The sequence below is a fragment of the Arachis hypogaea genome, chromosome 20 (genome assembly GCF_003086295.3).
Source record: "Arachis hypogaea cultivar Tifrunner chromosome 20, arahy.Tifrunner.gnm2.J5K5, whole genome shotgun sequence".
Lineage (NCBI taxonomy): Eukaryota > Viridiplantae > Streptophyta > Magnoliopsida > Fabales > Fabaceae > Arachis > Arachis hypogaea.
Genome location: NC_092055.1, coordinates 126,696,663 through 126,759,956, shown reverse-complemented (window position 1 = coordinate 126,759,956; position 63,294 = coordinate 126,696,663). Strand labels below are relative to the sequence as shown.

At 35.8% G+C, this 63,294-nt stretch overlaps 8 protein-coding genes across 9 annotated transcripts; 4 read left to right on the top strand and 4 right to left on the bottom strand.

The window, feature by feature from the left end:
* Window positions 1–3,037: 3,037 nt before the first annotated feature.
* Window positions 3,038–3,655, top strand: LOC112786320 (uncharacterized). Its single transcript, XM_025829711.1, has one exon. It carries the CDS (start codon window positions 3,038–3,040, stop codon window positions 3,653–3,655), a length of 618 nt encoding a protein of 205 aa, XP_025685496.1.
* A 3,869-nt stretch (window positions 3,656–7,524) lies between these two features.
* LOC112783551 (proteasome subunit beta type-6) lies at window positions 7,525–11,372 on the top strand. Of its 2 annotated transcripts, XM_072230563.1 has the most exons (9): window positions 7,531–7,830; window positions 8,005–8,081; window positions 8,621–8,676; window positions 8,798–8,870; window positions 9,774–9,885; window positions 10,507–10,580; window positions 10,825–10,899; window positions 11,026–11,175; window positions 11,280–11,372. In XM_072230563.1, the coding sequence occupies exons 1-8, from the start codon at window positions 7,722–7,724 to the stop codon at window positions 11,149–11,151; spliced, it is 702 nt and encodes a 233-aa protein (XP_072086664.1). In that variant the 5' UTR covers window positions 7,531–7,721; the 3' UTR covers window positions 11,152–11,175; window positions 11,280–11,372. The 2 variants fall into 2 exon arrangements, with proteins under 2 accessions (XP_025682324.1, XP_072086664.1); XM_025826539.3 differs by having other exon boundaries at window positions 7,525–7,830; window positions 11,026–11,372.
* A 5,131-nt stretch (window positions 11,373–16,503) lies between these two features.
* Window positions 16,504–17,475, bottom strand: LOC140183218 (uncharacterized). Its single transcript, XM_072231243.1, has one exon. It carries the CDS (start codon window positions 17,473–17,475, stop codon window positions 16,504–16,506), a length of 972 nt encoding a protein of 323 aa, XP_072087344.1.
* A 4,817-nt stretch (window positions 17,476–22,292) lies between these two features.
* On the top strand, window positions 22,293–24,219 carry LOC112784901 (AIG2-like protein D). Its single transcript, XM_025828254.2, has 5 exons — window positions 22,293–22,715; window positions 22,790–22,862; window positions 23,166–23,258; window positions 23,491–23,574; window positions 23,913–24,219. The coding sequence occupies exons 1-5, from the start codon at window positions 22,591–22,593 to the stop codon at window positions 24,063–24,065; spliced, it is 528 nt and encodes a 175-aa protein (XP_025684039.1). The 5' UTR covers window positions 22,293–22,590; the 3' UTR covers window positions 24,066–24,219.
* Window positions 24,220–40,124: 15,905 nt separating this feature from the next.
* LOC112784439 (uncharacterized) lies at window positions 40,125–43,663 on the top strand. The gene is made up of 4 exons (XM_025827640.3): window positions 40,125–40,648; window positions 41,881–41,982; window positions 42,110–42,377; window positions 43,204–43,663. The coding sequence occupies exons 2-4, from the start codon at window positions 41,899–41,901 to the stop codon at window positions 43,350–43,352; spliced, it is 501 nt and encodes a 166-aa protein (XP_025683425.1). The 5' UTR covers window positions 40,125–40,648; window positions 41,881–41,898; the 3' UTR covers window positions 43,353–43,663.
* Window positions 43,664–44,354: 691 nt separating this feature from the next.
* Window positions 44,355–49,160, bottom strand: LOC112786318 (L-arabinokinase-like). Its single transcript, XM_029296643.2, has 17 exons — window positions 49,141–49,160; window positions 48,710–48,878; window positions 48,480–48,587; window positions 47,886–47,954; window positions 47,697–47,780; window positions 47,517–47,593; window positions 47,087–47,153; window positions 46,755–46,812; window positions 46,588–46,655; window positions 46,431–46,493; window positions 46,027–46,080; window positions 45,828–45,930; window positions 45,695–45,753; window positions 45,440–45,559; window positions 44,737–44,793; window positions 44,556–44,647; window positions 44,355–44,403 (listed from the first exon to the last, which is right to left on the bottom strand). Exons 1-17 carry the CDS (start codon window positions 49,158–49,160, stop codon window positions 44,355–44,357), a joined length of 1,317 nt encoding a protein of 438 aa, XP_029152476.2.
* Window positions 49,161–50,137: 977 nt separating this feature from the next.
* Window positions 50,138–55,408, bottom strand: LOC112786879 (uncharacterized). Its single transcript, XM_025830251.3, has 7 exons — window positions 55,280–55,408; window positions 53,480–53,644; window positions 52,812–52,872; window positions 50,914–52,461; window positions 50,615–50,819; window positions 50,373–50,512; window positions 50,138–50,289 (listed from the first exon to the last, which is right to left on the bottom strand). The coding sequence occupies exons 1-7, from the start codon at window positions 55,406–55,408 to the stop codon at window positions 50,138–50,140; spliced, it is 2,400 nt and encodes a 799-aa protein (XP_025686036.2).
* A 27-nt stretch (window positions 55,409–55,435) lies between these two features.
* Window positions 55,436–56,707, bottom strand: LOC112786317 (uncharacterized). The gene is made up of 2 exons (XM_025829707.1): window positions 56,257–56,707; window positions 55,436–56,148 (listed from the first exon to the last, which is right to left on the bottom strand). The coding sequence occupies exons 1-2, from the start codon at window positions 56,705–56,707 to the stop codon at window positions 55,436–55,438; spliced, it is 1,164 nt and encodes a 387-aa protein (XP_025685492.1).
* Window positions 56,708–63,294: the final 6,587 nt, after the last annotated feature.

Sequence of the window (63,294 nt, the reverse complement as noted above, 5' to 3'; positions counted from 1 at the left end):
ATAATAGAAAAATGGATAACAAATTGAACATGTTATAAGTATAATTGTAAATATAATAATAAAATAATAATATTATAGCACATTGTGCGATTTGGATTGGATTGGATCGGTTATGAAAAGTAGATCCGAAATCCGATCCAATCCAGCGGTTTACAAAAAATAGAATCCAATTAAATTCGAATTAGAGCGGTTTTAATCGGTTTTCGGTTTGGTTCGGATTGGATAAGCGGTTTAATTTGGATCGGTTTGGATTTGAACACCCCTAATTAAAACCCATATGAGGCATATTTATAAATTATTTTTTGTGCATGTTAGAAAAGTTTTTTTTTTTTACCAAAGATAGGAGACTCGAATCCGCAACCTCTTAATTGAGTATGGGGAGACTATGCCATTTGAGCTATTACTCATTGGCGCACGTTAGAAAAGTTTAAAGAGTTGAGCTTATTATAAACAGATTCAAAATTAATTATTAAAATTAATAATTATATATTTGTGTGTAAATATATATATTATTTAATTAATTTTTAATATGTATCTTATATTTTAATATATATTTTTTACTAGTAGTAGTTTTTGGTGTACACCTAATATATTTATATTAAAAAATAAAATTAATGGTCAAATTAGTCTTTAAAAGATATATTGTTCTCTAAATTTATCTTTAAAAGATTTTTTCAATCAGATTGTTCCTTCAAAAATTTTAAATTAATCACATTTGTCTTTCCATCACTCTATTAACCATTTTCATCAACTATTGATAATGTAAATATTAACTAACAAACATACATGAGAGTTAACATATCCAATTAGATGCTAATCAGATATGTTTATGAAAATTTATTAATTGTTAATGGAATAACGAAAGGACAAATGTGATTTATTTAGATTGATTTAAGAAGAATATCAAAATTCTTAGCCATCAATACTTAAAAGTATGAAGTATGTTATTGAATTTTTAGACTAAAAAAATTGAGTTAACGACTAAGTAATGGTCATCCTGATGGTCCCTAATATTTTTTCTAATATTTTTTTGATTTAATTAATAAAATTTTTTAAAGACTAATTTAGATAATGTCATATAATGATTTACTAATTTGATTATTAAGTATTAATCCCCCCAAAAAGGGGTTAATAATCAAATTTGTTCCTGAAAGATCATCCATTCTTTAAATTAGTTCTCAAATAATTTTTTTAGTCATATTAATCATCGAAAGATAAAAACTACAAGAATATTATTATATTAAATTTATGTTAAAAAACCCTAGCAGAGAAAGAGTACGTACTCCGTACTCAGAGAGAATGAGAGAAGGAGAGAGCGGGAGAGAGCGTTTGAGGGTGAAACACGGTGAAAAAGATAGCCATGTCATCGAAAGAGATAAGGGGGAGAGTGTGGGAGGGTTTGCATCAGGTGTGAAGGAGGGATCAAGTAAGGGCGACCTTAGTTCCAGGGTGATTTCCAAGATTTCGTTCCGTGACAAGGTTATTGGTTCTACGGTAGCCACAAGGATAAATCGGGCTGAAGCTCTAGATGAGGATTCCATGGCAGTGGTCACTGGAAAACAAGGAGATCCTATGCTTCCAAGAGTTTGCTTCTCCGAAGAGGTTAGGAACATCCTTTCTGAACCATACAAGGAAGCAATTGTGATTAAGGTTCTTGGAAAAAACCTTAGTTACACGGCCATGTTTCACAAATTGAAAGGGGTATGGAGGATCACCGGTGGATATGAAATCTTGGATGTGGGTTTTGGGTACTTCCTCGTTAAATTTGATCGTATGGACGATCGAGAGAAGGTTTTACTAGGGGGGCCATGGATGATCTTCGGTCACTATATTGCGGTCAAGTCATGGACACCGGATTTTAAACCTTGTGAGGACACTTTCGGGGAGACTATGGTTTGGATTCGAATCTCTGGTTTGAGCATATGGTACTATCAGGATAAAGCCATGATGAGAATCGCTTCTGCTGTGGGAAGACCAGTCAAGGTGGATCTGGCTACTAAGTTGGCGAAAAGGGGAAAATTTGCTCGGGCTTGCGTGCAAATTAATCTTGGTTTGCCGGTGGTCCAGAGTGTGATTGTCGATGAGTTTGAATATAAGGTGGAGTATGAATGCTTACACCTTATTTGTGACAAGTGCAATTGTTTCGGGCATCCAGCAACTGACTGCAGAATGACCCCAATAGATTCGGAAAGGGTGGATCGAAAGGAAACATCAGTGACCGAGACGGCGGCCCGGGTGGTGCAGCCACAGGAAGCTTCAAAAGAGAAAATTTTTGAATTTGGATGCAATCCCAAAGAGTCAGTGATAGTTGCAGAAATTGGGGAGGAATTAGATGATACGTTGCATGGGAAGGAAGTGGGGTCCCAACATTTGGAAAATGAGGCTGGCTGGACCAAAGTTAGCGGTAAAAGGAGAGAAAAATTGAGTCAATCAAACAAAGCCCAACAAACATCTAAAGATAAAATGCCGGTGCGCTCAAATCAGAAATTGGACCAGAACCGTGACTTTGGGCTACGTATGAGAGGAGCCGAATCAGGGGTGAAGACCGGGTTGGTTAGCGGATCTAAGGCACGCATGGCATCTTCCAAACAGCAAGGGGTGAAGGGCAAATCTGTCTCCGTTGCGGTGCCGACTTTCACTGCCATTATCAAAAACGGACACAAGAGGTTGCGCCCTTCTTCTTTGCAGAATTCGCCGTCGACTCCGGACTGCCTTGGCGACACCAGCAAGCAGCAAATCGGCAAATTGGAAGGGTTGTCAGTGGAGGGACACAGACAAACCGGGCAACAACCGGACAAGGACAAGCAAGGCTCAGGGGATATGATGGTGGATCTTCATCATCTCGTTAGGGACTTCAGCTGAGGTTGGTCCTTTTTACAATACAAATTGTTTTATGGATTATTTAGATTTAAGCTTTCTATTTTGGAATATTAGAGGTGCCTCTAATAAATTGGCCCGGGTTCATAGTAAGGGGTTAGCGAATAAATTTCATCCTACTTTTTTCATTCTGTTTGAAACCCATATTGCTTTCGAGAGGATGAAATCTTTTTGGAATAATCTAGGTTACCAGGGTGTTGGTATTGTTGAGGCTAATGGTCATAGTGGGGGTATCTGGGTTCTATGTTCTAATTCAAATATTTCTGTGAGAGTATTGGATGTAGTTGATCAATGTATCAGTTTTGAAATCACTATGGGCAATACATCTAGTTACTGCAGTGCGGTGTATGCTAATCCGCATATACATCGGCGTAAAGAACTGTGGGGTGACTTGACAAGGATCGCTAATATGATCCATGGACCTTGGATTGTGTTAGGGGACTTTAATGATGTTTTGTTGCAGAGTGAAGTTAGAGGGGGGCAATTTAGACTTGCCAGAGCAGAACAATTTGCGGAAACATTGGAGGATTGTGGGCTGTTTGATATGGGGGCTATTGGGAGAAGATTCACTTGGTACAGGAAGGTGAAAGGTGGGGTGCAGGTGGCCAAGAAGCTTGATAGAGCAGTCATCAATCAGGACTGGCGACTAATGTTTCCGGAGGCTTATACTGAGGTGCTGGCGCGCCTTCACTCTGATCATTGCCCATTATTCACTAGGTGCAAGATGGCAAAGAGGGCTACCAAAGGCCATCGTCCGTTCAGATTCCAGGCTGCGTGAATGACTCATCCTCTTTTTAGGAATGTTGTTGATACAGCTTGGAATAGAGGAGCTCCGGATGTAGTCAAATGTTTGTTGGAGGTTCAAAAAGATGCAACTAGCTTCAATAAAAAGGTTTTTGGCAATATTTTTGTTAAGAAAAGGGAGTTGGAGAGGCTTTTGAATGACGTTCAGATTACTCTGGAAAGTCGGGAGGATCAACAGCTTAGGATCAAAGAGCAATTTTTGCATCAGGAACTGAATGCTGTCCTTCTTCAAGAAGAGTTGTTGTGGTATAAAAAATCTAGAGAACAATGGGTGAGATGTGGAGACAGAAATACAAAATTTTTTCATCTACAGACAGTTATCAGGAGAAAGAGGAACAAAATTCATGGGTTATTTTTGGAGGATGGGTCTTGGGCCACGGAGACTACGACTCTAGAAATGGCGGCAAATTCTTTCTTTCAAAAGCTCTTTTCTACAAGGGAGGATATTGACCTGGACGCCATGGGGCTTTTTCCTTGCCCGTCTCTTAGTACTGAGGCTTGTCAAAAGTTAGTGGAACCGGTGACGTCTGAAGAGGTTAAAAGAGCTGTGATGACCATGAGTTCATTTAAAGCCCCAGGGCCAGATGGATTTCAAGCAATTTTCTACAAAGAGTTCTGGGACTCTCTTAGCAACGATGTGTGTAGACTGGTCAAGCGAGCCTTTGAGGGTGAGCCACTGAATGCGGCTATTTTCGATACTCTCATTGTTCTAATTCCTAAAGTGGAAGTTCCCTCTTCCTTACGGGAGTTTCGGCCTATTAGCTTATGTAATGTAATTTATAAAATTGTCACAAAGGTTCTAGTTAACAGGTTCAGACCTTTCCTGTCGGAGATCATTAGTCCTTTGCAAGGAGGGTTCATTCCAGGAAGAGGAACCACAGAGAATATTATCATTGCTCAAGAGATTATGCACTTCATGAGGAACACCAAGTCTCGAAAAAGGACCATGGCATTCAAGATTGATTTGGAAAAAGCTTATGACAAGGTAGACTGGCGTTTTCTGGAAGCTACTTTGGTCCGGTTTGGGTTTCCAAAGGCTACCATTAATCTTATATTGAATTGTGTGACTTCCTCTTCGTTGGCAGTTTTGTGGAATGGGAACAGGCTCCAAAATTTCAATCCGAAGAGAGGGTTGAGGCAAGGAGATCCTATGTCTCCTTATCTATTTGTACTCTGTATGAAAATGCTTGCCTGCTTTATCTCTCATAGAGTTTCCCAAGGTTTGTGGAACCCAGTTGCGGTTTCTAGGAATGGACCACGACTCTCTCATTTGATGTTTGCAGATGATCTTTTGCTTTTCTGTAAGGCATCAAAAGCTCAAGTAATAGAGGTCATGCATTGTTTGGACTTGTTTTCTAGAGCGTCAGGTTTAAAGGTAAATCTTCATAAGTCAAAGGCCCAGTGTTCCAAGAGGGTGTCGGAGAGGAGAAAAAAGGTTCTCTCAGGGGTCTCTAACATCCGGTTCTGCAATGATTTGGGTAAATACCTGGGAATTAACATTGGTCATGCCAGAGCTTCCAGGAAGACAGCTCAGGAGATTATTGAAAAAATTTCGAGAAAGCTCTCCAGTTGGAAAGGACGTCTACTGAATAAGGCAGGGAGGCTTTGTCTTGTTAAATCGGTTATGGCCTCTATCCCAGTTTATGAAATACAAATTTCTCTTCTCCCGAAGTATGCATGTAATAAAATTGATTCCTTGATGAGACAATTCTTGTGGAAAGGCCAAGCGACTGGAAAAGGGCTGCCTCTGATCAGGTGGGAGGTCGCCATAACTCCTAAAAAGGCAGGAGGATTGGGTATTAGGGATACTTCCTGTGCTAACATGGCGCTTCTGGGAAAGTTGGTATGGGATTGTCTAAATAATAGTGAGAAGTTATGGGTGCAGGTTCTGAAGCATAAATATCTCAGGAATCAATCTGGTATGAACGGAAACAGTAGAAATTCTTCATCGGCTACTTGGAAGAACATTGTTAGTGCCTATGAGCATCTCAAGGAAGGGCTTCATTGGAATATTGGAGATGTCCACAAATCAGTTTGGTATGATGAGTGGACTCCTTTTGGTAAGCTTTGCAACCTTGTTCCTTATGTACATATTTCTGAATTAGATTTCATGGTGGCTGACTTGTGAAAAGGGGTGTCTTGGGAGGTTGATAGTCTTACCACGCCTATTCCGCATGAGATTAAGCAGTTTATTTGTGGTCTGAGATATCCTAGTTTGACTGAGTCGAAGCTACAGTGGGAGTGGTGGCCTGCAGCAACAAAAAAGTATAGTGCAAGGGAGGGTTACATATGGTTATTAAAGAAAACATTAAATTGGAATGCCAACAGTAATTGGAACTGGTTGTGGAACACAAACATTTCAGAGAAGTTCAAATTTACTATGTGGCTTAGCTTACATGATGCTCTACCAACTGAGACCTTTCGATTCAAACGGCATTTAGCTTCTTCAGATATGTGTAAGAGATGTAACAAGGCACAGGAGATTATGAAGCATTGCCTTAGAGACTGTGAACGATCAAAGGCAATCTGGTATATGTTGGATCCTAGTATCCTGGACTCGACGGCTGGTACTGCTCTTGAAGAGTGGTTTCGGAAGGCCTTGGCTAACAATGAGGCGTCCTTTGGTGCAGGGCTTTGGTGGGTATGGAGACATAGGTGCAATGACATATTCAACACTGACAACCCTTGGACAGACCATAAGGTTGTTGCCTTGGCCAGAATTACCGCCAAGGACTTACAGGTTTACAGGAATCGAAGCAATGCCTTTAGGTCTCTCCGAAATTGCCTGTGTTGGGAACCACCGGTAGGCAATAGTTTTAAAGTTAATTGTGATGCAAGCTTGTATATGGATTCAAATTTAGCGGGATTTGGGTGTATTATTAGAGATTCTAAGGGAGATTGGATCTCGGGCTGCTCTGGAAGCATTCCCCCTTGGTCTATAATCAGATGTGAATTATTTGCTGCTTGGAGGGGGCTGGTTTTAGCTTGGGATTGCGGTTTGAGGGATATTATATGTGAAACAGATTGCCTTGACATTCTGCCCATCATGCATGAGCTTACAAGTGGGTATCCATCTGAAGTAACAGATTTTGTTCACAAGATTCAGGAGCTTTTATCTCGTCCTTGGCTTGTTCACGTTGAATGGGTGTCCCGAGAAGCAAATAGAGCTGCGGATTGGATGGCTAAATATGGTGCCAAGAGTAACTCTAATCATGTTATTTGGTCTGAGCCTGGTGTTGATCTCCAACGAATCATCCGCTCGGATTTAGAATAGTTTTTGCTTTGTTTCTTTCCTTGTTTAGTCACCAAAAAATCATCGAAAGATAAAACGTAAGTCAAATTGGTTTTTCTGTTTGTTAGATAATGACGTGTCACGTTAAGTGTTACGTGTCAGGTCAGTGACACCTAGCACACCATTTGTCACTTGACATATAAAAAAGTTATTTATAATTAAATTAGTCCTAAAAATTTAGCCGTAAGTTATTTTCATCCTTAAAATTTAAAAAATAATCAAATTAATCCTTATATAATAGCAATATCATTTTTCTTACTATTTATTTTAAGAGAAAAGGACAAATAGGTCCCTAACCTTTTGTCCTGCGGACATTTTTGTCCCTGACCATTGAAAAATACTTTTAAGTCCCTGACCTTCACAAAACTTGGACGGATCAGTCCCTGACGGAGGCATTTGGACGGAGGGACTGATCCGTCCAAGTTTTGTGAAGGTCAGGGACTTAAAAGTATTTTTCAATGGTCAGGGACAAAAATGTCCGCAGAACAAAAGGTTAGGGACCTATTTGTCCTTTTCTCTTATTTTAATTACTATTAAAGAAAATAAAAGGAAAAGAAAGGAAAACTTGAGCAGCAAGTCGATGAGGAGATTGAAGTAAGAAAAATAAAAAAAAGGGAAAGAAAAAAGGGAGGTCGTGTTTGTAATTGTTGTGCTGTGTCCCCAAATTCGTTTGCACTGCTTCAAAACTTGAGAGAGAGCTTAGGGCATCGAACTCTTAAAACCCCTTTCACTCACTCACTGATCAACAATGGATCAGAAGATGGATTTCAATGCCCCTCATTCCATGGGAACCACCATCATTGGCGTCACGTACAACGGCGGCGTCGTCCTCGGCGCCGATTCTCGCACCAGCACCGGTAATACTACTCTATCTAAAGAAAAACCCTACCTTTTTCAAATTAGGGTTTTATCTTTAATTTTTATTTTTTCGGGAACTGCTGCTTTGGAAAATTATTTGTTCGGAATTTGGATTGGTTCGTATTTGGGACTAAAATTTGATCTCATATCTAAATGTTAATTTTTATGCTCAGGAGTGTATGTTGCTAACCGCGCTTCGGATAAAATCACACAACTTACTGATAATGTCTACGTCTGTCGCTCTGGATCGGTATTGCTCTCTTTATCATGGAGCTATTGTGTTAATGTTTTTTGGTTGGTTAATGACTGGTTATGGTGTTTTATCATTATTAGTATAATTAGTTTTAGCTTGGATTTGAGTCTTGTGTTGTTATTGACATGCTGTACTTGATGTATTTATGCAGTTTTGATCTTCATATTGTTGATTTGATAATATATATATTTTTTTTGTTTCGAGTTCATAAGGATGGTATTTTGAGCTGTGGTGGTTGTTTTTGACTGAGTGTATTGGTGGAGAGTGAGCTTTCGGATATTTAGGTGCACCTTATCAGTTTCTTGCATCATGTTTTGCTAGTATTTAGTGTTCTTTTTTTTCCTCGCTGATACTAAATTATCTTGGTACAGATTCGAAGTCATGTCACAACACTTTATTTTCTATCTAGCTTGTTTTGGCATGCCACTGAGCATGCTCATGAGTTGTAACATAATGATGCAGTAATGGTTCCAGAAATCCGCATGAAATGATGCTGGTTCATGTCCTAAAAACGATCACTTGCATTCTTTTTGCAGGCTGCAGATTCTCAGGTTGTCTCTGACTATGTTCGCTACTTCCTTCATCAACACACGTAAGTCACTTTATTGTTTATTCCCTCATTGAATACTATCCTGTTGTAAAATAATTTTGAGAGTAAAATCGTGTGTATCTAAATTGTTTTTTACCTCACTGTTAGTTTTCTGTTTGTATAGTATACAGCTTGGACAACCTGCAACAGTCAAAGTTGCTGCCAACCTTGTTCGGCTTCTTTCATATAACAACAAGGTTTGACTTCCAAGTTTTTCTCTGTTAATTACATGGTCAGGTTTCAGTATGTAATTCTGTGGTAGGAACCTGCTCATTCAAGAGCTAACAGAAGTAGAAACTATGTTATTTTAGTGGGACCTGACCTTATATTAGTATGATATCCTTTATGAAGTATGAGAATGGTATGAAAATATGAACAAGAAACACGGAGTATTAAGAGACCTAGCACTCTCCGAAAGACAATGGCAGCCTTCCTGTCCAATTTCCTCCCACATCTCTCCCACAATCCTCTTCCCCTCTAAGAAGACTGCCCACGAAGTAGTTTGTTAAACATAATTGCCCATCATTCTCTCCCATCTCACATACTTGGCAATTATCATTAAGGCCAATTCATGATTGGTCTGCTACCCAATATTCTAGTAGCCGATGCCAGACATCTACCTGTTAATGATTGTTAAATCTTACAAGATCACAAAAGCCAAGTTGCATCTTATTGTGAGAAGAATTATCTTGTCTGCGGTTTTCACTTAGTCGACCATAATGGCAAAATATTTGCAAATTGTATTCTTCCAAACCTACCTTACTGTTATAATAGCATATATTTTGCAACATTATTATTGAATGGCAGCTTTTATTTTGTTACTGTTGCATTTGATTTCACTAAATATGAATTCCAAAGGAATTCACATAGCTGATTGTTTGAAGTTTGAAAGTTTTTCGATTTCTGTTACTTAGTTGTTATTTTAATTTATTGTGAGTATATGGGGCAGCTGGGGAAGTTTAAAATTAAATTAATAGGCTTTAGCATTGTGTTCACCTGATGGATGCTCTGTTTTGACTTTTGCGTGCTGTCTTCATATTCTCCATAAATTCTTCCATTAGATAGATTTGGCCTTATTGTAAGCCTACTCTCATTGACAGAATTTCTTAGAGACTGGCTTGATTGTTGGTGGTTGGGACAAATATGAAGGTGGCCAAATTTATGGAGTTCCTCTTGGTGGAACTATAGTGCAACAACCTTTTGCTATTGGAGGTATTAAAGTGTTAAAATGTTTATGGATGCCATGCCTTTCATGATTTTGTTATGTGTGTTATTTATTTTATATGTTTGTACCTATCTATATAACTTGGTTGTATTTGTTGAACCTACAGTGCCTTGAAATCCTGGTTTACACTATTTGATCTATTTTCCGCTAACGATCATTGTTTCTGTGTGATATCTCGCAAAAAATAGTTTTGTTGTAGAAATGGAAGACGAAATATTGAAGAACCACTGCAGCATAGAGCACTGCTTTCCTGGTCTTTTGTGGAGGCAAAGAAAGAAAATTAAATTGAAAAAGAAGTTGAATTTTCTCTATGAATAAGTTTTATTATGGAAATATGATAAATTTCATTCTTTATCAACAAATATCTTTTATCATGCTGCTTTGCTTTGTAGAATGGAGGAGTCTTCCTTATTTTTCTCTAAGTGATTCAAGTCTTCGATGATTACTTGCCATCATTTTGCTAGTTTAATATGCAATTGCCATGGTGGAAGCATTGTTGTTGCGCACGTTTTTTTTTTTTTTTTTTTTTTTTTTCAGGTTTTCTCTTACTATACATGTACATGCATTTTGGTCTTGAAGCTTTGGTTCATGATTTGTATTTTTTGCAGGATCTGGCTCCAGTTACTTGTATGGTTTTTTCGACCAAGCCTGGAAGGAAGGAATGACCAAGGATGAAGCTGAGGTATGCATCTTGATTTTTGCCTGTGTTTCCAACTTAAATGCCAAAACAGATTGTTGTGGATGTTATTCTATTTGGGGACTTCTCCTGGTTTTCATGTTCTGCCTACGTTATATTTCGGATATAGACCAATAACTTGGCAGCTACTACGTCTAATATGAAAACTCTGTTTTTCCTGGTAGAATTGGTGTTCAAATTATGTCTCAATCCTTGTTGCTGACGGATCTATCTGTATGTTCTGTGGCAGGATTTAGTGAAAAAGGCAGTTTCACTTGCCATTGCTAGGGACGGAGCAAGTGGTGGTGTCGTCCGAACAGTCATTGTGAGACTCTTAATTTTTGTCCTGTTTCTTTAAAATTTTTGTTTCTAGTTTAAATATTTACAATAATTGTCACCAAAAAAAATATTTGCAATAATCTGAAACTCACTTGATTCTGATTCCTTGTAGATAAACTCGGAGGGAGTGACGAGAAACTTCTACCCCGGTGATCAACTTCCGCTATGGCACGAGGAATTGGAGCCGCAGAACTCATTGCTAGACATCCTTGGTGCCCCTGAGCCAATGAACATCTGAATATATTGGCGGTGCTAAAATCAAGTTACATGCTGTTTTCATATCTTTTCTGAACTAGTCTAAAGATTTGTAACCGATTAAATTGTGTTTGTGTGGATAATGTTTTTCTTCTGTTGTTATATTCCCAGTGCTATGTACCATGAGGATTCAGGATATTTATTTCTTCAGTCTTCACATATGGCCACCAAATACAAAAGACTACAAGAGGTTTCGAGTTTCAACCACTAAGAAAAAACTTAATGGCGATAATTAATACGGGAGAACCCAGCATTTTGAGATTGATTTGATTATGCTGCGGAAGATTGAACTAATTATTAGTCTGTTATTAGCGTGGATAATGGATTATAACCTGCTCAAATATTTAAGATGATATGTTTTAATGGGCTCTTATTAAATAAATAAAAAAACAATGTTAGAAGACCAGTTCAATTTATTCTTTTTGGTTTGTACTTAGTCAACCGGCATATTTTTATAAGCTGATGTATGAGGAAAAAGGTTCAACAAATGTACATTAAAATATGTATGGTAGCTAAAATTGTTGGTATATAAATAAAACCGGTGGCGATGAATATTTCTGGGATACAAATTCTAATAAATGGTTTGATTAATGGCGATGTAATTTAATATGCAAACAAATTTATAGAGTCCTACTTAGATTATCCTAATCTAGTGAAAATTTGGCTATACTAACAGGCAACAACATTAGAAATTATTGTTCACCTTTCTACAGATGTGGATTTTTTTTCTTCTCGTCTCACTAATTAGTAATAGATCAAATGTCATAGTCTCTCTATACTTGCTTAAAAAGTCGCGGATTCAAATCTCTCTATCTTTGATAAAAAAAAAATGGTCATCCAACTAGGGCTGGAAGTGAGCCGAGCTGAGCCGAGCTAGACCAAGCTCAAGCTCGCCTCACAAAAATCGAGCTTGGCTCGCGGCTTGACTCATTAATAATCGAGCCTATTTCTTAAGCTCAAGCTCGACTCACCGAAAGCTCACGAGCTGGCTCAAATAATAGAAACATAAATACATAATCTATAATTCTATATCAATAAATTATAACTTATATATTTTATAAAATATTTAAAAAGATCAATTTTATATATTGTTATCTATCATTAAATTATAAATTTTTTATTTATGTTCTACATCAAAATTATATGTAAAAATTAAATATAAAATTTTAAATAATTAAGATCATTAATATATATATATATATATATATATATATATATATATATATATATATATATATATTATTAAAAGTATAGATTAAATGCATATAGGATATGTGTATTAATAATTATAGGCTTTTTTACTTAAATAAATTAAACAAGTTCTAAAATTACTCAAATCCCCTAAATCAATTTTTGATACGTAAATACCCTAATCCTAATATTATATAAATCGTGCTAGGGGAATGTGGTTTATATAATATGTTAACCATTATACCCTGGAACGATTTATGCATGAATGACTTCTGAGCAATAACACATAAATCGTCCTAAGGTTGCCAACTTTATTAATTGTATGTAAATCGTTCCAGGTTAGGAGGATTTACGTGGTTTCAGGCAAAAACACAAGACCCTGCCACAATTTATGTGTAAGTTATTGTTAGGATTTGGTTGAATTAGTCCCACATTGCTCAGGATAGCAAATGGAGTGGGTGGCCTAGGCTATAAATATGAGGCTAAGTTCTCCATTTGTTTTTGCACCAGTCAGAAACACTTTAAGCTTGTATCTGATTTTTCTTTTACTCTGTACTCTTTGATTAGAGTGTTGTGAGGTGTAGTTAGATATTTGCTTTGAAAGAGTGTGGGTGTACTGGGGTGCCGGTGTTAGAGAGAAAGAAGTCTATGTGTTGTAACAATTTTCACATAGTGATATTCTCTGGTTGTCATTTGACAACGGCCGTGGTTTTTTCTCCGGTAATTGGAGTTTCCACGTTAAATTCTTGTGTTGTGATTGTGTCTATTTTATTTCTCTGTCAAAAGTGTTTTCTCAAGGGGGAATGGTGTATTATTCCCAACAAGTGGTATCAAGAGCTTCGGTTCGGTGGAATTTATTTTTAGTATGCTCTGTGGTTGCAGCCTAGTCTGACCTTCCACATCAGAAAAGAATTTTGTCCTGTGGCTTGAGGTTGATCTTTGGTTGCTGTTGTTGTTGCTGAAAGGCAGTGTGACACTGTGAGAGTGCTGTTTGGAAAGGTTCTGGCTAAGGAAAGACTTGGTATTTAAGTGTGTCCATTGTGACCCACCTCTCTTTCCTGGGGACCCTTCCTAGTGCACGGTTGAGTTATACTATTCCAGTATACGGTTGCAACAATGTCAGGATATTCAAGTGCTGTGAAGTTTGAAATAGAGAAATTTGATGGAAGAAATAATTTTGGCTGGTGGCAAATACAAGTCAAGGATGTGTTGATACAATCAGGTTTGCACAAGGCGTTGAAGGAGAAGATCTCTGGTTGCTCTCTCTATGAGAGAATATGATGTTCTCTAGAAGACAAGAAGTATCCTCATGGTATTACCGCACTGCCATGGATAAGGATAAGTTGTGGCAATCGGGTCCACAATTGCACACGGGCATTGGTTGGCGTTGAGATGCAAGGTGTGTGGCGGAGTTAGGTCGATGGCTGAAGAACTTTCAGGAAAAGCCAATTTGGAAGTTGCACCATGAATTTTCAGCAAGGCTTCGATCTGTACCAAGGCGAAATGCTTGGAGTGGTCTAATTCCAAGTGAGTATACTTTCATGGTGGAGTATGATAGTTCTCTGAACTATGATTGTCGGTATAGACAATGGCAGCAAAGAATTGTCGGTGTTGACAATGGAAGCTGAAGATGTGCGACTATTTCAATCAAGGTGGAGATTGTTAGGATTTGGTTGAATTAGTCCCACATTGCTCAGGATAGCAAATGGAGTGGGTGGCCTAGGCTATAAATATGAGGCTAAGTTCTCCATTTGTTTTTGCACCAGTCAGAAACACTTTAAGCTTGTATCTGATTTTTCTTTTCCTCTGTACTCTTTGATTAGAGTGTTGTGAGGTGTAGTTAGATATTTGCTTTGAAAGAGTGTGGGTGTACTGGGGTGCCGGTGTTAGAGAGAAAGAAGTCTATGTGTTGTAACAATTTTCACATAGTGATATTCTCTGGTTGTCATTTGACAACGGCCGTGGTTTTTTCTCCGATAATTGGAGTTTACACGTTAAATTCTTGTGTTGTGATTGTGTCTATTTTATTTCTCTGTCAAAGGTGTTTTCTCAAGGGGGAATGGTGTATTATTCCCAACAGTTATAACCCCAGCACCCTACCACGATTTATTTGTCAGCTATAATCCCCAACATCCTGCCATGATTTATGTTCGAATATCACACCGTAAGACCCAACCATGAGTTACCCACAACTCTTAACGTTACACACAAAAGCATACAAAAACCTCCATTTTCACCCTATCTAAACATTTAGTGATAAGGTTGGAGAGAAAGAGAGCCCGCAGCGATGCGAAAGAGGCATTGAGTGACCGCATCTGGCATACAGCAGTGGGAGAATGGGCATTAAGAATATCAAATTAAATAAAAACAATAGTAAAAGAGAATACTAAAAAATTATAATTAAAATTTTGACACATAATTTTGTTTAATAATTTAAATTTTATATATTTTTTACTTAAATTTATATTACTCAAAAATACATGAATTTATATTAAGCAAAATTATATTTTTTTTCAACATTTTTTGCTCTTAATTTAAAAAAAATAAATTATATGTTAAAATTTAGTATTTTTTATTTAATTTGATCTGCAATTGAAATAAATAATTTATATTATAACAAATGACAATAGTAAGTAAAGTACATACTAATTTAAGAATACACAGTGAAAATATACAAAGTTAAAATAAAAAAATAACAAATTTTTGTTTATAGAAAATATGTATAAATAAAAATAATTAAAAAAAATTATATGAACAATGAGTATTAAAAATTTTATATTATTTTTTTTTATAAATTTTAAATCCTAAATTCTCTCTTAATATTTTAATATTAAAAATTTTTTATTTTATTTAATTTTAATATTCTCTTTTAATATTTTTTTTTATTTAATTTGATCTTTATAATGGAATAAGTAATTTATATTATAGCTAATGAGTTATAATTCAAATGGCATAATCTCCTCATATTCAATTAAGAGGTTGCGGCTTCTGAGTCTCCTATTTTTGATAAAAAAAATAATTTATATTATAAATAAATAACAATAGTAAGTAAAGTACATATTAATTCAAGAATATACCGTAAAAATATACAAAGTCAAATAAAAAATAACAAATTTTTTTTATAAAAAATTTGTATAAATAAAAATAATTAAAAAACTATATAAATAATGAATATTAAAAATTTTATATTATGCAAAATTATATTTTTTAACGACCTTTTGACTATTTTTTTTTAAAAAAAATTAATCTATATATTAAAATTTAGTACTCTTTTGATTATAATTTGTCAGTACTCTTTTTTTATTTAATTTGGTCTTTCTAATGGAATCAATAATTGAAATTATAAAAAAAATATATTTTTATTTTTTAAGTTAAAATTTAAATAGATATAATTTAAATTAAAAAATTAATTAAAATTTTTAATTTAAAATTTAAATAGATATAATTTAATTAAATTTAAAATTTAAATTATTGATCTTATTAGGAAGACCTTTTTTATTTCAATTATTTTTATTTATAAAAATTTTTTATAACAAATTTATAAAAATTTGTTATTTTTTATTTGACTTTGTATATTTTTACGTATATTCTTGAATTATTTTTATTTAATTTGATATTCTTAATGTCCATTCTCCCACTGCTGTATGCCAGATGCGATCACTCAATGCCTCTTTCGCATCGCTGCGGGCTCTCTTTCTCTTCAACCTTATCACTGAATGCTTAGATAGGGTGAAAATGGAGGTTTTTGTATATTTTTGTGTGTAACGTTAAGAGTTGTGGGTAACTCATGGTTAAGTCTTAGAGTGTGATATTCGAACATAAATCATGGCAGGATGTTGGGGATTATAGCTGACAAATAAATCGTGGTAGGGTGCTGGGTTATAACTTACACATAAATTGTGGCAGGGTCTTATGTTTTTGCCTGAAACCTTGTAAATCCTCCTAACCTGGAACGATTTACATACAATTAATAAAGCTGGCAACCTTAGGACGATTTATGTGTTATTGCTCAGAAGTCATTCATGCATAAATTGTTCCAGGGTGTAATGATTTTTTTTTTGAACAAGAAAGCTCAACACAATACAGTGGAGCAAAAGACAAGCAAACTGGGGACATGATGATAAAGGAAAAAAAGCAAAGTAAATCAACTACCCCTGTCGTCATCTCCGGCATTGCCATCAACAACAACAAGGTTCCTACTACTCCACTCTCCATAACTGGTCAAGGACTGCTGATACACCTCTTTTGAACCACCTTCTTTGGAATTAAAAATACGTCTGTTCCTCTCAAGCCATATATTCCAAATGACCGCAAAGAAGCACCTCAGCCACCGATTCCGCTCCTCATTTCTGTTTACGACGCCTGTCCAACTCTTAAAATGTTCCTTTAGTGAGCCCGGAATAGACCACGCTCTTCCGAGATCAGAAAGCCATCGACACCATACCTGCCAAGTAAACTCACACCCCAAGAACAAGTGGTAAATATGTTCCACATCTCTTTTACAAAACACACATATATTGTCCCCATGCCTAAGTATTCCAAATCGGTGTAGTCTTTCCTTAGTATTTACTCTACCTATCAGAACAAACCAAATAAATAACTCCACTTGTGGTGGCGCCAAACCTTTCCAAATGGTTCTGGTGAAGCTGAAGCTTGTGATATCCTCTGGGATAGTCTCTGATTGCACCACCTGCACAAAAGAGTTAGTTGAAAAAATTTCTTCCTTGCCATACTTCCACACAAGTCTGTCTTGCTTATCACTTGCTAGATTTATAGGCCTTAAAGCCTCATGTAACCTATTCAATAATTCCAACTCCCATTGATATAGGCCTCGCCTCCACTGGAAGTTCCATACCCACTCTAACCCATCCCAAAACCCGCACTCCCCTATGACAGATCCTTGCTGATTTGAAATAGAGAAAAGTCTCGGAAACCTCAACTTGAGGGAACCGCCTTGTAACCAAACATCTTCCCAGAAAAGAGTCCTCCTGCCATCACCCACCTCCATAGACAACCCAGTAATCATCTTGTCCCTTACATTACTATCCTTGAGCTGCAACTGGCATATGTCCTTCCATGGTCCCCCTCTAGTAGGCATTGGCTGAGTAGATAACATCATATTGGGCTTCAAGTCGTAACAGGAGCAAACAACCTTCTTCCATAAAGGACACTCCTCCTTCGAAAATCGCCACCACCACTTAAATAGTAGGACAGAATTTTTAATCACTGCATCTCCTACCCCAAGCCACCCTCCTTTTTAGGGGCCTGAACCACTTCCCACTTGACTAGTGCTATCCCGTTCCTACCTTCCTCCTTACTCCATAAGAATCTTCTCTGTAATGATATCAACTTTTCTGCCATGGCCTTCGGCATCTTGTACAGGCTCAGATAGTACACTGGCAAGCTATTCAATACAGACTTAATAAGGACTAGCTTACCTGCTTTATTCAGCACCTTAGCCTTCCACAAACTGAGCTTTTTCTCAACCTTGTCAATTATCGGCTTCCATGTCTTTACCACCCTTGGGTTTGCTCCTAGAGGAATACCAAGATATCGGACTGGGAGGTTCGCTTCTTTACACCCCAAAAAGCTACACATGTTGTCAGTCCAATGTTGTTCACAGTTGATAGGGATTAAGATGGATTTATCAAAGTTAATCGATAACCCCGACATAATCTCGAAGCACCTTAACAGTCTGGCATAGTTTCTAATGGTCTCCTCCTCCGGTGGGCAGAATAAAATAGTGTCGTCTGTGAACTGAAGATGTGATAACTCTATGTTTTCCTTTCCCACCAGCAGCGGCGAGATTCTTCTGTTTCTCACTGCCTCCCCTATCATCCTGTGTAAGACCTCCACTACCAGAACAAACAAGAACGGGGACAATGGGTCACCTTGTCTCAAGCCTCTCTCCATCTTGAAAGGTTTGGAAGGGGAACCATTTATCAGAATTGCCATGGATGCTGAACCGATACACTCCCTAATCCACCCTCTCCATCTCCGACCAAATCCCATCTTCTGCAGCACAATATCCACAAAGTTCCACTTCACTCTATCATAAGCCTTCTGGAAATCTAATTTGATAATTGCCGCCTTCTTCTTCCTCGTCTTCAGCCATTGCACAGTTTCACACGCAATCAGAGCCCCGTCATGAATTTTTCGACCTTTCACAAATGCACTTTGAGTCTCTCCTACTAAGCCTGGCATCACTGATCTCATTCTTCTAACCATCACCTTTGAAATGACTTTGTAGATGCAGCCAACCATGCTGATCGGCCTGAGGTCTTTGATCTCCTTAGCTCCAGTGAACTTCGGAGCAAGAGCCACCCAAGTAACATTGGAATCAGGCGGCAACCTTGATGACCGAAAGAAATCCAGAACAGCTGTCGAGAACTCTGTGCCGATCTCATCCCAGCACTTTTTGATGAAGTTCATATTATACCCATCACTACCTGGAGCCTTAGAGGATTCACAGTCCCAAACAGCCTCCCTAATCTCCACCAATGACGGTATGCACTCCAATGCACTGGATTCTTCTTCGTTAATCCGGTTAACCAGACCGTCCCTAAACCCTATTACCGGGGATCTCTCCTGGTGGTACAACTCTCTGTAAAAGTCCCTGATGGCAATCTTGATCCTGGCTTGATTTCTTACCAACCTTCCATTAATCACCAGCGCATCAATCCTATTGTTCCTTCTTCTTGCCGACGCCAAGCTATGAAAGTACCGTGTGTTTTTATCCATATCCTTCGCATGCCTAGAACGCGACATCTGTTTCCAGTGTACCTCTTTCCTCACATACCACTGCTTGCAACAACTTACTAGAGCCTTCCTTCTAGCCTCCATTGTACCGTCATAGACACCATTTCCAACCAGATCATCCACCTTGATCTCCTCCTCAAAACGCTGAATTTTCTTCTCCAAGTCACCAAAATTCTCTTTATGCCATTTTCCCAAAGGGACCGTAAGAGCCTTCAATTTATCTGTGAACTGTCCCTCTCCAATATTCTGCCATTCCTCCCTGACCATTCTTAGGAAACCTTCATGTGTAAACCATGAGTCTAAAGTCCGGAACGGACGTGGTCCACCTCTATACTTAGTAACTTCGACTATTATTGGGCAATGATCTGACAAGCCTCTCGGACCACCTTTTAAGCGAATCTCCGGGAACTCCTCAGTCCATTCTACACTCAATAGAACTCTGTCAATATGACTACAGGATCCACCTCTATACCATGTAAACTTACGATCATTCAGCGGTAAGTCCACTAACTGCATATCTTGGATCCAACTCTTGAATTCTTCTGCAGACGTTGATAATCTATCCTGATTTTTCCTTTCATCAACCTGTATCACCTCATTGAAGTCACCCATGTAGCATATCAGGACTTGACATAACCCTGCTATATAGCTCAGTTCCTCCCAAACAGCAAATTTTTCAACTCTCATATGAGGACCATAAACCAAACAGAAAGCATAGTGGAACTCATTTTTCAATAAAACTCCCTCAACACATAGCCATCTATCCCCTTTATAGCAGTTATTCATTCTAAAAAGCAACTCATCCCACATTAATAACAGACCCCCAGACGTGCCTATCGATCCTACAAACTCCCAGCCCACCGCATCACTTCCCCAAATACGTACAACATCAAATTTATTTACAACTTGCAATTTTGTTTCCACTAAGCCTAACATATTTAATTTTTGCTTTTTTTTTAGCTCTTTTATCATACTCAACTTTCCAACCCCCCTCAACCCCCTAACATTCCAAGAGCTAAAAATCATTTTAAAACATTGTTACACACCTGTTTGAACTTTTTCGGTCTACTTCTTCGCACCTTCTCTTTCAGTTTTGCTCGCCTCCTCTTCTCAGCTATCGCTTCATTTTGCTCTTGTAATATCCTCATTAAGTCGTCTTCTTTGTCGTACTGTACTGCTCCGGATTCAACAGCTAAATCCCACGCCTTCTTATTCTCAGCCAATTGTTCTTTAATTTTGGATATATGTTGCCCTTCGTTTGTTTCCACAATTTCAGTTGCGCTACTGCCCTCATCCACTATTGCAAGAGCCAGGCTTCTCTCTTCATCCATTGCATCAGCCCCCTCAGACATCGAGCCAGCCTTCTCAGCGTTTCTGCTAGTCCCGCCTGAGCCGAACGGAGCATCTCCCTTCAGTCCCTGCGACGGAATCCCAAGGCGTCTTGACAGGCCTCTAGGTGGACCATGGATGCCCGCATCGCAGTCTGACCCAAGCACAGCATCCCCCTCAACTCTCCCGATGGAATCGTGGTACTCGTCTAGGTGGGGTCTGTCTCGTCGTGGAACTGCCGCTCCGGACCGGCCAACGTTCAGCGCCTCCATAGCCGTCAGGTCGTCAGCCACAACGCTCTCCTTTCCTGCTGGACACCGTCGACCCGGAAGGAGCCCTACTCGGCCCGCCTGATTTGAATCATGCTCCCCAGCAGTCCGCATATGAGCATTAGATGGGCTGCATGTGCCATGTTCAGTTTGATTTGGGCCTATGGTGGGGCAGCCCACTTTTACTTCCTCCAATCTGCTATATTTATTCTTATTTTTGGCCCCACCATCATCCCATGCTTGGACTCCCTTATTTGTACAAAAACAGCCTTCCTTCAGCCCATTAACATATTCCCAGCTAACCGTTTGTTCTGAACCCGAATCATTAACCAAATCAGTATATTCCTTTAAATTAGCGATTCCATCTGAAATAATGCCTTCCGTTACTCTTTGAATTTGAAAATGAATTGATTTGCCATTATTCCATTCATTCAATATGTCTTCTTGAATTACCAAATTGTCCTTTCCATAATCTTCCTCCCTTGGAGTCGCCATCACCAATTCAGCCGCCAGATCACCGGTAACCAAACCACCGCGCGCACCGGAACACTCACATATTTCTGGAAAATAAGTTTTAATTATTTCCTCAATCTGGAACTCCCTTCCAAAGCTCTCGTGGCTGGCCTCTTTAACTAGGACGTCAAACCCACTAGTTCCAACTGTGATGTGTATCCACTCGTTGATTCTGTCCATACAACAAGTGTCAATTTGTACCCGCGCCACGCTGAAGGAGCGGCAAGATTCCGTGGCTTAGTCACATCCAACGACTTCTCCCCATTGGCTTCCTATCAAATTGAATGTATCTGGTGACCATGTATGCAAGGGAATACCGAAACACTCTAACCATATCCTTCGAGTATCGCTTCGCTCCTCCTCATCCCATCTCCATACCCTATGAAAGAACTTGAGGAGGTTGTTCAATTCGAACGTGTAAGCCTCTTCAGCACTGAGAATACTGTCAAACGTCAGGAGTGCTTTGTGTGCTCCTAGTTCTCTGATTTCCACCACCTGGGTAATGGTTAACATATTATATAAACCACATTCCCCTAGCATGATTTATATAATATTAGGATTAGGGTATTTACGTATCAAAAATTGATTTAGGGGATTTGAGTAATTTTAGAACTTGTTTAATTTATTTAAGTAAAAAAGTCTCATGATTATATATATATAATCGAGTCAGCTCACGAGCTAATAAGCTGAGCTTATCTAAGCTCAAGCTCGACTCATTTAATTTATGAGCTCAATTCCAAGCTCAAACTTGGCTCACTAACTCACGAGCTTAACTTATCGAGCTATTAACGAGTCGAACTCGAGCTAGCTCATGAATTGGTTTGACTCACTTTCAGTCCTACATCCAACTCATCTCTCATCCTTTTTACAAGAAGTCCAACTCGTACAACTTTATATGCAGCCCAATTCACTTATATTGCACAACTTAATTATTATACCTGCTTAATAATAATGCAAATAGCGAAAAAATAACCATAGAATTTGGCAGTCCTACAATGCGCCCCCTAAACTCACTAACTTGGCAGTCTTACAATACGCCATCTACCGATGTTGATTTTGTGACCTCACCATTACCATAGAATTTTCCAAAAGAAATTAGCCAATTTATTCTCCGATCAAAATTTGAGTGATAAATTTTGTAGAAAAATTAAAGCAAGGTATTAGGAACAAGCACGTGACAGAGATACGACACGTGCAATCAGACAAATGAGATTCTTATTTACCTGTTTAGTAAAAAAATCAGAGCTAAGTGGAGTGATATGATTAGTTGGTTTATATATAAATAATAAGGAAGCGATTTTGTTGGAGAGGAAGAGAGAGTGGAGTAAGAGCGAGAGCGAGAGAAGAAGAAGCAGCAGAAAATGACGAATTCTGTGGTGAGAGCGAGGCACGACGTGTTCGTGTATGGCAGCCTCTTAGCCGATGAGGTTGTTCGTGTCCTCTTGAATCGCGTCCCTTCTTCAACCCCTGCCACTCTCCATGGCTAGTCAGTCTCTCTCTCTCTCTCTCACTTTCGAATTTCTGATTTCTCCTTTTTGATTGTTTTTTCTTCCATTTCAGTCACAGGTTTAAAATCAAAGGTCGCGTTTATCCCGCTATTCTCCCTGTGGAGAATAAGAAAGTTACTGGCAGGGTACTATCTTTATTATCTTATTGTTGTTGATCCTTTGCTTTTACTTAATTTCTCATTTCTAAGCTTGTTTAGGTTCATCAGTAGTAATTTTTTTCCCATGCTGTTGTTGAATAAATCTAAATCATTTGAGCAATTTGCCCCTTAGCTCCTTGAAATTAGAAAAATCTGTTTCTTGCGTGAATTGAACCTTTGTCTTCGGTCTATATGCATGCTTAATTCATTACCTTACTCCTCTTTTCTTTTTCTTGCTCTTTGAAAAGATCACAACCTAATCCTCTTTTAATTCTATTATTGAACACTCAGGTCCTTCATGAGATCACAGGAGTGGAGTTGGATATCTTAGACGAATTCGAGGATGTTGAATATAATAGAAGTGATGCTGAGGTTGTATTGATGGTGAGTCCAACTCCAATCTCTGCTATTTCTATTTGCCTCTATGTGTATCATTCAACTTTAATTACATAATCTTGTATGGTACAGAAGATAATTTGATGTTCCAAGTTCAAATTTTCATGACCAAATGAGATGAATAGTATGATTTTTACACGGAGTCAATGTATACAGTACATAGTATGATCATGAGGAATCTAGAAAGAATCTACAAATGCTGAAATCAATTGTGCTGCAGGACACTTCTGAGAAGTTACAAGTTCACACTTATGTTTGGAGTGACCCAAACGATCCAAATTTATATGGAGAGTGGGATTTTGAGGTATGCATTTTATCTTTCTTATTTTCGCTTTTCATGCTCCAGATTAACAAATGTTATGTGCACATAAAAAAATCAACCACAATGCGTTGTTTAACTCATTTTCAATGTATATTTTATATTTCAACGTGTTTTTTTATATGAGTAGCTAGCTGAAAAGGGAAGCATGAAATTATATTCAAATATGTTCATCTTACTATTTTCGAGATCTAAGCCTTTGTTGGATATAACTGTTCAGTTCGATGTCTATTTTAAGTTATACATTAAGATTTAAATCCCCCTTTTATGCATCCCTCTGTGTTAAGCAAGTTCTTATTTTCTCTCTGATTTTTACCTGAAAGGAATGGAAACAAGTTCACATGAATGATTTTCTCAAGATGACCGATGCTTTCATGCGTGAATCAGAGCAAGACTCAGAGTTGCAAGAATCAAAGACAAGAGTTCAAACCTATGAATCTTTCTATAAGCAAGAAAATGATAAGCAATCCTCATGATTTGTTATTCACAGTTTCTAAAAATATATGTGCTGTGTGTTTCATGGTTCATATAAGAATAATACCCGTCACTGCTAAGTGCTAACAATCACTAGTTACTCTTGGAATCATTCATTTGATGATTTATGGTATCTTGGTTCCAGTTCCATCACAATAACAAGGTTTTAGTAATATGTTTAGAGTTTAATTATCTTGCAGTTAGGCAAATTTGTTTTACGGTCTCATTTAATTATATGCTTGTATTTGTAAAACTTTTACGATACTACCCGGTAGAAAGTCATGCCTATACATATAAGTAGAAAATACTGCTATATCTTGGAAGTAGAAAATACTATTATATAAGTAGACAACAAATGTCACAATTATCTTAGCCTAATCCTGACATCATAAAGTAGAGAACTTTTTTTACTGAACCAACAAGATTATATGAACATACCATCTGGATATAAATTTAGTGGACATACCACCTGGATATACATTTCGGATTTTCGGGAATCGGCATCTTTTCTCAAATACATCAAGGATGACAACTTTCTTTTTATAGTCTGTCATTTAGAAGGTGCTTGTAAAAAAAATCGAAATACATATAGACTTGTTTTTTTCAATTTTTTTAAAAAGGTTTTTGGCCATACAAAATAAAATTTTCCATGAAAAAATTTATTTTGAATTAAATTAACAAAATTGAAGAAAAAAAAATCTTAATTTTATTGAATTAATACTCAAATTGATCATAAAATTATATGTATTTTAACTTCCATTTGTATGAAATGACGTTATTTCGTCGAAGATTGAATGTGATGATGTTTGTTTTATCTACCGTGACAAGTTAATATATCAAATGTCAAATCAGCAAGCCATTAGCTAAGATCATCTCAGCCGTTAGTGCAAATTACTATTATAAATTTAAAAATTTAATTTGAGTCCATTAAAATTTTATGAATCAATTTAAGTCTAAATTCAAATTTTAAAAGATAAATTGAGTAACTCTTGTTTATCATACCCAAAAGATAAAAGATCCATTGACTTGGGTTAGGAGGGCCCAGTTTAAATTAATTCAGAAAAAATCAAAAAATCATAAAGAAAAAGGTATTTTATCAAATCTAATATTTCATTCAATCGGCTATGGCTAGATTTTAGTGACCGAATAATCTAGCTCGGCCGGATTGATTGCTTTAGCCATACTCACAGGGAGGCTAATAAATGTGTTGGTTCCATGTCAAAAAAAAAAAAATGCTGATTTGCAGGTTAGTTTTAGGCTTGGTTGGTAAAGCTTTTACTTTTCAGAAGTAGCTTATAAAAGCTAACTTTTAAAAGATAGTTTTTTAAAACTTGTAGCATTTATGTTTGGTAAATTAAATTAAAAATAGTTTTTAATAAATACAAGCAACAACAATTGCGTTTAGTAAAATAACTTTTAAAATTTAAAAATACTATAATAGACATAAATGCAAGCATTAAATTTGAAAATTAGTTAACATATAAGGTTATATTAGACTTTTAAATTTTGAAAAGCACAAGCCAACTTTGAAAAGCTCTACCTTAGGTGCTTTCAAAAGTACTCCGATCTTTTAAAAGCTGCAAGCACAAGCACATGATCTTTTTAATTTACCAAATACAAAATGAGGAGCTTGAGCTTTTAAAAAGCACAAGCACCTCTTCAAAAAACTTTACCAAACCAAGACTTAGCATAAGCCAAGATATATTAATATCATAATTATTAAAATCGGATTGAATGGATCTAGTTGGTTCGATTTAACATTGGAACTAATTTTTTTGTTTGAATCATCACAAATCGGTCAAACCTGTTAAAAAGTGGCCTGTTTGATAGGGGTGCACATGATCTAATCCGGTCTGAAAATCCAACTTGATCTCGAATATTTTAGGACTAATTTAGTGTGATTTCATCGGGTTTAGGGCCAGGTAAGGGTCTCAAAAATAAACCCGGTCATTATTTAAAGTCGGGTCCGGATCAAGACGAATCCGACTTTACCCGATCCATGTGTATCATAGGAGAACTAAAAAAGGTATATATATTTTAAATTAATTCTAATATTATGTAATATTAATTATAAATTTATTGTTTTATTGTTTTATTTTTAATCACATTTGTTGAATTAGAAAATAGATCATAGAAATATGAAATTCGAATTTATGCACAAATTCAAGTTCAAATATGGTTATCAACTTTTCTGTAAGAAGTATTTTTTTTATTCTTTATAAATGAGTGCATCATAATTTTTTGACATAAAATTTATCAAGACCCATATTTCACTCAGTCGAGACCCAGTTTTAGTGTGGTCTGAAAGTAGAATGATTTCATCGGGTCTAGGGTCGGGTAAGGGTCTCAAAAATAAACCTGATCATTAGTTAAAACCAGGTTCGAATCAAGACAAACCTGATTTCACCTTGCTCCATTATTGTTTGATATGAATTGCACGCAAAAAACTAGACCGATACACAGTGAGCTGGCAACCCACGTGATGTGCAGGAACTAAGGTTCTGAAAATCGAACCAGGCCGGTTGGTTCAACCGGGTTTACCTGAAACCGGTCATCTGACCAATCCAGTCCACCCCAAAACTGCCTGTAAAAAATCGGACAAAAAATCGACCGAATCGTTGGTTAACCGGCGAACCGACCGAACCGGCCGGGTTTTAACAAGCACCAGTTTTTCCTCACAAGCCACCAAACGGTGTCGTTTTGACGCTGGGGAAGGAAAAAAAACAAAGAGTAAAAGAAAAATAGGTTCCTGACCTTTTTTTCGCAGATATTTTTGTCCCTAACCATTGAAAAATACTTTTAAAAGTTGGACGGATCAGTCCCTCCGTCCAAGTGCCTCCGTCAGACCCAACGGAAAAATCTGACGTGGCTCCCGTAATGCTTGTCACGTGTACGCGTGACACACGTGACGCGTCACCATGAATTAAGCAAATCCTCATTTCTTCATGAATTCTCCACTTTGCATGCTTTTTTTCCATTTCTTTCAAGCCATTCTTGCCTTCAAAACTGTAAATCACTCAAACAAACATATCAAGGCATCTAATGGGAGAAATTCAAAAAATTATACTATTTTAGTGAATAAATGTGGAAAAAGTTGATAAAATCCACCAAATTTAATACAATATAAACCATAAAATTGTGGTTCATCAACTTTTCCACGCTTAAACATTAGCATGTCCCCGTGCTAAACTCTTGTGGTTCATCAACTAATATGCAAAATGCTTCTACCTACTTGGTTAAAAATGAATTAATCTCCAAGAACATATATGAACAAGTAGGGCTAAGATAGTATGATGATTTATGAATTCCACTAATTCAAATCTCAAAATGAAGTATAAATATACTTGTAAGAAGAAAGCTCGTGAAAGCAAGGAACAAGGGATTGAGTCTTGAACCCTCACCGGAAGTGTTTGCACTCTAATCTCTCTAGTGTTTGAGGGTCGATTCTCTCAATTCTCTACTAATCTTGCTTTCTAAGGCTTGCTCTTCTTCTACTAATCAACATATATTCAATGCATGGATACATATATCAAGAGGTCTTTTCAAGGGTTGTAATGGGGTTAGGGCTAAATTTAATTTACTTTTCTCCCATTCGATATCTTGATATGTTTGTTTGAGTGATTTAAAGTTTTGAAGGCAAGAATAACTTGAAAGAAATGGAAAAAAGCATGCAAAGTAGAGAATTCATGAAGAAATGAGGATTTGCTGAATTCATGGCGACATGTACGCGTGAGAGGGAAGTTTGCCAGGTGACGTGTACGCGTGACCCACGCGTACGCGTGACAAGCATTACGGGAGCCACGTTAGACTTTTCTATTGGGACTGACGGAGGCATTTGAACAGAGGGACTGATCCGTCTAACTTTTAAGGACGTCAGGGATTTTAAAGTATTTTTCAATGGTCAAGGACGAAAATATACGCAGACAAAAAGGTCAGGGACCTATTTGTCTTCTACTCAAAAACAAAAGAAAAGGCTGAAGTAAATTGAAGATGAATCAGTATCGCACTATCACCTTCCTCCAACCCTAATTTCCTACTTTGAAGACACTCACCTCCTCTTCGACCTTCCTCCAACAAACGCCACCGTCAATGCCATAATCTACGCCGGATTGAAGCGTCACCGTCGCGGATCGAGGCAGCTGTCAGAGGCACGGTTGTCCTGAACTCTGAATCTTTTGAAGTTGGCGTCGTCTGGTCGTTGGCTTGTGGTCCTGGTCGCGGCTCCTGTTAACGTCGTCGTCGGGCACCTAGTCGTCGTGGTCTGGCCTTCTGTGCTCTCCCGCGGTGAGTACTTTAACCTTTTTGTTTTTCAATTAATTTTGTTTATTTGGTGAATTAACTGTATGAATTGGGTTCTGGATTCTTGAGTTCTTGTGTTTTTGGATTTTTCAATTAATTTTTTATTCATTGAGGAATTTTGGGCAGATTTGAGTTCAGAACTTCAGATGCAGAATTCTTCTATTCTTCTTCTTTTGAGTTCTTGTTCTATTTTTTTATTTTTTATTTTGTTAATTCTGAATAATTTGATATAAGTTCTTGTGTTTTTGGATTTTTTAATTAATTTTTTATTCATTGAGAAATTTAGGATAGTTTTGAGTTTAGAACTTCAGATGCAGAGTTCAGTTCTTCTTCTTCTGAGTTCTTGCTCTGCTTTTTTAATTTTTTTTATTTTGTTAATTCTGAATAAATTTGATATAAGTTAAATTTTGGAACTCTTGAATTTTAAATTTTGGTATATTGAATTTTGCTATGTAAGTTCAATTTTGTTATATTAAATTCTGCTATATTAAATTTTGGTGAATTAACCGGATGAATGGCTGAATTAATTATGTTGAATGCCGTATGAATGGCATGTCATTTGCTGGCCGATCATTATGGATTGCTGGATTCTTGATTGCTATCATTTTTAATTTAGATGGAACAACCAAAAAATGATGAGCAACCACAATAAAATGTTGTTCAAGAATCTTAAACAGGTTTCTCTAAAAAAAAATCTAATCCGATTTGGGAATATTTCACTGTCAAGGATGACAAAAATCACAAGGCGCAATATACATTTATCTTTGTTTAATGTTGTTTCTTTTGATTGTAAAATATTTTGTGTTTGTTATTTATGTGCGTTTTGATTTTTTTAGTTATAAACTTTGATATTTGAAGTTGTTTATGACCTTTTAATGAAAAATTATGGATAATTTATTTTGTGAAATTATCAAAATTTGAATTTTATTAATTTAAAAATAATTAAATTTAAATATTTAAAATTATACATTGAATTTTTTATAATTTTACTTTATATTTAATTAAACCGATTCAGTTATGGTTTAATTTCGATTACCATTAAATTATTAAACTAATTACTTGACCGATTCCATAACCGATCCGATTTTTGCAACCTTGATAGGAACACAACCCCTTTGAGCAATCAATCGATTTTATGGAATTTTTCACATAAAATTTCGATTTTTTCTGCCTTGTCCTTGAGTGAGTGCTCCCCGTTCGTGTTCTCCTTGGCATGCACGTATTATGCTTGTCACAAGCCTTGTAAAGGCCTTTTTCTCTCTTTAGATCCGATGTGCAGTATTGAAGCATTATGAAACTAAATGAAGGAATAACTTTGTGATGTTAAATTGCAAAATATGAAAACGATGGGTTACAACCTCTTAGCTTTGGAGTACTAGACCATGCTATTTCTTGGAATTTACAATGTTAATTAATGTATATATTTATACAACATATTCAAGTAAATTATTTTTTATTTATTTAATTTAATTTTAATTTTGTACTCATTCTTGTTTAAATTAACTATATTTTTAATTATACACCTATTAAAATAAGTACTAAATTTTATTAAATATTTAAAAATAAAAAACTTTTTTATTAATCATAACATTTTTTATTGAAATAAAAATAATAGTTAATTAACAAAAACATAAAAAAACATATTACAAAAAAATAAAATAAAATTTTATATAATTATTTAATTATAATTAGATATATGCATTAAATTCAATTAGTAATTCAACAATTGAATCAATAACCCAATAATCTAATATTTTGAGCAGATCAATTATTGATTCGGATATGGGTAAAGTATTAAATTGGTCCCCTATGTTTGGGGTGAATTCTATTTTAGTCCCCAACGTTTAAAGTGTCCTATTTACGTTCAAAATAGTTTTGATTTGCATCAATTAACCCTACCGTTAAGTGAGAGTCAAATAGTTAACATCGTGTCCGACGTAGCAAACGAGAGGGAGTGGCTTTAGTTAACCGTTGTAAGCAAGGAAAAAAAAAAGAAAAATAAAATCGGGTCCAATAAGTAAACCCTAATCCCCCAAAATTGTTGTTCTTCGTCTTCTGAGAATGGCTCCTTAGTCGTCTTCTCAAGGTTCGCGTAGCAGCAGCAAGACTCGTGGGAGAAGGAGGACGTGCTTCTGTGGGGACAGACCAGTGTTGCGGACATCATCTAGTAAACCCTAATCCCCCAAAATTGTTGTTCTTCGTCTTCTGAGAATGGCTCCTTAGTCGTCTTCTCAAGGTTCGCGTAGCAGCAGCAAGACTCGTGGGAGAAGGAGGACGTGCTTCTGTGGGGAGAGACCAGTGTTGCGGACATCATCTACAGCGGAGAACCCAGGAAGAAGATTCTGGGGATGCGTCAACTATCAGGTGAGTCTCCTCTTTGCAGTCTCTTGTTTCGAAATAGCATTAGGTGCCAGTGTGTGGAGGGTTTGAACTATTTGGTGTCCTCTTTTTGCTTTTTTTGAGAACAGATCGGAGAAGAATGCGATTATTTTTCTTCAGCACAGGCTGAAGGGCAAGAGACTGAAGAAGAAAGCAAGTGTGTTGAAGGAAAACCTGCAGAAAGCTGAAAGAAAATTTGCATTGGCACTTGCTGTTGGCATTCTTGGATGGATAATGGCTAGGCTGCTGCTCTGTGATCAATTTAATTGAAGTTTAGGGGGCTAACAATTATCTTTATTTGTTTTGCTGTTGTTGTTCCTAGTTTGATAGGAATGTCAAATGTTGAGTGGAATGAAAAAATTGACATACAGTTAGAGTCCTAATAGCAATGTCTTAGGGGATAACAAATTGGAACAGTTATGTGTAAAGGTATGTGCTGTAAACATTATCAATTATTAAGTGAAATGGAAAACTGTGTGTTCCTGTATTTTGACATACATTATTGGGCATTATAACAGTTTAAATCAGTTTGATAAACCGATAAACAAAAGGCTAAAGTTGCCAATTCATATAACTTAACTTTTGAAATTTCATTTTAACCATTGAGTAGGGAGAAGTCTTAAAGTTGATTCTCTTAACCATTACAATATCCAAACAAGTCTTAAAGATAACCATAAAAAAATAACACAAAATATATCAACATGAAACTAGAAGTCTTAAAGTAGGCTGTCTAAAGTATTACAGGAACATCAGCCCTTGGTCATTGCCACTTTCATTACAAAATATAAACTAAAACATTAAAATCTACTATAAATTCATCCCAATGCTTTTCAGGCCCTAGATGGTGTTTTGGCCATGTACTTCAAGGTCCTTCTTGATGGACTAGTAACTGTTGTTGTGGATGGCTGGGGCTGACTGGCGCTAATGCTGCATTTAGCTCTCTTGGAGGAGGTTTGTGACTGTTGGGTCCCTACAACTTGTGTATTGCTCTTCCTCTTTGGCTGAAGTTTTGTTGCTGCTTTTGTTATTGTCTTCGCTGCATTCTTGCTGGGGTTTGTAGTCCTAGTTGTGCCAGCACTCTTCTTGGCCTGTGGAGTAGCGTTCTACTACAACCAGTAACAATAAACAGTGACATCAACAGAGTTTGTTCAACAAATTAGTAATAAAAAATCCATACAAGGGTAGGCTAAATTGATATCAACAAATTTACCTTTTTTGCTGAGGCTTCCACCTTGCGTTTTCTAGGGCAAATTCTTTTATTGTGACCAAGTGCAAAACAGTAGGAACATTTTTGTTGTTGTCCAGCCCTGGATAATTTAGATAGTGGTCCATTGTTGCGTGACTCATCACCAGCCTTGTTCCTGCTTAATTTTGGGTGCCCTATTGGTTTCCTAAACACTGGTGGTAGCACATCATCATTCTGAGTCCGGTCCTACAGATTTGGTCCATTCACAGGGTAGATTACATGTTGATAGCAATCCACGTATGTCTCTTTCTTATAGCACTTGTTCACATAGTTCTTAACATCTAAACATATTTTTCTAATGCAACTCATGGCATGCTCACAAGGGTAACCTGTTAGTTGAAACTTTCTACAGGAGCACTCATGTAACTTTAAGTCCACAATAAATTTGTCTATATTACCCTGGCTGCTGGACACCTCATACTTGTCCCTACCCGCATAGATGGCCATTCTCCACCCTTATCAAACTCTCTTTCAATTTTCTTGTTTATTTTTGGCAAAAATTTTTCAGCATATGTAATTATACTTTGTCTATTGTCAGCCCACCTATTCATTAGATAAACCCTAATATCTTCTAACATAGACATGATGGATTTCTCTCTAGCCTCTACAATAACAGAGTTAAAACACTCACACTTGTTGTTTACAAGTGTATCAACTCTAGGAAAATAACTAAACCTGGACTTGCTCCAATACTTAGTAGGGATCTCCATGAGATGATTATAAGTTCCTTGATCAATCAGATGAATCTCCTTCATCCTTCTCTCCCACTCCTGAACATATGTTGCCTTTGCAGCCTTTCACATCATCATTTTCAGCTGTACACCTGGAAACCTTTTTCTGAAATTGCTATATAAGTGCATGACACAAAACATGTGATCTATGCCAGGTAGCAACTCATCAAAGGTAGGAATCAATCCCTTGAAAACAGAATTTAAAAATAGCACAAGTCAATAATAGCACAACATGAATTAAACACAAAATCAATAAAACAATTTCAGGTCAAAACTGCTTAAGTTGAGGGTTACCTTTTGTTGGTCGCTCATGAATGTACACTATCTGATCTTCTCAACACCCAAATCATCACACAGATTCAACAAAAATCACATCCACGAGTCTTTTGTCTCCGCTTTAACAACAGCATAGGCAATTGGTAAAATTTGATCATTGGGGTCCCATCCAATGGCTGTTAGAAGTTGACCCCATCAAGGCCGATCATGGGTGTGCACACCATGAAACTCCGTTTGCAAGCATCCAAGCAGATATAGATCCTCTCGAATCATGGTCTCAAGTCCTTACCAGGGATTGGTGTCTCTAGTTGAAATTCAGGAGGTCTCTGCACTTGTATCCGAATAGTGCTACCCAGATTTGACCTCAGTAACTCGATACCATAGTCATGTATCCTCCTATACTGCTCTCCATAAGTACCATTAATCTCATCCAACGCTTGCTGCTTCACTCTGGCAGCTTTGGTCTTTGTGATGTCAACATTTCACTTGGTATGAGCCTTCTTTATCAAGGTTCTCAACTTCATTTTAGGGTTCTAACAAATCTTCTTCATAAAAGCCTTACTCAGCCACTGAGAACTCATGATACTAATCTTGGTTGCCTTACTGCATGTGTATTTTTTATAACAACTAGTCAATTGCCATGTATCATCTCTCTTCAACTTATGGCAGTATGCAAACCACTTGCAACCTTCTTGGTAAATAGCTTTGCACCTATGGCTATCACACTTTGAGAACCATATTCCTCTGTCACTGTGCACAGCATAGCTAATTACATATTCCTTAAAAGCATTCCTATCTACATACATTGTCCCAACCTCCCATTTATACTCCTTCATATTCTTCAAACTCTTGTGCAACGGGTACTTCCTCAACAAGGGATCCCCTTCATCATCACCTACAGGGACATCCCATAACTCCTCACTCTCATACCCATCATCTTCATCCCTTAGTCCAGCAGCCACCACTTGCTCCTTTCCCTTGTTAACACTGGCACTAAATTCTCCATGTACTCTCTCGGTTAGAACACTCTGTTTCATCTTTTGAGAATCTTTCATAGTTGTGATATCAACATCATACAAACCCCCATCAGCATTCCAATCGTCATCGCTGTCATCAAAAGCTACATCTATTGCACTATCTCCAAAGCTGTTTTGACTCCACTGTTCATCACTGTCTCCCTTATCAGTGGCATCATCATTCTCTGGCTGGTAGTCATCATCCTCAGATTCATCGTCACCTGAAAAATCTAACCTCTCTGACCTCTCTTCATCATCATCCTCCAACATATCAGTTTGGGCTTCTGTCACCACCTTGGGATTCTTACCCACCTTGACCTGAGCAGATGATTGGACCTTGTGCAGCACAATTGGACTAGGCCCAACAGTCCCTGTAGTGGGTGCAGCAGCCTCACCACCATCTATATCTTGAACTTTCTCAATTGTACAACCTTTTCTAGCAGTAGCACTATCTTTGTGAACTACAAAAAGCTCCACCATGTTGTTCCTCATTCCAATTCTGGCCTTGTCCATTGCATCCTTGTCTGTGTGAAGCATCCTCAGTCCTACATCTGTTTCATCTTTCAGAGACTTATACCACATTGCAGCGATATTCTCTGCCACATATCCCTGTTCGACCACTATCTCTGTTGCCTCAAACCTACTCCATCTATCTTCATCACAGTAGTCCACTATCGAAGTCTCACCCTCACATAGTGTAAAGGTTCACCATCAAACCCAAACTTCCCCCCATGATGTATCTTGACACTAAAATAACTCATCCTCCTAACAATCTATCAGACAAACATAACAGACTTCATAAAATTCTCACATTGATCAACAACAACAGAAATACATAAATGCAATCACTAGGGCAAAATAAAAACTTCCAAAATAAAACAAGAAACGAATATGGAACTATAAAACAAAAAATCACACAGACAACATCATTTCATATCAACGTGCATTAAGATGAAAACCAAATGGGTTGAGGAGATTTGATAAAGGAATACCTGACACGATCTTCTTCCGGAAAGGAAGGGTTTCAAACCAACTTCTGTAGACCTTTAATGTTACTGAAGGACAATGTCACCTCTCTAGCTGCGAATCGCAACCCTTGAGTGACGATCGGTAGGGTTTGTGGGTTTCTTTGATCGTTTCGTGCTTTACAAGAAGAAGAAGAGTCAGGGTAAGTATGTGTTTTGTGCAAACGCGGGAACCAAAACACGTCTATTAACCCCCTGCCCCCTCTCCTTTGCCACGTCGGACACGACGTTAACTATTTGACTCCCACAGTCCCACTTAACGGCAGGACTTAATTGATGCAAATCAAAACTATTTTAGACGTAAATAGGACACTTTAAACGTTGGGAACTAAAATAAAATTTACCCCAAACGTAGAAGACCAATTTAATACTTTACCTTCCGATATTAATATACAATTTATACATGACCGGAATTTTCCGCCTCTCTTTTTTTGGTCAAACCTGCCTCTCTCTTAAGCAGTTAGTTTTTGATGATGTAATTGGAGTTTATCGGCCTCACAGTGTTCCCTCTATGTAATCTGCTTTTTTTTGGGCCAAACTCTATGTAATCTGTTATGTTTGGGCTTGTGGGCCTTTGTTTAACCAAAAATGAAAAAAAAGTCAAAGTCTAGCTCTCAGTCTCAATATCACGCATCGGCTTCACTCTCTGCCGTCGCTGCTGCCTCCGTGCTCGTCGCCGTCGTCGTTCCTGCAGGTAGGCTATGGATCCGAAGTTCATTTTTTTTAATTTATGTCCTGAATTCGTCGTCAGTCCCTATTTTAGTGCTTTTTGATTAGTATAGATGACCTTGCTCTCACTTCTTGCCAAAGTACCCAATATCGAACACTTTCATTTTTACGCTTCTTGTATCCATTTATGTTTTGTTTACAAGCAATTTGTTTTGGATGCAATTGTTGTAATTAGCAACTGTTTTAATGCTGCAATTGCTGAAGTTGAATAGTTTGTTCATGAATGTTCCATTTTTAACTGCAATTAGTGTAGGAACCCGTGCTCAGCATGAAAAAATTTATAAAAGTAAAAAAAAATTATATGCTTCGACATTTAAAACAAAAATTTAAAATAATTATTATTTTAAGAAATTTATAAAATTATTATCAAAATCAAAGTTTAACTTAAAAAAAAGTGAATAATAGCAAATGACCATATTATCCCACAATATATATATGATGTGCAAAATAATTTCTTGTCTTAAAATTAATTCTTCTTAGTGAGATAAAATTTAAAATATTTTTTATTTTCTTATTCAAATTTAAATTTAAATTTAGAATTTATTAATGACTCATTTTTTTATTTCAATAAAAAAATAAATTGGTTAGATGTAAAATATTTAGCATTTAATAATTTCAATCATTTAAATTTTAATTACCAAAAATTGGATTAAAAATTAATTTTAAACTTAATAATCGATAATATATATTATATTAGTACGTAAATAATAATATCCAATGTATTATTTAATTTTTTGACAGAATTAATGTATAATCTATTGAGGATTAATTTATTATCCAAATTTTTTTTCATAAACTTTGTAATATGTAAAAATAGTGATCTTATTTGTTATTATTATTTAAATAATTTTTCATAATTTTTTAATTAGGTAATTAACTTAATTAATAACCTTTATTATTGCTTTTATACTAAAAAAATATCAGTTTATACTATTTATATTTTTTCACTACTAATAAATAAATAAACATTTGTACTATTATATTTATTGTTCTAGATAATGACTTAAGTTACTTATTTTGTTTGTTAAATAATATTTTATATGTTAATTTATTAAATATTAAGATAAAAAAATTGTTCAATAAATTATATAAATAGTCATTACAGAAAAAAATTATATATCTTATATAATAATCCTTGATATATATAGTATCATGTATATATTAAAATTATCTATTTTAATTATGTGAGTTATTATTGTTATTTTTATTTTTTTACATTAAAAAATAATATTTAAAATTAAAAAAGAGATAATTAATTTTTTAATTTGAATTAAAAAAATATCTTGTAAATACATTCAACTTTTATATATACTAAGTGTTATAATATTAAATAGTATAGTATTTACTATAACAATGACTCAAAATATTAATCCAAGATATATTTGGGTCTAGTAAGACCTTAATGCAAGCAAGATCAACTAAAATCCATTGTTAGGGTCCCAAATCCGACTTAGGTTCGTTACCTTAAAGGCCCAATGCAGATGAAGTCCACGCGCCCCCTCTTAAATCGACTCAGATTGGATCTCCGTTGCTAGTTAGATATGGTAATGAGTACTCAGAGAAGTGTGAGAAATCCCCTTCCCATCCCTCACTCCTATTTAAAAAAATGCCCCCGTTCCTTCTCCGACATTGCAAGTTCTTGTTTAATTACCCCTTAGAGAATGTAGATCTCTTCGATAAACTTTTGAAAAAAATTAACACAAAAAGACATAATATAATAATCATAAAATAATCAGTTCAATATAATTCAACACAATTTATAACATATTCATTATGAAAAATAACATTTCAAAAGGAGAAAACATAAAAACATATTCCAACATAATAACATAACATAATTTTTTGGAACGATACTAAGCGACGTAGTGACGGACTTGAGAGACAGAGAAAGTGAGTTAGAGAGAGAGATGATCGAGGTTGAGAATGAGTCTAAAAGAAAAAGGAAGAATTCGAATTGAAGGCAAAAATTAGGGTTACTAAATTCAAGAAATGAATTTACGTATACATAAATTAGGATAAATTAATAATTTTATTCCATGGGGCGGGTACTTATGTTTGTGTCTCCATTAGGGGTGGCAAACAGAAAAGCCCGCCCTATCTTGCCAAAAACCTGCGATCTGGTGGGCTAACCTGCCCCGCCCCGCCTAGTAAGGCGGTATTAAATTTCTTCTCCGCTCCGCCTAATGGTAGGCTGGCGGGTTGGTGGGTACTTTTTTTTTTTATAAATTATTAAATATTAAACAATATATATAATTTCACAATAAGAATTGCAAGAATATTTACGTTTCTATCAAAATCTAACTAAAAAAAAACGGAAAGTTTTTGGACTATTCAGGATTAAAGAATCTGAATCATATCAATAAAATAATTATCAAAATTAGGATAGAAATTAACGGCCAACATTTATTGTGTTCCATTTACATCGCAAATTGGAGTTTAATTTTGAAAAATCAAAATAAGAAACAATATATGCCGAAGAGGAAATCACCATATTTACGTATACTAATTAGGTACCCTAAATCACAAGAAGTTTCGAAAAGGCATGAAATTATTTTATTTTTGTATGTTGTCAAATAATTCTATATCATAAATACTGGCATTTCAAGAGGTACTGAATAAAAAGGGTATGAGAATAAAATTTGATATATAGCACCAGTTTTTTGTTTCTTAATCTGATATAATTCCCAAAAGGTTTGTTAACAGTACCTTCAATATGACCAAAGATTGTGTTGATCTCAGCAAGCCATTTGCCTCTTTCACCCTGCATCCGTTCTATAAGCATTCTCCTTTTATGATCCTCAATCAATTGCTTCATGCGCTTGACCTTCAGCCTCTGCTATTACTTTAACTATAATAGTAGATAATTCTATCTCAGCACGCTCTCTCTCAGTCTAACGCCACGGTGGCTACGGGCTCGCGATTTGGGGAGCTAGGATTCTTCTTTCAGTATCAAAATTTTACGTCAATTTCAGAGAGGAGAAGCGAGGAGTGTGGGAGTGGGACTGGGTTACAGGTTATGGGTTTAAGCCGTTGGGGATTCAGTTTTTTTTTTAAAGTCAAAACGGCACCGTTTGGAGGAGTTATTAACAAATCAGAAACCCTTTAAAAAAACCGGCCAATTCTAATGGTTTATCGATTAACTACAGATTCGACCGATTTTGTAATCAGTTTTTTTGTTAGACGGTTTACTCATAACATCTTTTAAGCCATTTTTAAATTTTATAAAATTATTTATAATAATTACAAAAAGTGTTTATAATAAAAAATTTTAAAATTTTATAAAAATATAATATTTAAAATTATTAGTAAAATCTTAGTTGTACTATTTTTAATAAATAATAATAATGATATTAGTATTTTATATAACAACTCATACAAAAAAATTTAAATTTCATACAACATTTTTTCGTTCATTTTTAATAGCTCATAAATACAAAAAATATTGTACGGAATTTAAATTATTTTTTTATTAATTTTTATATACAATACCCATATCATTATAATTATTCAGAAGTTGCATGTAATTCGAACCTTATGAATTCAATTTACTACATATTTGCCTAAATCGAATTTATTCAATTCAATTTATATAGATATGCAAATTTGATTTATTTAATTTAATTTATTTTTGTATGTGGTATGATTTGATTGAAAGAGCAATAATTTATGCTGCTTCGTAAATTCTTCTATAATTTTATCTAGCATCAATAAAATTAACGTTAATTCATATATAGTATATAAATAAATTTAATTAGAATAAATAACAATTTATTTATTTTATTTTAGACTTTATAATTGAAAAGACTAATGCACTAATATAACGAATTATAATTAATGTAGTATAATTAATTAAGTAATATAAATTATAATAAATTATATTAATATTTAAATATTTAATCAAATCAATTAGTTGATATAATTAAGTCAGTGCAATAAATTGTATTGAATGAATTAAAACAATTAAATCAAAAAACACTCTCCGAAGCATGTCACGTCAGCTTCATCATTAAGTGTAGACATCCGATTTTTATATAATAGAATAAATAGAATAGATTTATTTTTGTTTTTCAGAAATTCTATTATTTGTGGTTTTTATATGAATCAGTTAATAAAATTCTGATTTCTATAAGAGTTGACGTTATATATCAGATAATAGGTTTTATTTTTTTTAAATTACCAAAAATTGTTAGTGTTCCTTCTTGATTATCAAATCCAATTTGATTCGATCGGTTCGATTGAAAATCTTGTCATTCGGTTATTTGGTCGGACCGAATCATTTATCGAACTGAACAAGTATGAGTCCCGGTGGAAACCGGTTCGATCCGGCTGATTAATGCAACCCGGTCCGGTTGTGTTTCTCACTTTTTTTTTATTTTACCTGGAAACGGCGTCGTTTCAGGTCCCCCCTATTGAAAGCCTAATCTGAATGGAACCCCCCACCCCAGCCTCGTCTCTCTTCTCTCTCAACACTCCACGGCCTCACCCTCGCCGCGTCACTTTCTCGTCTCTCCCCTCATCTCGGTCTGGCACTCATCGTTTCGGACTCAGCCACTCGTTGCGCTGTGTCCTCACAGTTTCAAGCGCAGTCGCCGCCTTCATGCGCTCGCCTCGCCGGCGGCAGAACCAAACGGAACCAGCTTCCTCACCGTCACCGTCTCACACCCAACTAGCGTGCCTTCCCCGCGATTGTCGTCGCCGCGGCAGAAGCAGCAGGTCCCGGGGCCGGTCGTCGTCGCTCTCTGTCTCGTCAGTCTCGCACTCAGACCCACGCCTTCCCTAATCTCCTTGTCGCCGGCAGCAGAGGCATCAGGTCCTGGTGGGCTGGTCTTCGTTTGTCTTCTTGCTTCGAACCTCGCCGTCATCTTCCTTCGCCCAACCGATTTGGTGAGTTCCAACAAATTCTCCCTTTCTTTCAGTTTCAATTTGTTGCTCTAATTCATCACTGCACTTCTGATTTTGTTGCTGAAAGTTGAATTTGTTGCTGAAAATTGAATGTGTTGCTGAAATTTGTTACTGAATATCATGTCACTTAACTTAAATTTGTTCATTGCTGAATGAATTTGTTACTGATTGAATGTTGAGTTTGTTGATGTCTTGCTGAATAATCACTTAGTTAAATTTTTTTTGTTGCTAAAAATCATTTAAATTTGTTTCTGATTATCATCATTGAAGATTGAAGCTATTGTTGTCTTGCCGAAATAATCACTTAGCTATTTTTTTTTGTTGCTGTAAATCTATAAATCATCTTTTGAGCTAAATCTTTTGCTGCTGAAAATTATTGTAGTTGAAAATGAAGTTCATGTTTTTTGCAACTCGGAATAAAATTGTTTAGTTAAATTGTTCTGTTTGTATTATTATGAATTATCTTGGTATTGTTTTGTGAAACATACACAAATATAGATATAGATGCAAATCAAAATGAAGAAAATGTTGGTCAAGCTTTAAATTTGTCTTGTGAAGATATAGATGCCGACTTTCAGATTATTTCTCAGATTTGATTTACTGATTGTGTTATCTTTTGCTCTCTCTTGTTCATTTAAATTGAGAAAGTATTTTGTACCAATGACTAGTTTATTATCTCTTTTTGCATTATTAGTTATGTCTAAGAATTGATATTTGATTGTTATTAATATGTTTGTGAAGACATGTATTTTAAGTTTTAACTTTTGATGTTAATTTTATTTTTATTTAATTATGACCGGGTCAACCGGGTGAATTAGTGACCGGTCTCAAGTATTTACTAGAGATTATTTTCATCTCCCTAAAATCGAAATCATTATGTAGCTCCGGAAAAGGATAAACCAAATTAGTATAAATATAATTGTTTATGATAGAAAGCGGGCCCCCCAAGAGATTCTCCACTCTCAAGCTACGCTTGAGAGATACAAAGACGAGACCTTGTCTCGTCGAGTAGTCCGGTATTATTCTACTCCTTACACTCAGTATTCGTCAGGGCAATTCGCTGTATAAACTGCCCCCTTACAGCTCATTGTCAATTACCGGTTCGGTTTTGATAACTATGCTTGATTGTCAACCGAATCTCATAACTGTTTTGAAATTGGTGGCCACCATTATTTCATTAGCTTGAAAATATGTTTTTTATTTGCAACTCGCAGGAGTTCCTTTCTTGGAATATGGATCCCACCATGAAACAATTCCAACAAAAATTAACAGAAGTGGAACTGGAAGCCGAGCTTCTTCTTTTGGCCCGGCATAAGGTAACAACTTCATTGAGGAATCTCAATCATCAATTCATTACCATACCCTCATCAGTCCCTTTAAATGGCTTTTCTGTGGAATTAAGTCGGTACTTAACTGTCTATGCTATTTGGGGCAAAAATGCAGATGGTTGAGAATGATAAATTGAGAAATGGGAACAGAGAAGCACTGACTGCATTAAGGAAGAGGGCTCGGACAACCAAGACTAGTGTTCCGACTCCTTTTGAATCGATGATGAAGGGAGTCACAGGGACGAGGTCAAGACCCTTGGTGCAAGAAGTGTGTAACACCTGTGGTAACCATGATTCATTCGAGAAGACATGGATGATGTTTCCAGGAACTGATATGTTTGCCAGCATCCCATTCCATGCTGCCCACACTATCTTGGAAACAGGTTAATTGTTCATTCCATCCCACCCTATCCTCTAAAGAAGTAAAATATAGGGACAACGAATCAAAATACCATAAATGCATGCCTCTGTTAGTAGTGCCACAAAATAAAAACCCGTTCCATTTTTCTTTTCTCCCAATGTGCTTGTGCAAAAGTCTTGCTTAGTTATCATTTGTGTCGTGGTTATTTGACAGTAAAGTTCGGTAACAAATTTTAGATTGAGTGCAATTTAGGAAAATAAATATTTATGACAGATGATTGTTTTCCTTGTTATATGCTTTAATATATTAATGTTGGATGGAAATACAAGCCATATTTCATGCATTTGTTTGGAGTCTAGACTGAATTATCAATTTGATATTTGAATTATCAAGCATGTGTCTTTGTTGTATTTATCTGTTTGTTTAGTTGCATGTAAAAATTCATCTTTATTGAAATTACCTATGTTACAGTCTAATGGTTTGAATTCATTATGGCAACAATTTTTTCATGTTATTGCAAATCCTGCAATGCCGAAGACAAATTTAACTCTACCCTTTTTACCTGAAAGTAGTTTGGAATTTTTGACATACGTTCCTTGTTTTTTCATCTTGGTACGCATATCCTACACATGATTAGAACATATTAAAGATTTATCATCATTATGCATCAACGTGTAATTCTGAATTTCTGATGAGACTGATTATATCTGTTCCTGTTCATTAATGATCACTGTTATTCCTGAGTTCAGAGTTTAAATCGTATCTATGACTTAGTTCCTTCAAGCATAGAACTGATATATATTAACTGTAGATTGGTGTATCCCTCATACTGAGCTTTGTAATTACAGATCAACCTCGACTTGACTTCGAGGCAAAAAAGCTACAGAGCATAGTGAAGGAAAAATCATTACTTATTTCAGAGACAGGTGCCCTTGCTGATAAGATAGGACCAGGCGTGGTTAGATCTCTTGTAACCTTAAACGACAAGTCAAAGTAAGATGCCTGAGCTTACGACTGTGTGCGACCAAGTTTTTCCTATGTCAATTAGTTACAAAATGGCAATGTGTTCTAGAAGAAATCTTCTTAGGATATCTGGGTAGCTTATCTAATCTCTCTTGTAATTATAAACCAAATGCTTATTTTAAATCCTCAAGTTTACCTCTTGGTTGCTTCATTCAATGTAATGGAGATTTTGTCACAGATTTCTGGTATTTAAATCCTGGGTTGTCAAAGGTTCCCGTAATTAAATGGATATTAGTGAAGTTCTAGTCAAAGATTCAATGGATTAATATTGATTTTTGGTTGAAATTGAATGGCAGTGTAATTAAAGGTTTTGCAATTTAATAAGTAGTTTTCCTTCCTGGGATTCTTTTTGAAGGCGCAGTGTATTTATGTCAATTCTCACTTGCTCAGTGAATAGATAAGCTTTAATTTGATAGATAAACTCTATGATTTTTTATTAATAACTACAAATCTGTAGTTACTAAATTCCCTATAATTGTCAGTGATACGACAGAGAATAATATAAGCTATTAATTATTTATATATCACCGTAGTCCATAATTGTCAGTAATAGTAATTATTATTATTATTATTATTATTATTATTATTATTATTATCTTTTTGATATCACTGTATATTGCGTTAATTAATTATAATATGTATGTTGTTAACCTGGCCGGGTAATTGCTATTTCTTGGTATCTACTTCAGAATGAGAATGAGATGACAGTAGAAGAATAACATTTTGTTGAGAATCGTCAAATTTTAGAATAAGGTTAAAGTGAGTTCCCAAATGTGAAAATAAGGGGTTACATATTATGCTTAAGATGTATCTGAAATATATATTTTACAGGCCATGCACTTCATTTTCTTTAGAAATATTTTGAACTTTTTATCAATTACAAATAAATTTATAAACGTGATTACTTTCATATGACATGATCATGTCCCTATAGTTGAAGAGCAGCATAACCTTAATCGCCAGCATTGTTTGTTTCTCAAAGCAAAGAGGTATCTTGGAAAACCTTCAACATTTCCATGAAGAACCTTTAGCAAAAACAAATGACTTATGTATTAGGAACCATACAACAAAATTATAAACATGAATTTGAATATGATTTACCCGTATGTTGTAAACATGGATTAATACTTACAAATATGATGATTAGCAATCAAGTTGTTTTCCAGCATTTGCATACCATTCTGGGATCAAAATATCATCTTGACCAATGGCTCTTCGTCGTTGATCATCTGGAACTGCGGCATCACACGATCTTTTTGCCTCGCTATGCTACATATTATCAAGTCAATATGCCAATGAATAAGAAAATTTTGACAAAAACAAACACTGCTATTAATAGGTGTTAGAATCCATTTTACATTGACTGAAGCATGATATTTTCCCAAAGCAATCTCCTGCAAGATCTGGGTTGCCACCTGTATTTTTAAAATGTTTATTTGAAAAATAAAAATAAAAATCAAACTTTGGAAATACATAAGCACTTACATGTCAGAATCAGAATGGAAAAAAAGAACAAACCTAAAATCATGTTCATAAGAAGAACAATGAATGCAAGGTAGTGTGATCAATAGACAATTAAATCCGGTTAAAGATTAAGCTCTTAAGCATTCTCCAAGGCAAACTAAAACTAGAGGAAGAGAACTCATCCCAAAAGGTAAAATTACTACTAGTGGCAGATTCAATGGTAAGGTAAAGAAACCTTGTTCTTGGTCCATCAGTGGTAAAATAAAGATATTTTTAAAAAATATTTCAAGCTTTTAAAGATTGCCCTTTCTAAAAACCTATTTGCTATGGCATATTAATCACATGTTGGAAAGGAATTCACATTCAAAATATTTGGAGATACAAAATTTGATACAGACAAATCCAAAGGCCAACTTTAATTTATATTTATATTTTATTGACATCCCCTGTCTACTATATAGACTAGGGGACACTCTTGCAAGAGTTACAAGAAAATCAACCGTTAAACAAATAAAGCTCAAAGTTGTATATGACATTACATGACGATATTTACTTGTGCAGAAATAGGAGTCAATTCATTCAAGAATTAAAGGGTACCTCCCCACCATTGATGCTTTCTTCATAGCATGGCTTCAAACTCATTGCCCGTTCAAGATAAGGTTTCCAATGACCAGAGAGTAAATCATTCCTACTCATTTCAATGCCACCTTGATAATGCTAAGGGAGAAAATAAAAAACAATTAAAAAGAGATCAAGAAAACACTGAGAATGAAATTTGAGAGAGATAGAGAGAGTGAGCACTTCAAGCATTTTTCTTAGAAAAGGTTCTTCATTGAAATATTCTCTATGTACAAAGACAAAAGGACACTTGTATGCCAGGGCTTCACTCACACTGCCATATCCAAGTTTTCCTAAAAAATTCAAAGGTGCTATTAGCATATTATTTTTTTGTCCAGCTCCAAACCGAAGGATATTTCATACTAACCGATCATGCAGTCAGATGCTGCAATAATATCAGGTGTATAAACATTTTTGGGAAGTTTTTTGAAGTTTGCAGGAAGGTCTTGAGTGTCAGAAGCACCACAAACCTGGATCCGAAAAGCAACACGACCAATTAAGAACTGTATACTAATCGAGGAATAATTTTAATCAAACATATATAAAGAAGAATCATTGATGAGTACCAGGCACAACCAACCAGAAGGCAAAAACTCCTCCTTCAGTTTCAATTCTGATGGCTGGGACAAGGATAGACAGTATATAGTCAGGAAGAATTCAGAATGTCCGATGACGGTAGTGGCTCTGCTTATACTGAGGCCAATGGTCCAAATACAGGTAACACTTAAAAATATAAGGTCATGATGAAGTAACAAACTCGTAAAACGAAGATTGATCCAACAGACAATTAGCAAGAAAATTGTAAACTGTGTTCATAATTCAAATCAGTATTTAACTGAAGGTTCAGATGAAGTGAATTGGAGGCTTGAACACTTAAGGAAACAAATTGCTTCAAAGTAAACTATTTTATAACCAGACAAATATATATATATATAATTCTAGTACCTAAAAATGGAATTTAAGGAATAACCTGGCCACCAAAGTTGAGAATGACTAGTTTCACATTGTCTGCTATCCCTAGTTCTTCCCTCACCTTTTCAACAACGAAAATTACATGCTCATAGATTAGGAACGAAACCATCGTATGGAAAATCTCCGCAAAGGTTCATGTTGTACTGTTGCAGTACCTCTTCTGTGGATTTATACAGCCTCCTCACAACAAGAGGCACATCAATAACATTGCGAAAAGCGGGCACTGCAAATATGCAACAAATACTGTTAAAAAGACAAGATTTAGACAGCTATTTAAATAATTTTACGAAATTGTTGTGAAATTTTATAAGAACTAACATACTTGGGCAATATCCTGGAAGGCGGATAAGGAAATTGCAATTAGAATAGTCTTCAGCTATCTGCATCGATAAATATGCAACTGCACCTTTTATCTTTGTTAAAAAATAATAAAAGTTGAAAGGATTTTACTTGGCTTGACTTTTATCTTTTTCTGTGGGGCTTCATAAAGTCATTTAGTATGCACCATAAATAACGGATCAGATTCAGAAACTAGATGCATATATTAAATCCCAAACTAGCATCAAATTTTTTAAGATACACAATCAGAAACCTAAAATTTCTCTCAAACGGCAGAACAGAAAGATAACTTTCTATATAGAATATTGTTGATACCTGCAAAACTATCGAACGAGAATCAGGTCCAGCAGCCATGACATAATCCAGATAGATGATGTCCCAACTGAAATCACAAAGATATCGAATGAGCAATAATTATTGACGCAGCTTATGAAAAATAAGCAATCCGATTTATCTCAACTCTCAAGTGCTAAAATGAAGTAGTTTCTAATCGCATCATTTACGATTAAATTTTTTATTAATAGTAAAGACTATTTAATTTAGGCAGTGAATTAGAAAGTGAACAAGCAACTTAGTGATGTGATGGAGTCAAAAAGAATTTATACCAATCAGGTTTTTGAAAGAATACACGATGAAGAGAGATCTTAATGCTAAGATGAAAGGACATAGACATTTTGGGACAGTAATTTTATTTCCTACACTTTCTTTTAGTGTGGCACCAGTCACAAAAGGGGAGGAAGATTACCTGAAATTGGCCACACAAACAGAGGGTATACCAACATCGGCTGCTACACGACATACAGTGGAGACAACATCAGATACCTGCATTTTCATATCAGCTTTAGAAGGGTCCACCAGATACAGTGTATTCTCTTCATACAAAAATGGCTGGCATGAGAATAAATGGTAAGAATAATTTATTTACCACTAAGTCAGCATTGATGAATTTCAGCCACTCTGCTTCTTTTACCAAGATACCAGCACGGGGCTTCACTGTTTCCTCAGTATACTAATATAACCAAATACAAAGAAGAAGAACAATTTAAAGTTCAAGCATTGATCATCTTTACTATAACTAATCAACTAACTGAACTAAGAAGTTATGTTTCTTTACCCTCTCCAAAGTGGCAAGGGGATCGACTGTCAAAGCATCTGATTGAACAGCTCCACACTCCAAAACCAACTTGAAAAAAAATGGATAAATGTATCTCTAATTTGTAAGAATTATGTGCTTTTGAATGACATGAATGTCCAGATCCGAGAATACAACTCTAGAAAATGATAAATCTCCAACGCACAACAAATTAAAATAGCATGGACTAACTATAGTAATTCTTTTACTCCTTTTACTGAATGAGTAAATGATTGATGTGCTCATTTTGCATCAAATACCAAGCCAGTTCACAAAACCGTTACCATGATTTGAAGTGAGACAACACCCAATCCAATGGTGGTGAAGGTGTGTGTCAACCCAATGTTTAATTCAAGGTGAGTACAATTATCATTACACGTAGTAAAGCATGTGCTTTTTTTTTTTTCTGTTCACAAAAATAAACACCTATACAGGCTATGATCCTAGCATTCATTTCATTCCATAACAAACATATCCATATACAGTCCAACTAATCTAGATCATGAACAACCCCATTTTGAAGTGGATCCAACTATCAAACTAATTCTGAATCAAGCTAAAATGAAGTAAACTCACCTTGCGAAAGAATAAGCGAGGAGAATGCACTTCGTTGGTGAAAACAAATTCAGGAGCAGCAGTGACCACATGAACATCATGACCAGCAAGGATTAGATGCCTCACCACCTACATATATACATGCAATTGAAATTGAAATTGCAATTCAAACTTAAGTGCAATGCAATATCCAAATAATGAATCATGAATGACAATGACAATGAGAATGAGGATGAGAAATGAGAGGTTACCTCCGCAACACGAGTTGCGTGGCCAAATCCATGACCAGTGACATAGTAAGCAAACACCATTTTCTGTGTGGAAGAAACAGCAGCAGCACCATCGCCATCATACTCTTCCTGCTGCTTCATCCCCATTTTAATCGCTACCATATTATGAATAATTGCAATGTTATATGCACTATAAATAATAATAATGAAAAATAGTACTGAAAATGAACAATGTAGTAAGGATCTAATGTTTTGATTCATTGATTAAGAATTCATAGGTGTTATAACCAATAAACCCTAGAATTATATTGTAAGTGACCAGATCAAGATGCAACATTGTCATTGGCCATTAGCAATTACCAAAAGGAATAAGCTTTCATACGAGTTATCAAATATGAATCAACTTAGTCACCAAAAAAAAAAAAGTCACCAAAAAATATGAATCAACTTACCAGTAGCGGGCGAAGTTCATTTATTTATTTATTTTCAACAAAAATAGGTATAAACATCTTGGGTCTTGGAATTCAATAGAAAATTCGGAGTAAATGCCATTTTACTTATTCCGTGTTAAAAAATTGAATATTAACTATTAAGAGAAGAAATTAATACTATTTGTCAAATATGATCAATATTTTAATATCTTATTATCTAGTAATTACAATTTCAAATTTTATAATAAAAAAACGTTTATTTTATATGTAGTAGAATTAAGAGTAAACATCTAATCTAATTTTTGTTTATTTTTATGAATAATATGACTATTTCTGTTCAAAAAGGGAAAACTTTTGTTCTCAACTTTTTCATTTACAATTATTTTTTGGGAGTTTTATTTATATATTTTGTAGAAGTTCTAAACTCTAAAGTTCTTTTTAACAATATAATCAATTATGACCGCTGCTACTACCACCTTTTTCATTGTCATCGTTATCATTTCTTCTTCTATATTTTTATTGTGTAATCATACTTTATCATCATCATTATCTCCTCATCTGCTATCATCACTCATACCAATATTATCAACATTAATATTTTTTTCTTATTCAATGCTATTTTTTTTTCTTTAAAAGATTTTTGTACAATTACTTTTTTTTTCTTGTCACATCATTTTCATCAATGATCTTTCTCCACTTAATCGCTGTTGACCAAGGTTCAGAAAACCGGACCGGTCATCAAACCGCTCTAGTCACTGGTTCACTGGTTTACTGGTCTAACCGGTTCAACCGATGGTTCAACCGGAAAAACCGTTTTAGAGTAGAATAATAAAAAAATTATAAATACATATCCTAAAATATAATTATAGTCTGATAAAAATCTTAAAATATCTTCGAAATTAAAAACACTACATAAAATATCATCAACCAAATACATATGATCTTATCAAAATCCAAACTCAAAAGTTAAATAGTAATAAAAGCATATGTAAATATTAAATCCCAACATCATTGTTTATCAATTATCAAAATCCGCAAGAACTTGTTGCAAATCTGCTTCGGTGGGATGATCTTCACCTTCATTCCCACCCTGATCAGCAGAAGAAAGAGATGCAGCATAAAGACCACTACTACCACCACCACTTTGATATAAATCAGCATCAATTTCACCTAATAAAATAGAAATGTTATCATTATATTATAAACTAAGAACATTCTAATAAATCATTAGAAACTAAATATACTATACTCACGCAATAAGTCATCCACATTACTAGGAAGATCAGGCTCTTTCTCTACAACCTCTTCAGTCACCCAGAAGTCAACTTGACTGATACTTTCATAATCAATTGGATCATGTTGTGTCTTTTGCTTTCTTTTTTCTTTTTCCTTCCTAAAAATTTAAATACAATATATAGAGATTTAATAATTTACAAATTTATTATGATAAAGATTACAAATGAAACAATATAGTATTTCATGAAACATATATTACCTGGATTTAAGACGCAAATTATAGGTAACATAAACAATGTCATTGAGTCTATCATGCTCCAATCTATTTCTTCTTTTTGTATGAATCTGGTCAAAAAGGCTCCAATTTCTCTCACACCCAGAAGAAGCAGATGCTTGGCTAAGAATGCGAACAGCTATCTTTTGTAGACATGGAGCAGAGCCTCCGAATAACCTCCACCATTCATCTACCAATTATAAAACCATAACATATTATAAGATATTAATTAAGAACATAGGAGCATAAAACAAGTTAAAACAAATATTCAACCATATTCTTACCAGGCTTAAGTTCAGATGCAGCTGGAATAACTTCTTGTCTATCAAAACTTTCCTTCCGATCTCTATATAAATGTATTTCTTTCATTGCCTGAACTGAATCCAAATTGTTACACTTGCAATACAAGGTAACAAGATCAAGCAAACCTCGCATAACATCAGGTGCTTCTTTATAATTTTCATTAAAAAAGAATTTAGGATTCAGGAAGTAAGCTGCCGCATGAAGATCTTTCTTCAAATGCTTGTCCCATCTTGAGTTGATAATATCTGTGTATGGCTGATATGCAGTCTTGGATTGCCTAAACATCTCCTTAATTGCATCTTCTGCCCTTAACATTCCTTCATAAACATACCCCAAAGATGGGGGGTCATCAGCATCAACAACCCTCAGCAAGTAAATCAGAGGGCTCACAAGTTTACATACAGTAAAGCAATCGTCCCAAAATTTTGCATCCAGAATAATAGCACTCACAGCTCTACCAGTAGCACTCCTTCCTAATTTGTGATCAGTGAAAATTGAATCTACAACCAATTGTTGCAACTCCTTTTTACGGTCAAAGATGCTCTTCAATGTAATAAACACAGTTGCAAACCGGGTTGCACCAGGACGTACAATTTCTCTCCACTTAGGTCTTTCTCTTAGCCAAGATAAGAAAACTGTATGATTGTACACAAATACTGTGATCTTTGAAGCACGAGTTGCAAGGTTAGAAATATGCGCCATGAGGGTACATCCAGTTTTCTTCCATGCACTCCTATAACTATCAACTAGCATTTGACTTTCTCTTTTAAGATCAGCCAACAAATGAACCCTTAACTTATCATAAGAAGGCCCCTTGTAACCAGGTCCAATACCAGCAACACCATCCAACATATCTTGGAAATATGGCGACATCACAGCATTAAATGGAATTTTACAATCCAAAAGCCACCGAGCAAATCGTTTATCAACCTCGTGTATCGCCTCTTTGTTTTGCAAAGCACTCTTAATACTTGGTTGAGCTCCTGGAGTTGTTCTTGGTGCAAACATAGGAGGAATGACTTTGGCTTTTTTCTTTGGATCGCCTCCAACTCCTTGCTGATTCGAGGTACGCTGCTGTTCCTGTTCTTCTTGGATTGCCTCATCAATTGCATCCTCTACCTCATCACCACCCTCTTCACCAAAACTTACTTTTCTTTTCTTTTTGTTGGCCTGAATATCTTTCAACAAACTTTCCATCTGTTTTTCCACATCATATGGAACTTTAGGACATTTTTTCACGTCTCCGGTAACCTTTGCTAGATGTTTCTTCATCCTGTGAATTCCACCTCCATTGAAAACTTGTAGACAAAATAAACATTGATACTGTGGTTTTCCATTCACTGTTTGTAGAGCAACATATTTCCAAGCTAAATCTATTTTTCCCCTAAGGTTCGAAGAACCTTGTGATTGACTATCGTTAGCACTACGGGAATTAGGATTAGCAGCATCATTCGAAATAGGAGTATCGGCAGGCATGTTATTATTCACAGAATCATTGTTATCAGCAGTTGCTTCTTGATTAATACTATCTTCCATAACTAAAATTAATAAAACATATATGAAATTAAAAACAGCCACAGCAATAAACATTAACAATTCTATCTACATTCTACACAATGAACATTAACAATTATGCAGAACAAATTTGAGAAATTCAGCCAGTCAACAAATATGCAAAACCGAGTCAGTTTCCAGCATTAACAAAGTACAAAACAGTAACAAATTTGAGCTACAAAACAGAAATTTGAGCAACACACAGAAATTGAACTACAAACACAAATTGAACTAGAAACAGAAATTGAGCAACAGTGCAACACACAGAAATTCAGCTGCAAACCAAGTTACCAACAAACAGAAATTGAGCTGCAAATCAAGTTACCAACAACCAGAAATTGAGAAATTGAGCTGCAAACCAAGTTACCAAGAAACAGAATTTGAAGCTGCAAACCAAGTTACTAACAAACAGAATTTGAAGTGCAAACCAAGTTACTAACAAAGAAGTTCACAGAGGCAAAGAACAAAGATGAGCAGAGGAAGTCAGTTCACAGAGGCAAGTTCAAGTTCACAGAAGCAAGTTGAAGTTCACATAGGGGAAGTCGAAGTTCACAGAGGCAAAGAATTGAAGAACAAAGATGAGCTGAGACGAGTTACTCACCGCGTGACGATGAAGACGATGGGACGGGGCAGATGAAGACGAGGCAGACGGCTGGCTACTGGGCAGGGAACCAGGCGAAGAAGGAGGGTTACTTGGGCTGACGACCAGGCGACGGTGGTTGGGCTGTTGACCGGTGACCGCGGCGACGAAGGAGGGGGCGGTGGCAGGCTGGGGTTCGGGCGTGGAGGGTCAGCTTCAGTCTTCTCTCATTCGCTATTCTCTTCTCTCACGAAGATGAACAACACAGAACACACAGAATTAGGGATTCGGGGGAAGAAACGGGGGGTGGTTGGGGTCACCGGGTCAGGGTGCTCTTCGGGTCGGGTCGGGTCGGGTTAAGGGTTTCTTTTTTTTTTTTTTTAAATAATGAAACGACGTCGTTTATGCAGAACCGGCCGGTTACCGGTTCGGCCCAACCGGCCGGTTTTTGGCCGGTTCGCCGGTTCGTCACCGGTTCTTTCTAGGACGGTTTCTGCAGGAGGACCGGACCGTCTGCATCGCCGGTTCGCGGTTAAACCGGTCGAACCGACCGGTCCGGTCCGGTTTTCAGAACATTGCTGTTGACAAAGAAATTTTTCAAAAACAAACTTATTAATAGTTTGTGGGAGTTTAAAACCCCCACATTACAAATAAAACCCCTATAAAACTAATTTTTATTACTATTTAACAAATTTTTTAAAAAAAAAATTCTATTGTCCCAAAATGTAAAAGTTGAGGGTCGAAATGTTCTTTTTTTTTCCAGAGATTGTCTTGTCCTTCGTGAAAATGAACAAGGGCCGGATTTAATTTTTTTATTTAAATTAAATAATTATATAATTTATCAATATACATAAACTGTAGAATAATTACTTAAATAAATAATGTACCACATCTCAGATAATGTGAGGCAAGTACGTATATAAGCGTATCAGGTATTGAGATTCTGAAGTATAATGTGTGAAAAATCTTATGTATTCAGAGTGCATGCAGAATACATTGCAGGAGGAGAAACGGATATTAAACTCTTGAGATGCGTTCAAAAACTAATGCGAGTTATAGCACCTAAAATACGATCAAAACAGAAATTAGAGTGATTTTAGATAAGTATATTCAATATATTATTTAATTTAACTAATATATTATTGATTATTCTACGTTTAACTATTAAAATTATTTCTAAAAATATTAACACATTAATCTTAAAATGTATATTTTTGTCTTTTTATTATTAAATTCAAATTTTATTTATAATATAAGTAAACAAAATTAATCCAAAAAATTATTTCAGTCTTTCTGAAATTAATTTTTTAAAGGGTATTTTAGTCTTAAAATTAACTAAAAAGATTAGTTTAAATAATTTTAAAATTAAATTTTTAATTTATACTATAATTAAATAAAATAAATCTTAAAAAGTATTTTATTCCTTTAAAAATTAAAGAAAAGAGTATTTTTGTATTTTATGAAAAATTAAATATTTTTATGGAAGAACTAAAAAAATATTTCTTTTTATCAAATTAGTCCAAAGAAAAGTCACCAAAAATTAGTCCAAAGAATATCTTAATGACAAAGAAATTTGAGGTTTTTTAATTTAAATTAAAAAATAATATTTACCGATTTAAATAAACATATAAGTATTTATCAAATTATATTTGGAGTCATATCTCGGATACAGTGGGAAAAACTGAAAAACACACGTATCTCGGATGCAGTGACCTTGATTTGTGATACGGGACGCGCTAGTCATATCCCGGGTGCACCCGAGATATGAACAAAAGAGCATCTCGGATACACGGCATCCGAGATATGCTCATATTCTGACATGGGACACTGCATCCGAGATACGTGCAAGGAAGTAAAACAGGAGCACTGCATCCGAGATATAGTTAAGATCTGATGTTATAAATATATTGTATGCTTTTTCGATGAAAATATTGTAATGTTATAGATGAAAAATGGTCCCATAACAATCGAAGGTAACTAGTTATATAGAAATTATGCTTCATTACACATTAAACACATCTAATAACAATCAGTACATCAAAGTGACAACATTGAAACAAAAAGACCTAAACCCTAAACTGCATGCGTCGTCATGGATCCGAGTGGGGCGCATTGGGACACCCACGTCTGGTGTGGCCCTCTCCGCAGCAGAGCCCACATCTCTTCTTCGCATGCTCAATGGCATCCATCTCATTCCGGATCCGAGTGGATACCGGCCTACCCGATGCCTTCCTCCTCATGGCTGGGTTGGGCTTCAGGCGTGTACTGTACCATGGAGGCCACATCTTTTCGTCTGGTATCGGCGAAAACTCCCTCTTGTATACTTTGAATACAAAGGCCATCGTGTACACGGGGTCCACAAAATGACCTCACTCGATACTCGCAGCTGCACATGCCGCCAGGGCGTGTCGACATGGGTAATGCAATGACTGGAACAGGCCACAATCGCATGTACGCTCGGAAAGACGAACCCGATATGATGTCTGTGACCAAGCATCTAATGGCTCCATCTCTTTCACGCTAAAAACGGATGTCCTACGATCACAATGGGTGACTCGCAACATCGGCAAACTCTCTCTGTTCTTATCTATAGCTTCCAACAGCCGCTGCGAGTGGATCTGTCTACCCTGTAACTGAGCAAGTGCTTCGCGTCCTTTACGCACAAACAACTGTTGCAACCGCTCATACGTTGCCCGAACAATCGCTGCCATTGGAAGATTCCTCGTTCCCTTAAGCATGGCATTTATACACTCCGATAAGTTTGTAGTCATGTGACCATACCGACGACCTTCGTCGCAATGCTGCAACCACAATTCCTTCCTGAAACGAAGAGCCCAATCCACCATCTCACGGGACAGTGTACCTAAAGCATCCAAGTACCAGTCGCATCCTTCCTTACTCAGACTGTACGCCGCATTTATCAGGTACCTCTTACCCTCGGTTGACTTGAACCTAGAATTGAAGTTTGATGCCATGTACCGGATGCGGTAAGCATGATATGCTGATGGGGGATGCCATCCATTGTGAGGTGCATTGAGAGCGGCGCGAATGGCCTGTGATCTATCTGATATGATTAGGATTCCTGGCTATGGAGTAACATGTTGTCTCAAATTTGAGAGGAAAAAAGACCATGACTCCATTGTCTCAGACTCCACTAATGAGAAAGCTATAGGAAGAATATTGTTGTTACCGTCTTGAGCCACAGAAATCAAAAGCACGCCCCCATACTTGCCATACAGATGTGTTCCGTCCATCGATACAAATAACTTGCAATGCTTAAACGCTTCAATACATGGAGGAAATATCCAGAAAACCTTATCAAACTGACTCCACTCTCCATCAACCATATCCCCGTTGTAATAAGGGACATCATTGCACTCGTGGATTGTGCCTGGGAGGCACTCCTGCAAGGCTTGTAAGAGAGCCAGAATCCTATTGTATGACTCTTTCCAGTCGCCATAGATCTTGGCAATTGCCTTTTGATTTGCCATCCACACCTTCCGATACGAGGGCTTAAAATGGTAACTTTGATGGACAACACTTTGCAACACTGGGATAGACACCAAAGGATCAGTCTTTATCATAGGTAACACAACCTTGCAAATCAACCCACTATCCAGTTGTGCATGGTCCTGAGACATGGTTGGTGCCAGACAGGTATGCGATCCACCGAACCGACGTACCTCCCTGCGAATATTGATCTAATGTCAACAACATGCTAAACAAAAAACAAACGTATAGAGTCTAATGCATCCACAATATAATGTAAAATATACTAGTAATTCAAGTTCTGTCGTAATGACACACGAAGACTTCACGGACAACCATTGGAGAATTCCTTGCATCGGCAGTGATATTTTAGCCTATCTGACTATCCCATTTGGATAAACCATTCCTTCATCCGGTAAGTGCGCAACATCACAGTATTGTCAGACTCAAATATCACTCCTTTATCACCGTGTCTGACTATCCCATTCGGATAAACCACCACAAAAAAGTATTGATTGTTCTCCATTAGAGCAAAATCGAAAGAAGACAAGAAAAGAATGGTTTGTAAATTGTGTGAGGAGAGGTATTGGGATGGTCTCTATAAATAGACTTATTGTACAACATATCTTGGGTGCTGAGACCCTAATTATAATCTTGACTATATCTCGGATGCAGTGCCCCTCTTTTGCTTCCTTACACGTATCTCAGACGCAGTGCCCCATGTCAGAATATGAGCATATCTCGGGTGCACCCGAGTTATGACCAGCTAGTCCTGTTACACATAATGGGGTCACTACATCCGAGATACGTTTGATTTTCGGTTTCTCCCACTGCACCCCGAGATATGACTCTAAATATATTTCAGTAAATACTTATACATTTATTTAAATCGGTAAATATTATATTTTTTAATTTAAATAAAAAAATTCGATATTTGGGTATATATTATTATATAATATATGTTTTTGAAAAAAAAAGAATGTTGATAAAATTAATATGATCTATAAATCGTCTTCTTATTCGTTCATATTTTCGTGATACTAATAGTATTAACTAGTGAGAATAAATACTATTTTTAAAAGAAGAGTAAAAAAATGTGAAATATTTGTTTGCTTCATTATTTTATTAAAAAATATAATGCGATAATATAGGAAAATTTTATTTAAGGAGAGAGTTAGACTATATCTCGGATACTGTGATCCTAATTTCTGTTGACTCTATTTCAGGTGCTGTGACTTGCATCAGCTTCTGAAACGCATTTCGGATATTTAGTATCGGTTTTTTCGCCTGCAACGTATCTCAGGTGCACCCTAAATACGTTGAATTTTTCATGCGTCATATCACAGACTCTCAATACTTGGGATACCCCTATATTCGTATTTGTCTCACAATATCCAAAATGTGGTACATTATTTATTTAAATAATTATTCTGCAGTTTATATATATCGATAAATTATATCATTATTTAATTTAAATTAAAAAATCTCGAATTGGATGTTTACTCGTAAAAATTGTTAAATTAGTCCTTTAAATTTCATTCATACTTCAATTTAATTTCCTAAAATTTTAATTTACCGTCCTTAACTTAGCATATTTAGTCATGGTTTTATTTTTGACACAGAATGATTAATAGTAAAAATATATTAACCGCTATTCTGATAACTTTTTTAATTATTATATGAAATGAAAATTAAAATTATTTTTTATCGTAATTTAATTTCTAAAAGAATTTAAAATTTTAATTTTACTTAAAAATTTTAATTGTCCCGTAAAATAATCAATAAAGAGTTAGGGATCATGTTAGCGAAAAAATATATGTCCATATAGGAAGAAAAAAAGAGAATCTATCTAATATATAAAGGTTAAGTAGTCCAGTAAATGAAGCACCACAGTATTCCCTCCAGCACTAAACTCTCTCCAGACCAACACGTGCACGGAACACACTGTAACCATGGCTTCCTCCATAATGACATGTGTCCAGACCAGTGTTACGATGCCTTTTTAAATGAGGTCTCCAAGTAGTGGTTCTATTAGGAATGGTTCTCTACAATACAGCAGTTCCGTCAGCGACACAACAATAGTGTTCCCTCCAAAAAAAGGGGCAACTTAGTGGGATTCTCGGTGAAACTCCTTCCAATATGAAGTGTTCAGTGATGCACTCTCCCTTCCCGCGCATATTGAAGGAAAGTTGCACCTCGAGACGCAATATAAAAGAAGAATTGAAGTGACCTTGGGTTACAGATATTCGTGGAATATTGAGCGTGTGAGGGTGTTACTAGCTTGCAGTTTGGTGTCGTCAGCAAGTGTTTCAATTCAAGTTTGAGCTCATTAGAGGATTTTCCCGCTCATTTCAAGGATAGGGATATGGAGAATTGTCTATATATAGCAGGACGATCAACTTCATATACACAAGTAAGTTATAGCTCATTACCCTTTGTATCTAATTTCTACTTACTCAGAATCCTGTTGTTATTGTTTCGAGGGAAAATATGGCTGGAACAGTGGATCTTATCGCTGATATCAATGATATCATGCTTTCTTGATCATTGGTTATGGGGGTGGTTCGATTGTATGAGTTCCCGAGCCAGTGGAATGAGAACGAGGTGTTCAATTTGGAGATGGTATTACAAGATGTGAAGGTATTTTACGAGCAATTCTAATGGGTTGGAAGTTGTATTTTTATGCATTGTAATTTTGTTTTGTTCCTGTTGTTTGAAAAATCTCTTGCAGGGTGATAGAATTCATGCAACCATCTCTAAACCTGTGCTGGAAGCATTCAGACACCAAATAAAGGAGCATGCTATTTATAGTATACATAATTTTATTATTACAACTAACAATGGTAAGATTAGGACAACTTGATACAAGTACAAGCTCAGTTTTTATACAAAGACTGAGGTGATGCTCCAACCAATTGAGACGTTCGCTTTTAATCCTTTTAAGTTTCGTCCTTTTACTGAGCTTGAGTCAAATGGTGCCAGTGATAAAAATTTATTATTTGGTAAGTTCAATCAATTTAGTCTTCATATTATGCTTTTAATATTATGTAATATGATTTCAAGTAATATATTTTAACTGCAACATTATTCATTGTAGATTACATAGGTGAGGTTGTGGGAAAGGAAGAGGCCAGGGGAATTATCACACGCACGGGTCACCAAAGCAAGCGTATTACTCTGCAGTTGGAGGACCTAGAGTAATAATGTTTAATATTTGAGTTGATTTCATTTTTTAATTCTGTTCTAAAATTTACCTTTTCATGCCAACATGGGGAGAAGTATCAGTACTCAAACTAAGTGTACATTGTTTGGAGAGTTGGTTGACCAAGTGCTTCCACAACTTGAACGAGATGACAGGGAACCTTTCACATTGGTGGTCCAACTTTTTAAGACTAATGTCTACTTGAATTTAGTGAATATTCAAAGTGCTTACTATGTCTCCAAAGTTTACTTCAATCCGAATCTGACTGAGGTAAATGAGTTCAAGCAAAGGTATAACTTACTTGCCAATACTGCCTGTTTAACTAAAATTTGTACTTGTGTTTCTTATATGGGAAAACCAGAAAAAATTATTTATGGGAACATTTTATGTTGTGCATAGGTTGAATAAGGATATTGTTTCCTCTTCACAACGAATTACTCAGCTTCAGACCCAACCTCAATACTTTGCCACGGATGAGATCAACGCAGGCATTATTCCATTGAAGACTATAGAGGAGGTCCTCAATATTCAACAGGTGAGGTTCTTCTATCATTACTTAGCCTAACCATCTTTTAGCTCATTCCTGTGCCATTTGTTAGGAGACGTCATGTTAGATTATTGCCAATATTGTGTGTCTAGAGGTGGGCAAAGATGACTGGTGTTACACTTCATGTAAGACATGCTCAAAGAAGGTCGTTGAGAGTAAAGATAGGTATTAGTGTGACCATTGTAGATGTGTAGGCTTCAAGGCTATGTTAAGGTAAGTGCTTAGCATACAAAATGAAAATGTTGCACTCAGCTGACATCAATATTAAGAATGTTATACCTTGACTGTAGCTTTATTTAATGGAGTTAGAACTTGCTAATTCAATTCTGCTGGCATGGTGATGCAGGTATAGGCTACAAATAATTGTTACTGATGGAACTGAGTGTCTAAAGCTCATTGTGTGGAACAAAGAATCAGAGCAGATGGTGGGAAAGCCTGCTGACAAGGTTAACGAGATATGTGTAAGTCAACTTTACATGTTTATAACCAAGTTATGCAAGGTCAATTATCTATCTTCCACTAACAACAATTCCTAATATATGTGTGAAGATGTGGAAAAAGACAAACTCATACCCAAAACACTTGGATAATGTTATTGACAAAAGATTCTTTTTCAAACTGAACATTACATACAAGAATATAAATGCCATTGAGGGGGGTATACAGTGTAACCAAGCTTTCAGATGATGACTTCCTCATATCGACCTTCGGGTGTGCCAGCTCTTCTGTTGAGGCCTCTGTAAGTATAATTTTTGGGACCATTTCTAAGAGCGAATACTATTTTGGATGACAAAAAAGATTGCCCACTGTTAGAGTAGACATGAAAATGTACTTTCTTCTTGCAGACTTTCCAAATGATGGGTAATACCCCTCTATGTGAGACAGAAGATGATAGCAATGCCCATGGTGTAGTTTCTCTTTTAAAGGTGAGATTTATATATATAATGATTGTTATTAATATTTGTTATGTGGAAAAAATATTCTAAAAGGTAGATCATGTAAATTGGATATAAAGTGATTGTTTGGTTAATGTCAACCAAAGGACTCTGCGGTGGAAAGCAACAGTGACTGCTCTTATCAAACTCCAGCAAAGAGATCATCCCCTGATACAGTTAATGGATACATAGGAGAAGCAATTGTCTCTGCAGATGCACAAGCATCAGCTAACAAGACCTTTAAGCAAAATTTTGGAAAAAAAAGATGGAGTAAAAATTGTATAGCAGTAGTATTGTATTGATCTTTTTATTAGGAGATTTCTAATTTAATGTTATTAGGGGTTAGTGTGAAGCAGTGTATAGTTTACACTTAGGTAGTGTTACATGGATAATGTTATTACCCTTTCATCGTTTTGATGCTTCTGTTGATGTTGGAAACCAACAATTAGAAACTGTGGTGATTAGTTACAGATTTTATGGAAGGGCTATGTGTTCCCAGCTGCAGTTATTTTCAATGTGTAACAATTTAAATCTTAAAAGTAATCTCCAGTATTGGCAGACTTCAGATTTTATTCATTGTAAGAATTGAATATTCACAAGTTTCTTTCATCCTTTAAAATATGCTGACCAAAACAAGCAATAACAACACTGCTTTGTTGATTTTTTAGATATCTTAATTGTGGCTTAAAGTTTGAGTTTCAATAATGGCCTTACATAGATAATGAACAAGAAGTTTTCTACAAAGTCACTGAATCAAATAATCATACAACTCATTTTAAATATATTGGTATAGCAACTAGAAGTTGCTGAACGGATAGATAGTAACCTACTTGCAAATGTCTATTTATAACAGTTTCATTAAAGAAGTAATGATTCATAGATCCTGCAATAAGATTTTAAAACCAGTTATTAAATATATATAATCATATCTAAGCAGTCCCTTCACAAATTTATTAAGGAAGCATTCTGCTCGATGAGGGAAGGCTTAGCTGTTTATGTCACACAAATAGCAAATGAAGGGATAATTTTGTTTAAAAAAGTTATTAGCTTTTGGTTATACATTGAGTTACATAATTGTTCATACAGAATAATTAGAAGGAAGGAAGAGAGAGTGGATATACTCTGCTATACCTGGCTTGGAGATCATGTGAGCATTAATGCTGAATCTCTTGTGAGATTATTTTTCAGCTTTATTGTAACTTCATTTAAATCCTTCCTCTATTGTAACAAAAGATTCCTTCAAATTGCTTCCTATATTCTCCTTGGTATGACATCTGGAAAGGCTTTACTACTTATCCATTTCTTTTGCATTCCCATAATTCAACATCAATGGGGTACAAAATGCTTTTTTCTTTCTCTATATCCAAATTTCATTTGTTAGCTGTGGAGGAACATGCTAAAATAATATTTAATTACTCAAAATTAGAAGGATATGAGCAATATATTGAGTTACTACATTTAGCTTCAGCAACTCTGACTCCCCTAACTACAAGTGGAAATTAGCATATATTCATCCGTGAATTATTAGGAAACTTAACTTAAAAAGATATCTCTTATATTTCTTGAGGCCCCTTTCTATTTAAATTGAAGACATAATACCTATTCAATGTAGCAGTTGAATCCTTAAGCAGCTTTTCTTATATAAATAAAGACAAGTGTAGATACCATATCAAGACATATCCTCACCCAAAAAAGTTCATACTCCTAACTCTCATATTTTTCTACTCAATTCCTTTTACAGTGCATCCTCATATTTTACTAAGAATGAGTGATATTCCTCCTCACTCCATTCCTCTCCCTGAACTACCTAATGAACTTCTCCTTGACATATTCCATCGATGTGATGCTTCGACCATTTTGAATGGTCGCATGACGTCTCATTACTGGAGAGGAAAGCTCAGCAGCTATCACTTTGTCACAAATGTGTCTGAGATGTGGAGAAGTGATGGAATATCACTAATGCTATATTTATGCTATCCACCTTCTTTCATGAGCTCTCTTGATTAGGTCATGATGATGGATGCCCCGATGGGGTATACTAGTCCATTTCAATTC

Coding starts and splice junctions, on each gene's coding strand:
- LOC112784901 (XM_025828254.2), top strand. CDS start 22,591: ATGACGAATTCTGTGGTGAGAGCGAGGCACGACGTGTTCGTGTATGGC. Junction 22,863..23,165: donor ATAAGAAAGTTACTGGCAGG/GTACTATCTTTA, acceptor TTGAACACTCAG/GTCCTTCATGAGATCACAGG. Junction 23,259..23,490: donor ATGCTGAGGTTGTATTGATG/GTGAGTCCAACT, acceptor ATTGTGCTGCAG/GACACTTCTGAGAAGTTACA.
- LOC112786879 (XM_025830251.3), bottom strand. CDS start 55,408: ATGGCCTTTGTATTCAAAGTATACAAGAGGGAGTTTTCGCCGATACCA. Junction 52,873..53,479: donor GCCGAACCGGTAACCGGCCG/GTTCTGCATAAA, acceptor CTTGGTTTGCAG/CTTCAAATTCTGTTTCTTGG. Junction 50,820..50,913: donor TGCATCTGAACTTAAGCCTG/GTAAGAATATGG, acceptor TATAATTGGTAG/ATGAATGGTGGAGGTTATTC.
- LOC112786317 (XM_025829707.1), bottom strand. CDS start 56,707: ATGTCTCAGGACCATGCACAACTGGATAGTGGGTTGATTTGCAAGGTT. Junction 56,149..56,256: donor GATTTCTGTGGCTCAAGACG/GTAACAACAATA, acceptor CTCCATAGCCAG/GAATCCTAATCATATCAGAT.
- LOC112786318 (XM_029296643.2), bottom strand. CDS start 49,160: ATGAACTTCGCCCGCTACTG. Junction 47,955..48,479: donor CTCGCTTATTCTTTCGCAAG/GTGAGTTTACTT, acceptor TTTTTTTTCAAG/TTGGTTTTGGAGTGTGGAGC. Junction 46,813..47,086: donor CTCGTTCGATAGTTTTGCAG/GTATCAACAATA, acceptor TTATCGATGCAG/ATAGCTGAAGACTATTCTAA.
- LOC112784439 (XM_025827640.3), top strand. CDS start 41,899: ATGGATCCCACCATGAAACAATTCCAACAAAAATTAACAGAAGTGGAA. Junction 41,983..42,109: donor TTCTTTTGGCCCGGCATAAG/GTAACAACTTCA, acceptor GCAAAAATGCAG/ATGGTTGAGAATGATAAATT. Junction 42,378..43,203: donor CCACACTATCTTGGAAACAG/GTTAATTGTTCA, acceptor TTGTAATTACAG/ATCAACCTCGACTTGACTTC.
- LOC112783551 (XM_025826539.3), top strand. CDS start 7,722: ATGGATCAGAAGATGGATTTCAATGCCCCTCATTCCATGGGAACCACC. Junction 7,831..8,004: donor CGATTCTCGCACCAGCACCG/GTAATACTACTC, acceptor TTTTATGCTCAG/GAGTGTATGTTGCTAACCGC. Junction 8,677..8,797: donor TACTTCCTTCATCAACACAC/GTAAGTCACTTT, acceptor CTGTTTGTATAG/TATACAGCTTGGACAACCTG.
- LOC140183218 (XM_072231243.1), bottom strand. CDS start 17,475: ATGTTATCTACTCAGCCAATGCCTACTAGAGGGGGACCATGGAAGGAC.
- LOC112786320 (XM_025829711.1), top strand. CDS start 3,038: ATGAAATCTTTTTGGAATAATCTAGGTTACCAGGGTGTTGGTATTGTT.